Genomic DNA, 72,089 nt, shown 5'->3' on the forward strand with positions numbered 1-72,089 from the left:
TGTGGTAAAACTCTGTTCTCCAACAAACAATTTTTTTTGGCTTCCCTGTGCAAAAACAGAGCATTTTCTCTCTTCAGTGGTTTTGTTTTGGAATTAAACAGAAAATTCTCAACAGTGGTATCAGAGCTTGTCCAGGCTCTTTGATGGTGTCAAAGAAGCTGAAGGAAGGACTTCTTGCTGCAGCAGCTTCTCCAGCAAAGTGAAAACTTAGTCAAAAATCCAAGGCATTTCTTAAAAAAAAAAATTGTGTTGAAGACAGTCAGTGATTCTAGACACACAGTTAAGTATTTTGAAGAGTGCAAGAATGGTTGGAGCCAGCACTAGCATGGGTATCTGTAATACCCAGCTCCCACAATTTAATGGGAAAAACTATGACTATTGGGCAATAACTATGAGAGCTTTGCTTGCCTCACAAGACTTATGGGAATTTGTTGATGATAGTTTTGAAGAACCAGCAGATGAAAATGAGTTTAATAGGTTAACTCAGGCAGAGAAAAATATGTTGAAGAGCTATAAGAAGAAGGATTCTAAAGCCCTCTTATTTTTGTATCAAGCAGTGCATGAGAGTGTGTTTCTAAGGATAGCAGCAGCCAAGACATCCAAATAAGCATGGCAAACTCTCAAGACAGCGTATCAAGGCATGGAGAAAGTGAAGACATCAAAACTACAGTTGCTGAGAATAGATTTTGAGAATCTTTGCATGAAGGAGTCAAATAATATCGACTCATTCTTCACACATGTGATTGGTCTGGTCACATAGATAAGGTCTCATGGGCAGATTCTTGAAGAAAGGAGGATTGTGGAGAAACTGTTGAGGGTCCTACCCTCAAAGTTCGAAGTGATTGTCACCACCATAGAAGAGACAAAGGATCTCACAAACTTCACACTTGATGAACTACATGCATCACTGGTAACACATGAGCGAGATTGAGTAGGAATGAAAACTCATCTCTAGAACATGCCTTTAAGACCCAGATGTCCTTTGGAAGAGGAAGAGGTCAAGGTAGAGGAAACAAGAGAGGAAGAGGCAGAAGCCAAAATAGAGGTGGAAGAAACAGTTCAGCAAATGCTCAAGGAAGAGGCAGCAATCCAAATCAGAACCAAGGCCAAGGCAACACCCAACAAGGTGGACAACATCATGCTCAAGGACAAAGGTAAAAATCCAATGTCCAATGTTATTATTGTAAAAAATATGGGCATTATGAAAATGAATGTAGGAAGAAGCAGCATGACATGAATAACAGAACTAGTGCAAATTTCACTAGAGAAAATATCAACAAAAATAATTTGTTTTTAGCTTGTAATATGGCTGAAGAAAAGAGTGAAGATATATGGTTCCTAGACTCTGGTTGCAGCAATCATATGACAGGAAACATAGCCATGTTTTCTATGTTAGATCAGAATGTGAAGTCACAAGTCACACTAGGGACTGATAACAAAGTTTATGTTATGGGAAAAGGAGAAGTAAAAGTTTTAACAAAGAAAGGTGAAAAGAAAACCATAGCAGATGTTTATTATGTTCCTGGAATGAAATGTAATCTCTTAAGTATTGGACAGCTTGTTCAAAATGGTTACAATGTTTTCTTTGTGAATGATGTATGCACCATCATGGATAGAGCACCCAACAAACAATGTATTGCTGAAGTAAAGATGACAAGGAACAGGATGTTCCCTCTCAGAATGAAGGCAGATTTAAAAAATAAAGAACAAATAGCAGCAGTGACTCAAGAGGCTTTCCAAAGCGAACCAAAAGTTGAAAATTGGTTGTGGCACTTGAGATTTGGACATCTCAACTTTGGAGGTCTTAACTTGTTGAATAGAAAATGAATGGTAAGAGGATTACCATTGATAGAGAAACAAGACAGCCTTTGTGAAGGTTGTATCTTGGGGAAACAACACAGAGAAAGTTTTCCATCTAGCAAAAGCATAAGGGCAAAAGCACCCTTAGATATTGTCCACTCAAATTTATGTGGACCGATGCAAACTCCATCACTAGCAAACAGCCACTATATTCTAACATCCATTGATGATTTTAAAAGAAAAACTTGGGTCTATTTCCTTAAGAACAAAAGTGAAGTGTTTGAAAGATTTTGCAATTTCAAGGCACTTGTAGAAAACCAAAGTGGGCTGCATATCAAAGTTATAAGAACTGATAGAGGAGGTGACTATATCTCCAAGGAATTTCTACGTTTTTGTAGAGAAAATAGAATTCACAAACAGTTTACCACTAGGTACACCCCACAGCAAAATGGATTTGTCGAAAGGAAGAACATGACAATCATGGATATGGCGAGGAGCATGTTAAAAGGAAAACATTTGCCAAATGATTATTGGGCTAAAGCTGTACACTGTGCAACATACATTTTGAATAGATGCCCTACAAAAGTAGTGATGAACAGAGTGTCAGAAGAAGCATGGAGTGGGAGAAAGCAAGGAGTCGCCCACATGAAAGTTTTTGGATGTGTGGCTTATGCACACATTCCAGATCAGCTAAGAAAGAAGTTGGATAGCAAAGGGGAGAAATGTATTTTCATTGGATACAGTGAGGAATCCAAAGCTTACAGGTTGTATAACCCATTCAGCAAGAAGCTTATTGTGAGTAGAGATGTTCAGTTCATTGAGGAGGAAGCTTGGGATGGAAGCATAGAGAAAACAGTGAATGTTAAAAGCTCTTTGTCACATGATGAACATGATGAGGAGACGGCTGAAATACATCCCCAAATAGCAGCACCAACACAAGAACAACAAGGGACACCCTTGAGGAGAAATGAAAGTGCTTATCCAAGCACACCACAAAGAGGAAATTCAAGTGCTTCTTCAAGCACTTGTACACCAAATGAAAGAGGTAAGAAGTTCATAAATTTAAATGACATTTATGAACAAGAGGCAGCAAATGAAAGTATGAATTCTTTGTTTGCTTTATATTGTCATGTTGATGACCATGTTCATTTCGAAGAAACAATTAAGGATAAGAAATGGATAGAAGGTATGGATGAGGAGATCAATGCCATAGAAAGAAACAAGACATGGGATTTAGTTGAACTACCAAAAGAAAAGGATGTCATTGGAGTTAAATGGGTCTACAAGACCAAGAGTAATGCTGAAGGCAAAATAGAAAGACACAAGGCAAGACTTGTTGTCAAAGGATATAAGCAGCAGTATGGGAGAGACTATGAGGAAACTTTCGCACTGGTTGCTAGAATGGAAATAGTGAGAGTAGTGCTGTCCATAGTAGTACAAAACAAGTGGAAAGTTTACCAAATGGACGTGAAGTCAGCATTCCTGAATGGAGTGTTAAAGGAAGAGGTCCACATTGAACAACCTTTAGGTTATGAAGAGAAAGGCTAAGAGCACAAAGTGTGCAGATTGAAGAAAGCTCTTTATGGGCTGAAGCAAGCACCAAGAGCATGGTACAGTAGGATAGATTCCTATCTACTGGAAAATGGATTTGCAAAATGTGAGGGAGAACCCACCCTCTACATCGAAGAAAATGATGGTAAAATACTAATTGTTGCGTGTTATATGTTGATTATGTTATTTTCACAGGAAATGATGTTTATCTTATTGACAACTTCAAAACAGTCATGAAAGAAGAATTTGAAATGACTGACATGGGTTTGCTGAGATACTTCTTAGGAATAGAAGTAGAACAAAATGAAAATGGGATTTTTATCTCACAAAGGAAATATGTTAATAAAGTGTTGGGAAGATTTAATATGCAGGAGAGCAAGGCAGCAATCACTCCCACAGTGATGGGATTAAAACTCAGCAAAGAGGATAGTAACAAGGATTTTGATCCTAGTTTGTACAAGAGCATAGTTGGCAGCCTCATGTATTTGACTGCAACTAGGCCGAATATAATGTATGTTGTTAGTTTAATTTCCAGATTCATGGAGAGTCCAAAAGAAGCACATTGGCAGGCAGCAAAAAGAATTATGAGGTATGTTAAAGGTACTAAAAAGTTTGGCATTTTATATACTACTTCAGAATGTTCAGATTTAGTTGGATACACTGATAGTGATTGGGCTGGAAGTGTAGATGATCGGAAAAGCACATCCGGTTATGTTTTTCACATGGGTTCAGGAGCTGTTTCATGGGCTTCTAAAAAACAGCCTATTGTAGCATTGTCTACAGCAGAAGCAGAATATGTGGCAACTACAACAGTAGCATGTCAAGCAGTTTGGATGAGAAGGATGTTAAGGAGCTTATGCCAAGAGCAAGTAAAAGGAACTGTGATTTTTTGTGACAATAACTCAGCTATTGCATTATCAAAGAATTCTGTGTTTCATAAGAGAACAAAACACATTGACACAAAGTTTCATTACATCAGGGAATTGGTGAACAATGGAGAAATTGTTTTAGCACACTGCAGAACTCAAGAGCAGGTTGCAGACATTATGACCAAACCATTGGGACAGAAAAGTTTCGAGTTTTTGAGGAAATGTCTGGGTATTACTGATAACCCAGCAGTTGAATTTAAAGGGGAGTGTTGAAATTGTAATTTCAACTGCAGTGACAGTTGAATAGTGCAGCGCATTTATTTCCAGCAAAACTGCTTGTCTCCATCGCACCACTTTTCACAAGTTGGTGGTATTTTCTCAAACGATGGCGATAACACCCAGCACTGACACATGCACAACAGTTTTGTTAAAACGGTTTTCATCGGAGCATAATGTTCGTTTGGCTTGACCGAGCGATATCCGTTTGATTGTAATCAACACTGTCCACCGTCGATTGAAGCCAACGCTGTGTTCAAGCCTTGCGTGAAGTGAAAGTCTTTTGATTTTGACCGCCAGTAAAAGTAATTAATGAAGTTTAATGTGATTCATAAATGTAGGTAGAAGTTTCAATTTTAATGTTTTTTATTATGCACGGAAGTATGGAAAAATTAAAAGAAATTTATGGTCAGTTTTTTTTGGTTAAGGAAATGTAAGTGGTTGTTCATTGCATATGTAATGAAAAGATAAACTCGCAGCTGTGAAGGTGAAGAAGAATTTTCCCAGCAAATTGAATGTAATGCACACAACAGTGTGAAGGTAAGGGAAATGTTTTGTTGAGAGAACATATATGCAATGTAATGAAAAATAGACGCAACAGCGTAAATGGAATTTTTGTTGTTCATTGAAATGAAGAAGGGGAGCACGTAGTGCAAACAAGTTTGTGTTTGTTGAGTGATAACGAAAGGTATTATACGCAGCAGCTTGAAGGTTGAGTTTTTGTTTTTTTTTTGTTTAATATGAATTGTTGAACATATGCAAGTTTTATTTACACAGCAGTGTAGAGTCAAAGAGAGCATAGAAGGGCAGCAGTGCATATGAATGAAGAAATTTGTAATACAAAGCAGTGTTAATGTCCAAGAAAAGACAAAGTATTTTCTAGAATAGACAGAGTAATTTTTTTTTGTTTTGGAACTGCATTTGAAGCAGTCTATGGTTGTAATCCCTCTGAGAGAGGAAGATCCTTTTGTATCAGCAGTTTTATTAATGAATAGAAATCTTTTATGTGTGTGGTAAAACTCTGTTCTCGAGCAAACAATTTTTTTTGGCTTCCCTTTGCAAAAACAGAGCATTTTCTCTGTTCAGTGATTTTGTTGTGAAATTAAACAGAAAATTCCCAACAGTTGGACACAGTTCGTGCCTCAAGTCCAAAACGGGGCTCGGGGGAATGCCGAGGTCATCATCTGAAGCCTCCTGAAGATAAAAAAGATCAAACCCCAAGTCAGAACCTAGGGTTTCGCTTTCGTGGCCAATAAAACCATGGGAGGCCGCCGAATTATCCTTAGGGTTGGAGTTAAGATCAGAAGTGGAACATGTTGGAGAAAACTCTTCTTCCAGGCTTTTCATAATTCCGTTTACGAGTTCACCATTAGGAGCGCATTCTTCTACATCTTTGTCTACTGAGGTTTCGTCTAATTGCAAAACAGACCGGTTTGTTTGTTCTCCGTGGAAGCGTTTCGGCTCTCCAACATCAATGGATTTCAGCAGGGACTCATCCTCACGTTCGCGTTTTCCGAGATTCATAGACATGTTTGACAATTGCGCCGGAGATTTGAACAGCGAACACAAAGGTGGTGCAAAGGTGATAAGAGCACAATAATTTCGCGGCAGTGAAGACTTGTTCTTTCTGCTATTATTACCCAAATGGGTAGGAAAGCGCATATGATAACAGCGGGTACCGAAATTAGTTATACAGAGCTGTTGTACCTAGCATCTCACACTTTCCCAAAAAAACAACGGAAAGTATTTTATAGAAAAAGTATGGGAGTTTGCCTGGACCAACCGGGCATAGCGGAAAGTTAGAACAGAGTAGTGCAGGAATGGCTAATCCTGGCTGCCATCTTTCTCTTTTAAATATTGCCACCATAACTTTAGGTTACCGCAATGGTGTTATTGTATGGAGTTGTCTATAACGCGACTTTTTGAAAGCCTTTCCGGCGGATTTTTCCGGTCGAAATCCGACAAGAATTATTGGAATCGCAAGTTTGATAGCTAGTTTCTGCACAATGAAAGCGTCCCAGGGGTTTTTCAGGGTGCTGAATCCAAATATGCAGTTAAAAAACCATTTTAACTGCAAGAAATCAAGATTTGACCTCAATTTCTTCGCTGGATTCCGTCACCGGAATCTTCAAAAAGTCGCATTATAGACAACTCCATTGTATGACGAGTTCGAATTACGAAGACATGATGGGATGGCAATTTCCACGCCACGAGGGCGGTAAAACAGTCATCCAGGGTGTCGTGTACCGAGTAACGAATTCAATTTTGCCAAAAAAAAAATAATAATAATTATAAGAGTGTTTGAATTGTTTTTAATGGTGGAAATAAATTCTGTATCATTAAAAATTTCTAATCCCCAAAATCTTAATATTATAAATATAATTTAGATTTCCCAAAATTTCCGCAAATTTATAACGTCCGTAAACCATTTTTTTACCGTGTTAAACCTCACAAATTGTTAAGGGCGTAGTCTCACCCTTCTGGGTCTAATTTTGCACGGTTTGATTGGACTACGAACATCATGACGTACGCTTTTATACTTCCTAATAAAAAAATATCTTTTTAGGTACCAATGTAATTTGATTCATTTCATTATTTAGTGTTTAATTTTGTCAAATATTTTTTAAAATTTTTTTATTTAAGAAGTTTGGAGAAAGATCAAATATATTTTTCTTGTAAATAAAGTTTGGATTTGAACCTTTCATCTTCAGCCTTCATCACAAGCCCCAAAAGCCTAATAAACAGGCCCAACAGAAAGATGCCTGTAACCTTTTAATAGAACCTTTTCCCTTTTGTCAGAAGCAGCCAGAACCCTTTCAATGGAATCAGCAGTTCAAATATATAAATAAGACTAGAATAACTGAAGCTAGTCCAGTCCAATAGGCTAAGACTAACTGCTTGGGAGGGTAGACTGGTCATAGATTAGTTTGTATCTACAGTTTTCTGAGTTATGCATAGACTTAGAAATATGCATATATTATCATGACAAAAGAGAGTATTTTTTTTGAAAATGGATGGCAAGTCTATGATTTTTGCTATCGCAAAATATGTACAAAGCACTAGACTGATTATACAGGTATTGCATATGTCTCAAGGATCTACTACATGTAATTTTTTCTCTTATAATGAAAAATTACGATTTTTCTCTTCGGGAAAAAAAATTTGTATCTCAAGAAATTTGATCTTTCTAAATGTTTAGAGAATTAGATAATTGGTTTAATTATTAATTATTATAATTTTTTAGTTTTTATTTTTTATTTTGTTTAATTATTAATTATTATAATTTAGTTTTATGTAATTTGAACAAATAATAGATATTGTTTTATTAATCATTGTAATTATAAATAATTTTATTTTATATTTTTTAACTATATTTTATTTTTATTGGGTTAAAATGTTAAACATTATAACATTTACATTTTTATATTTTTTTTCTAAATTTTCAACGAATTTTAATTATTATGGCCAAAAAAATAACTTATCTTAATCAGAATCCATAATTGAGTGAGAGACCAATTCTAGTGGTATAAGAAATATGTATTATCCGTACTCAAAATGGAGTTTACTTTTGTCCTTTAAAATTAAAGTAAATAAATATTTAATTAATAAGAAAATAACTTCTAACGATCTCGTCAATACAAACTTTTCCTAAATACTATACTCCAAAAAAATTAGACTTCAAGAAACTTAATCCTCCTTGATACATACTAGATCCTGATTTAGATAGATATAAACTAATGTAACATATTCGAAATCCAAATACTACAGCTTTCCTTTCCTGATTTGTTTATATTTAAATAACTTATCTCCCCGATTTCGGCGGGATCTGGAACTTGTGGATTGTTTATTCGCTAACATATATTTTGTTTTTTTCGGGCGAACTTATAATTTGGTTGACATACTTGATTATGCAATAATTCATATTAAATTAAGTGTATTGGGACTTTCCTATAAAGAAAGATTGTAAGCATATAACATTTGAATTTTAAAGGCATTAGAAATTCCTGAAGCTAAAGTCCAAGTTGGATAAACGATTAAGACGTTTGTGTCTAACCATGCAATGCTGCAGGGGCATAACAAATATTATGTATGTAAATCATGTAATAATTCAGTTGATATTGGGCACATTCTTTCAAGCTTACACCATCATTGACATTAATAAACTATATGTATAAGTTTTCAAGTGGTAATTGGATTTTATATAACGCACTTTGCTTTACAAATTCAAACACATATTTTAAAAGAGAAGTAGAAAAACGTATGGAACATGACAGGGCATTTTGGACCATCTAATAATTGACTTGCAAATTTCTGCACGTTACTTTCATGAGTGAGGGATGGGCTGACCACTAATTTGCAGTAATTTGCAAATTGCAAGGGAAGTGGACAAAATATTAGGTAATTGGTGTGAATGAGGAAATCATGTGATTGAAGTCTGTCCAGTGCCCACACGCCAGAGGGTTGCTTGAAAACAAAATGGAGCCTGGGACCCAGAAATTGAAGACAAAAGCATCCACTTTTAGCATAGTGTCCGGAGAAATATAGCATAAAGCAGTAAACACATGGCTTAAATTCGGGAATTACAGAAATGAGAGAAGGTTGCCAAATAATGTATTGATCGAAATGACGCAGCTGATGTTGCAACTTTCCCTCGTCACCTGAGGAGCACATCTCATGATGTGAGTGAAAGTCTGGAATGGGAATCATGATTTGGTTGCCTTCGGGAGCAAGAAACCGTTAAATCAGTGGGTGAATGTGTACCGAAAATAGACGGCATCTAGGTAATACAGCTAATAAAGTTTTGTATAGAACAGATGGCCACGAAAGACGAAAGACTGCAGAGGATAACGCATGGGAAAGCCTTATTTCCAACCCTATTGCATAGTAAATGCAGTTTGACATGGGCAGATATAACACGTGGTTATTTTTTTTTTTCGTCATGGGCCACTATAACACGATATAACATGTCATTATTTTTTTTTTCTTTCTCATCACCCCGCAGCCTGTTCTATCGTGTTATATCAACCCCATGTCAAGCCGCATTTACTATGCAATAGGTTGGAAATATAGCTTTCCATAACGCATGTGGACACATGATAACTAAATCAAATGGTCCTCCGCAACGGCACGCAAACAAAATGTCGCAGCTACAATGCCACGTTTTCTTCCGAAAATTATGGAAATTTTGGTAGGATTTGTTAAAATTTGGCAGAATATGTTTGGAAATTTATTTATAGCTTTAGAGCTTCAAGATTTTAGGTAACTCAAAAAAATTCATTTCTATCGTAAAAAAATAATTTAAACACTCTCAATCTAATTCTTTTACCACAAAAAAAAAATAACCATCCAAAATAATTTGCCGTACTCCCCTGGAAAAATATGATATTGAATGTTGACAGTTAGTTCATATTGATTTTGTGACCGTCTCCATTAGGACTGAAATTTAATTTCATGTGCATTTAGTAAAGCAACCGTACATAGTTCTTTTGTCCTTTCACCTCCATAGCTTCTTTGCTATAACTTTTAGAATAAGTTTGTTCTTTGACAAGTATCATAACGTTGTAATAATTTTCTTTGCTATAATTTTTATAATAAGTTTGTTCTTTGACAAAGTATCATAACATTGTAATAATTTCCTTCCACGACATTCTTCTTTTACCATCGCGCTAAAGCTTATGCAAAAAGTAGCGCTCACTCTACCTTCGGCAACTCATGAAATTCCACGCAGCGTGGAGACAAAGGACGTGTAGCTGTTAGTGGATTCTCATTTTATTTCCGATTCAAGATTTTCAATTGTTTTTGCTTCAAGCTTTTTTTAATACATGATGCTAGTTTTCCTTGGTAAAATATTTCATTATGCAAAAAGTAGCGCTCACTCTACCTTCGGCAACTCATGAAATTCCACGCAGCGTGGAGACAAAGGACGTGTAGCTGTTAGTGGATTCTCATTTTATTTCCGATTCAAGATTTTCAATCGTTTTTGCTTCCAGCCTTTTTTAATACATGATGCTAGTTTTCCTTGGTAAAATATTTCATTACTCTAAATAATCACATATGGTTATAATAAAGTTTAGCCTCATGACAACCAAACGTCATTTCAGCCATATTTGACATAATTTAAAAGGCTATTTTAAAAGAGTAAAAGGACATCCCTCTTATCATAGAATTGTTTTTATTCGTGTACATTTCTTTACAAGCCAAGGTTTATTTGTCCAATCTTATATGCAGGAGTATCATATAAGATTGTATCATTGTCTAAGTATTATAGGTGCATTAAGCATATCTAATGGTTTTAAATTAGCATTTTGGGTCTATTTAGTTCTTTGGAATCACAGGATGGAGGTTTCTATTAAAAGAGCATTTGTGTTTCAATATTTCTGCATATTGAACTTTTCTGGTCTTAGTTTCTAGTTATCAGTGTGGCTTATTTTTTATTTTTTAAATCAGTTATTATTATAAAAACATATTAAAATTTTGAAAAATATGCAAGCAAATATTTATAATATAATCATTCATATTTATATAATTAATATTTTATAACATTTTCGGAAAGAAAGAATAAACAATTTTTTTGTTATTTTACTAATAATATGTTAAATATTTTAAAATAAATAGTATTAATTTACTATAGGATAACTATATTAATAAATTTGGTTGAGATAGGTTGATAGGCAATATCAATTACATGCATAATCATAATCATATTAATAATTAATTAAATGTGTTTATTAATAATAAATCCTTTTAAATTGAAAGTGTATTTTCTTTGGGTAAGTGGATAAGTGTCTATGAATTCCATATTGCATTTTTATTATCAACAATCTAACTTATAGATGAAATGGCTTTTTTCACGACAAATTTTCTAGTTAATTTTAATCAAAATATGAGGAAGCTTTTTAAAAACTTGCGTTTAAATTGTTTAATTTGCATAATTCGAGTGCCCGAGGGTTTTTCAAGGTGTTGAATACATTTATGCATTCAAAATTGTATTTTTAGACAACAAAAAATCTTGAAATTGTATTACTAGATTTTGTTAAATTCCAAAATAAGATTCATGTGTGGATCACCAAAATTCAAAGTCAATTAATATTTTATGACAAAATTCACCATTATTATTGTTTAAGCATTCAATCAATTAAATTCACGAATAAAATATGCCACTTGCAAATCGTTAAAAAAACGTCTTCTATTAAAAACATTTCTTCTCTTGAAGATGCAATGATAGAGAATTAGGATATGTATAATGAATGAATAAAGAAGAAGATAAATATGGTTCCCTAAAAACTACTAACCCCACAGGAAGAAGGGGATGTGGAGGAGGAAGAAATCGAGATGGAGGACAGGTAACATTTATCTAGGAACTAGTTTTAAAAGCATGAGAAAAATCATCTTCCTTAAGATTGGATTCCCAAATGATAGGATCCCGCAGATTGTCTAACTTAGGAACAATTGTTTAAAGAACGAAATATCAAGGGTCATCTTCCTTGGGATCAAAAATTTAAAAGACAAATCCTATGAATCCTCTATCTCATAAACAAGTCAACATACCTATCCCCACGCTGAATCATTTGCATCATAGTTGAGTTTGAATACTAAGACATGATAGAAGGACAAGGGGATACAGAGGGACATAATTTGGAATCACAAGACTAAAGCCTCGAGGACGAGCAACCTGTTGATAACTCTATTCCAGACATGGGAAGTGTTGTAAGTTATCTTGAGCAACCATTACAAGATCCTTTGCATCTAGGAAAACTTGTTGGTAAGCAACAAGTGGCTGAAGCGGTTTGGAAAAACCCCTAAATTCTATGGGAAAACTAGATGAAAAATGTAAATGCAGATGATAAAATTATTGTCTTTGAATTCCCTATCACGTACATTCTTATAAAAGCTCCAATGAAAAACATTACTCTTTCCTCTCTTCTAAAATTCCATGACATGATCTGTAAACTTCCGTGGATATTCCACTCGATAGTTCATCACAACAAATCTAATAAAATTATATTTAAAATTTGAAAATATACACTATTACAATTTTACTAGACTTCTAGATCTGTAGATTTATTGTTAATAGTGCATGCATGCGAATTTAAAATTATACAAAAAAATAGAGAATGGTAAAATAAAATCTCACACACGTTTGACACAAGATATGCTCTAGGAAACCTTTCGAGAGAAAAACCTAGCTGAAAGGTGAGATTGCTCCACTCTCTTTCTATGAATGGAAATATGGCTGCAAGTTCAAATAAGTATGGCATGTGGCTCGTGGGCTGCTACAATGCACAAATCATATCTGTGAGCTCTACCTCTTATCCCTCTTCGGTTTTTTTTGTTAACTATGGAACAAATGCACTCGAAAGAATGGAATCCATTTTCCTCCTAGTGGCTCGGTTATAACATGGCCCGATAGCGTACTAGTGGTTAGGATTGACTACCTCAATTCTTAACTAGAGTTACAATATATATTCTTCTAAAGTCTTCTATATCATAATAATGTGGCTAGCCCCTTTTACATTAATATTTAGGGTTGATGTGGCATCCTCTCAAATTATGGTGGTGAAAATGAGAACGTCAACTTCTAAGTGGCATAACTTTTGCATACGAACATTGATTGATGTGATTCTTGCACCGTTGGTAAAGGGTTTGTGCATAGAATAGCGTGAAAATGTGTAGTGCTAAAGTGACAATTTTTTACCCCCAAAAAACATCATTTGATGCATCAAAACACTCTCGAAAGGTTTCAGAACTTGTTTTGCCACACTGGGTCTCGCTAGTAAAAATGGTCTCATGAGTTGATTCCTCCACTTTTTCCACTCTGAAACCATCAAGATGGATGGCAAACAATATGATGATGAAATATGGATCATGACATGACTAGTGAAGACCTAAAAACTTTCCTTTTTGAATTCAACATTCTGTGCCAATATCATGACTGCACTTCATATTCCAAAAAGTTCAATATGTTCCCTACCACTTTGAAGCGTGTTCCATTGAGATGGTTTATGGGACTTGGTGGTGATTATATCTCTTCCTAAATGGCATAAAGAGACTTTTTTGGGAAAATATCAAGATTATTGTAGAAAGAGAGACTAGAGGGAGGATCTTTTCATAATTTGTCAAAAGGAAGATGAGAGTTTAGAGGATTATATTAAGCACCTTCAATACAATTTGCAAAGGTCTAGACATAGTGATTTGGACAAAGACATCTTAAAGACAATTTCGATCCAAAGAATGAGGGACGAATTTGTCGATATGTTGAATCTCATCGGAAAGGGAGATATATCAAATGAGCCTCATGATAACATAGTTCCACTCTGCTTGAGGAGCTTGAGATGATCATCAAGGTACAAAATTTAGCATTAGATGCTTCTACTGAGATATAGAAATTAACTAATGACAAAGTAATAAAAACATAAATTAGAAATTTGTTTGAAAATTTCGAACTTATATTATTAGCTCTTTGTATTCACAATTTGATGTTTTACAAGTTAAACAAAATTAAGCTAAAGTTGCATTGCTAATATTTTTTTTCCAACTATAGGAAGAAACTTTAGCTTAACTTTGTCTTGTTTCTTTATAATAAAAAGAAACAAGACATGGGATTTAGTTGAACTACCAAAAGGAAAGGATGTCATTGGAGTTAAATGGGTCTACAAGACCAAGAGTAATGCTGAAGGTAAAATAGAAAGACACAAGGCAAGACTTGTTGTCAAAGGATATAAGCAGCAGTATGGGAGAGACTATGAGGAAACTTTCGCACCGGTTGCTAGAATGGAAACAGTGAGAGCAGTGCTATCCATAGCAGCACAAAACAAGTGGGAAGTTTACCAAATGGATGTGAAGTCATCATTCCTAAATGGAGTGTTAAAGGAAGAGGTCTACATTGAACAACCTCTAGGTTATGAAAAGAAAGGCCAAGAGCACAAAGTGTGCAAATTGAAGAAAGCTCTTTATGGGTTGAAGCAAGCACCAAGAGCGTGGTACAGTAGGATAGATTCCTATCTACTGGAAAATGGATTTGCAAAATGTGAGGGAGAACCCACCCTCTACATCAAAGAAAAGGATGGTAAAATACTAATTGTTGTGTGTTATATGTTGATGATGTTATTTTCACAGGAAATGATGTTTATCTTATTGAAAACTTCAAAACAGTCATGAAAGAAGAATTTGAAATGATCGACATGGGTTTGCTGAGATACTTCTTAGGAATAGAAGTAGAATAAAATGAAAATGGGATTCTTATCTCACAAAGGAAATATGTTAATGAAGTGTTGGAAAGATTTAATATGAAGGAGAGCAAGGCAGCAATCACTTCCACAGTGATGGGATTAAAACTCAGCAAAGAGGACAGTAACAAGGATTTTGATCCTAGTTTGTACAAGAGCATAGTTGGCAGCCTCATGTATTTGACTACAACTAGGTCGGATATAATGTATGTTGTTAGTTTAATTTCTAGATTCATGGAGAGGCCAAAAGAAGCACATTGGCATGCAGCAAAAAGGATTCTGAGGTATGTTAAAGGTACTAAAAGGTTTGGAATTTTATATACTACTTCAAAATGTTCAGATTTAGTTAGATACACTGATAGTGATTGGGCTGAAAGTGTAGATGATTGGAAAAGCACATCCGGTTATGTTTTTCACATGGGTTCAGGAGCCGTTTCATGGGCTTCTAAAAAACAGCCTATTGTAGCATTGTCTACAGCAGAAGCAGAATATGTGGCAACTACAGCAGTAGCATGTCAAGCAGTTTGGATGAGAAGGATGTTAAGGAGCTTATGCCAAGAGCAAGTAAAAGTAACTGTGATCTTTTGTGACAATAGCCCAGCTATTGCATTATCAAAGAATTCTGTGTTTCATAAGAGAACAAAACACATTGACACAAAGTTTCATTACATCAGGGAATTGGTGAACAATGGAGAAATTGTCTTAGCACACTGCAGAACTCAGGAGCAGGTTGCAGACATTCTGACCAAACCATTGGGATAGAAAAGTTTCGAGTTTTTGATGAAATGTCTGGGTATGACTGATAACCCAGCAGTTGAAATTAAAGGGGAGTGTTGAAATTGTAATTTCAACTGCAGCAACAGTTGAACAGTGCAACACATTTATTTCCAGCAAAACCGCTTGTCTCCATCGCACCACTTTTCACAAGTTGGTAGTATTTTCTCAAACGACAGCGATAACACCTAACGCTGACACGTGCACAACAGTTTTGTTAAAACGGTTTTCATCGGAGCGTAATGTTCGTTTGGCTTGACCGAGCGATATCCGTTTGATTGTAATCAAGACTGTCCACCATCAATTGAAGCCAACGTTGTGTTCAGGCCTGCAGCATATGACATTGCGTGAAGTGAAAGTCTTTTGATTTTTACCGCCAGTAAAAGTAATTAATGAAGTTTAATGTGATTCGTAAATGTAGGTAGAAGTTTCAATTTTAATGTTTTTTATTATGCACGAAAGTATGGAAAAATTAAAAGAAATGTATGGTCATTTTTTGTGGTTAAGGAAATGTAAGTGGTTGTTCATTGCATATGTAATGAAAAGAGAAACTCGCAGCAGGGAATGTGAAGGAGAATTTTTCCAGCGAGTTGAATGTAATGCACACAGCAGTGGGAAGGTAAGGGAAATGTTTTGTTGAGAGAAAATATATGCAATGTAATGAAAAATAGACGCAACAACATAAATGAGATGATTTTTGTTGTTCTTTGAAATGAAGAAGGGGAGCACGCAGTGCAAACAAGTTTGTGTTTGTTGAGTGAAAACGAAAGGTATTATGCGCAGCAGCCTGAAGGTTGAGTTTTTGTTTTTTTTTGTTCAATATGAATTGTTGAACATATGCAAGTTTTATTTACACAGCAGTGTAGAGTCAAAGAGAGGGTAGAAGCGTAGCAGCGCATATGAATGAAGAAATTTGTAATACACAGTAGTGTTAATGTCCAAGAAAAGACAGAGTAAATTTTTTTTGTTTTGGAACTGCATTTGATGCAGTCTATGGTTGTAATCCCTCTGAAAGAGGAAGATCCTTTTGTATCAGCAGTTTTATTAATGAATAGAAATCTTTTATGTGTGTGGTAAAACTCTGTTCTCTAGCAAACAATTTTTTTTTGGCTTTCCTGTGCAAAAACAGAGCATTTTCTCTGCTCAGTGGTTTTGTTTTGGAATTAAACAGAAAATTCCCAACAGTTGGGCACAGTTCGTGCCTCAAGTCCAGAACGAAGCTCGGGGGAATGTCGAGCAGTGATCAAATTTGAAGGGCAGGTCTTAATTTCATTTAGAAGGGCACATATTCAGGTCGCACTTCTATAATGAAAAGCATAAAAAAAAAGAGCAATTCAATTGACAACAGTAAATTATTTTCAAATTTCTTTTTATTTTTTCACAGGAAAATGGTGGAACAACAACCCCATGGATGTTGTATATAAGGCAGGTCTGATATGAGCCACAGGAAAATGGTGGAACAACAACCCCATGGATGTTGTATATAAGGCAGGTCTGATATGAGCCACAACTAATATATCGAATGCATTTACCATTAATGGATAAAAAGGAGACCTATATTCCTGCTCCAGTTTAGATAAGGATTAATTTTGTAGGAAATTTTTGTGACCAAAACGTTCAAGCCAATATACAAGTAGCTCAATCAAATTTAAGTTTATTGCATGAACGAAAAAATTTAGTAAAATTCTAAACAGGTCTAGGATTCAACAAACGAATGTACAAATGTGTATATGTTTTTGGTATCTCCTTTTTTAATATGAAAACATACCAGGAATTTGGAATCCGCAAACAAATCAAATCCAGTATGTTAGGAAGCTTGTTGAATGCGCTCCTCTCCAAGCATAAATCGTGCTTAAACCTTGCTTGAAAGTCGTTTGCTGAATGATGAATCTATGCTCCTCTCCAACTTAAATCGTCATCAAACCTTGCTTTAGGCAACCTTCAAGCACAACCCAATGAAATTACAGACCTAATACATGGCCCATATTGACATCTAGTCGCTCTCAATTGAAACTACCAAATGTAATGGTATCAAGGGGTAGTTGTGACATAATAATTAATAAGAACTTCTATCATATGCACAATTAAAAAAAACAACTCGAAAAGAAACTGTTGTTTTTGAAATGGGAACAACTGCCAAATGTAATGGTATCAAAAGGTAATTGTGACATAATAATTAACTAGCATTTGCATCAGATGTTGCAAAGGAAACGCTGTAAGGCATAAATTGAAGAACACAAATACAACACAAGATTACTTTGATAAATAATAAAAATATATTGACCACTCAAATCAATGCCCCATTAACTGGAACCACTTAGTAGACATATCTATCAACATTAGGATTATACACAATGATCAAGAAATTTCCCATATACAAACAACACCTTCCACAACAACCTTTTGTCACGTCCACATTTTAAAAAATGCCTTGGAACATGATTGGAATCTCCCATATTGTCTTTTTCATTATGCAGATAAATCTTCCCTATTGCTATTTTCATCATGAATATTGTTAGTTCATTGTTGTAAAGTGTTAGTGTGTTAAAATATACAAACAGCACGTTCCACAACAACCTTTTGTCACATCCACATTTTAAAAAATGCCTTGGAACGTGATTGGAATCTCCCATATTGCCTTTTTCATTACGTAGAAAATCCTTCGATCAAGTCTTGTGTAATGTGCAAGACTAATCTTTGTGGGGAAGTCACCGTTGTACACTATGATCCTTTAGAGCCTTTCACGATTTTAGACTCTCTTTCAAAATGTTGGTATTTATATCGGGGCCTACCTTCTAAAGAGTGGTTGTTACCGACAGAGTCACAGATGAGGCTTTATTTAATGAGCAAGGAATATTTTCCCTCGTACTCCAACTTTAGAGTACAAGACACTAAAAAAATTATGCAGCTGAAAGTGATCCATCTTCAAGATATTTTTCCTGTCAGTTACGAACAAAATGTTTAAAACCTCAGTTCTGCGAAGAACTCTGTTAAGCTGGAATGTAAGAGTTTGCCTTGTATTTGACAAGAACTTGAGAAAAACTTCGCAGAGGAAATCGTTCAATAGGAGGGTTTCCTTTTCCCTTTTTCAGTTATATCTGTGATCATGAGTTTCCATTAACCCACAAGTTTCTTCGGATCAAGGTCTGATCCGTGAGTATTGAAAACTGTTTTCAGCACAAATTCACCTTAACATAAGCAGGTTTCAGTCTTTTAACATACATCTCATAAGTCCTGACTAATGAGACAACCGACTAGGCTAAACTGCTGAAACCTATGTGATTCCATTCTAACTAACTTGAATGCATGCTGAGACAAATTGATTCAAGGTAAAATATTTGCAAAAACAATACTTCCCAGAAGAAAAGGTTTCAAACATGTTGAAGAAAATAAATATGAAGAGATCGAAAAAACATAACTAATTCATATTGAAACGCCTGTCTGCTTAAAGTATTGCTTGCAAAGAAAAACCGAAGATGATTCGTCCTTTTAACTAAAAAGGAAAAATTCCTCCATTTGCTCATACAATGCAAATGTACCTATACTGTTTGTTGAGAAATTGCTACCATCCATGCTCTAAATGCCTTTAAAGAAGATAATCTTGGGGAGCAAATAAACAATAGCAGGGATATATGCCTTCAAGATTAAAATTGATGAACAGGAAGATTGCACCGAGAGTCTTATTCTTTCTGGTGAAACACATCAGAGTGAATCTATTCCATTCACTCAAGTCGACTGGAGGAGGCCATGCCCTTGGTTCGATTCTCACAACAGAGGAATCCACTTTAGGGCATGGCGTAAAATGCCTCTTGCTCACATCCATAAGGAGCTTGGTACTGGCCAGAAGATCCACATTGACAGCCAGGCGATTGAAAAGGGAATCACCAGGCTTTGCCACGAGGCGGTGGCCAAATTCCTTCTAAAGCATGAGGGTGGCACTTCGAAACTTGGGCATGGTGGACAAAAGCTTGAAGATGAGCAGAGATGATATCTGGTAAGGTATATTGGCTACACATATGTCAAAAGTTGGCAAGTCTGTTCGTAGTATGTCCCCTCGCACCAATAGTACATAACAGAAAAGAAAAAGGAGATAGTCATATTAGAGAAGAGCAACTTGGATTTATCGTAATCCCAAAAATTAATAAGGTATCACCAAAGACAGCAATCACAAGGAACAAAAAAGGAATTGCAAGAGACAATTACGAAGACATCACAAGGGAAGCTGCAAAGCACATAGCTTAGCAAGGATAATTTTAGGGGCGAATGTTCGCCCTTTGGCGAAATTAAGGGATTTTAAATTTTTAGTGGGCGAATATTTTGTATCATAGTACATTTTTACAAATCACCTCAAATAGCCCACCTTATTTTAAGGGAGAGGGTAAAAAAGGTAAATTTAGCCCTTGAAATTAGGACTTACAACCTTCCGTTCGCCCATTTTCAAGAATAGGTTTTATTTAAGTGAGTCCATTCGCCCATTTTCAAGAATAGGTTTTATTTAAGTGAATCCTATGGGCCAAATACCATATTTATAAAAGAGGTATGGTAAATTAATAAAAATATAAATAAATGAGAGGTATGGTAAATAAATAAAACATTTTTTATATTTACTCCATAAGTCACCTTATATAAATGTAAGGGTGTAAACAAGTAAAAATATAAGTAAAGTGGAGGTATGGTAAATAAATAAAACGTCTTTTTATACTTACTCAAAAGGTATGGTAAATAAATAAAAATATAAATAAACTAGACGTATCGTAAATAAATAAAACCTCTTTTTATATTTAGTCCATAACCCTCGTTCTATTTATGAAGGCTCAAGAAAGAGGTTTTATTTAAGTGAATCCTATGGGCCAAATACCATATTTGTAAAAGAGGTGTGGTAAATTAATAAAAATATAAATAAACGAGAGGTATGGTAAACAAATAAAACATTTTTTTATATTTACTCCATAAGTCACCTTATATTTACGAACACTCAAAAAATGGGTTATATTTAGGTGAAACCTGTGGCCAAAATACTATGGGACAAATACCATGGACTAGATTGTTATTAATACCATGCAAAAAACCATTATTAACCCTAATATTAGAATTAATAAAAATAAAAATGGCACATGGTATTGACCCATGGTATTCACCTGGAATGTAGCCTATTTAAATGGGGGAATTAAACCAGCATGTAGCCTATGCTAAGATTCACTAGGACTTTACAAAGTTTTATTATTTAGTGAAAGACTCGCCAAGATCTTACAATATTTTATAATTGAGTAAAATATTCGCCATGCCTGGTGAGAGATTCGCCAAAAAATTATATATACATATTATATTATTGATAAAATCGCCTTCCACTTTTCCTATATACCATGGAGATTCGCCCATTTATTATATTTATAAATTTAGGGGGGGTTCTTAAAATTTTCCCTGTAGCTTAGGCTAACCTTGCAGTAAACAGAATCTCTTTCCAGTGCATTTTCCTTGTAAATCTGGCAGAAATTTTGCCAGAATCTTGGAATTACAGGTTTGAATTGCATAAATTTAATACTGAGGTGCCCAATTGGACATAAGGGGGTAGGGAATCCATCTGCAACATCAAATTTGCAAAAAGAAGAAGTGTTTTATTGCCAAAATTGGCATTTTTCATTGCCAGACAGAAAGTGCAGTACGTTACAAGATTATGGCTTCCCAAAGCACACAGGTACTTCTAAGCATCATTAGATTGGAGAAAGGTAGTAACTGAAGAAAAGAAGGCTGCTATCACATAAGCATGAGGACTTCACCCCATAGCCAGTTTTCATTGCATAGGCATGAGAAATTCACCCTAAACCCAGTTTTCAGATTGGCAAAGATTTGAAAAAGTTTTAATGTATGTGGTATTTCACAAATAAACCTTCTTCAGTATTGTTGTCAATGTAGGATTTTTTTTTGGTCGATGTTTCCAGTTTACAAATGCAGCAAGCGCACCCTTCTCCATTATGGGATTATCACGATGAACTGAAGTCAGGTCATGCAGAAAGCATGCCCATTTCCATTATGTGAATATCACAACGAACTATAGCAGGCTGACAACAGATATTCGAAAACATATGTCTCAGTGATTGTGGCAGAAGACCTACACCTTGCCCCATCCACATGGAGCCGGAGCCTGAGCCGCTGCTTACACAAGTGCATAAAAGCAACAGCTCATGAAGGGAAAACATGTCTCTGAGGATTTGAAACTTGGGGTGGGCATGAAGAGTCACAATCCATGTGGAATTGACATATTGTTAATGAGGTAAATAAGGTGAATGAATGTAAAAACAAGATGCAAAGGAAATTGGAACTCACCTCCAATCTCTGAGCCATTTCGGTCCCCTTTATGCGTTTGTGAACTACTTCGATCATCTGGGGATCGATCTCGACTGCGATGACTCTGTGGGCGGCCTGCAGCAACTCTAGGGTTAGATTTCCAGTGCCCGGGCCGATTTCCAGGACGGTATCGCTTTCTCTCATGTCCGCTTTCTGAACGATGGATTTGAGAACACCGGGATTTGTGAGAATGTGCTGCCTGCTCAGCACAGCCTTGGGATCAATCAACTCCACCCACAGACAGTACAAGAAAAGCCCGCCAACAGGGTTAGTGGGACGCATGTAGCACTAGAGAGCCCGGTTCAGCTGCCCTGATGAAACTATTCGATCTGCCAAATGAAACGCCCAAACTGTTTGGGCAACCCTTTTGAATCAACGATCAACGGCTGAAATTGTTGCAGTCGTCTAACATATAATCGTGTGGCTTACACGATGACAGGTAAGCAGAGAGGGGAGTTGATTTCAGAGAGAAACGCCTTACGGCATAATAAGAACTTGCATCATATGCACAATTAGAAAAAACAACTCAAAAGGAAACTGTTGTTTTTCAAATGGGAGTTTCTAAAATGGGACTTAAGTTTTAACATGAAAAGAAATTTACAAATTCAACATTCCTAAAATTTTAATTTTTTCATTCCTAAAATTCTAATTTCAGGAAAAATGAAATTTAAAAAAAAATTGACAATTTGACAGCACTTCTTAAAAAAATTTAAGATATTATTCCAATTTTTTTTTTAAATGACAAAAATCAATTTTTAAATTTTTTTTGACTGGTAAAATTTTCTTCTTACTTCTCTAACTTGCCAGAGACCCTTTGAAGGGCTCTGACGTGTTCAATTTTGATCCCTTTGCCGAGGTCATCATCTGAAGCCTCCGGAAGATAAGAAAGATCAAACCCCAAGTCAGAACCTAGGGTTTCGCTTCCCTGGCCAATAAAACCATGGGAGGCCGCCGAATTATCCTTAGAGTTGGAGTTAAGATCAGAAGTGGAACATGTCGGAGAAAACTGTTCTTCCAAGCTTTTCATGATTCCGTTTACGAGTTCACCATTAGGAGCGCATTCTTCTACGTCTTCGTCTGCTGAGGTTTCGTCTAATTGCAAAACAGACCGGTTTGTTTGTTCTCCGTGGAAGCGTTTCGGCTCTCCAACATCAATGGATTTCAGCAGGGACTCGTCCTCACGTTCGCGTTTTCTGAGATTCATAGACATGTTTGACAATTGCGCCGGAGATTTGAACAGCGAACACAAAGGTGGTGCAGAGGTGATAAGAGCACAATAATTCCGCGGCAGTGAAGACTTGTTCTTTCTACTATTATTACCCAAATGGGTAGGAAAGTTCATATGATAACAGCGGGTACCGAAATTAGTTATACAGAGCTGTTGTACCTAGCATCTCACGCTTTCCCAAAAAAACAACGGAAAGTCTTTTATAGAAAAAGTATGGGAATTTGCCTGGACCAACCGGGCATAGCGGAAAGTTAGAAGAGAGTAGTGCAGCAATGGCTAATCCCGGCTGCCATCTTTCACTTTTAAATATTGCCACCATAAGTTTAGGTTACCGCAATGGTGTTATTTTATGACGAGTTCGAACTACAAAGACATGATGGGATGGCAATTTACATGCCACGAGGGCGGTAAAACAGTCATCCAGGGTGTCGTGTACTGAGTAACGAATTTAATTTTGCCCAAAAAAAAATAAAATTATAAGTGTGTTAAAAAAAAAAAATTATAAAAATGTTTGAATTGTTTTTTAATGGTGGAAATAAATTCTGTATCATTAAAAATTTTTAATACCCAAAATCTTAATATTATAACTATAATTTAGATTTCCCAAAATTTCTGCAAATTTATAACATCCATAAACCATTTTTTTTTACCGTGTTAAACCTCACAAAATGTTAAGGGCGCAGTCTCACCCTTCTAGGTTTAATTTTGCACGGTTTGATTGGACTAAGAACGATCATGACGTACGCTTTTATACTTCCTAATAAAAAAATATCTTTTTAGGTACCAATGTAATTTGATTCATTTCATTATTTAGTGTTTAATTTTGTCAAAATTTTTTTAAAATTTTTTTATTTAGAAAGTTTGGAGAAAGATCAAATATATTTTTCTTGTAAATAAAGTTTGGATTTCAATTTGAGGGTGGACTGGTCATAGATTACTTTGTATCTACAGCCAATGCTTTTTCTTGAGTTATAGATTTAGAAATATGCATATATTATCATGACAACAGAGAGTATTATTTTTGAAAATGGATGGCAAGGCTATGATTTTTGCTATCGCAAAATATGTACAAAGCACTAGACTAATTATACAGGTATTGCATATGTCTCAGGGATCTACTACATGTAATTTTTTTTCTCATAATGAAAAATTACTATTTTTCTTTTCGGGAAAAAAAAAAGTTTGTGTGTCAAGAAATTTGATCTTTCTAAATGTTTACAGAATTAGATAATTAGTTTAATTATTAATTATTATAATTTAGTTTTATGTAATTTGAACAAATAATAGATATGGTTTTATTAATCATTATAATTATTAATAATTTTATTTTATATTTTTTAACTATATTTTATTTTATTGGGTTAAAATGTTAAACATTATAACATTTAAATTTTTATATCTTTTTTTCTAAATTTTCAACGAATTTTAATTATTATTGCATTTAAATTTTTATATTTTTTTTTCTAAATTTTCAACGAATTTTAATTATTATTGCCAAAAAAATATTTAATGTTAAATAACTTATCTTAATCAGAATCCATAATTAAGTGAGAGACCAATTCTAGTGGTATAAGAAATATGTATTATCCGTACTCAAAATGGAGTTTACTTTTGTCCTTTAAAATTAAAGTAAATAAATATTTAATTAATAAGAAAATAACTTCTAACGATCTCGTCAATACAAACTTTTCCTAAATACTATACTCCAAAAGAAAATTAGACTCCAAGAAACTTAATCCTCCTTGATACATACTAGATCCTGATTTAGATAGATCTAAACTAATGTAACATATTCGAAATCCAAATACTACAGCTTTCCTTTCCTGATTTGTTTATATTTAAATAACTTATCTTCCCGATTTCGGCGGGATCTGGAACTTGTGGATTGTTTATTCGCTAACATATATTTTGGTTTTTTCAGGCGAACTTATAATTTGTTTGACATACTTGATTATGCAATAATTCATATTAAATTAAGTGTATTGGGACTTTCCTATAAAGAAAGATTGTAAGCATATAACATTTGAATTTTAAAGGCATTAGAAATTCCTGAAGCTAAAGTCCAAGTTGGATAAACGATTAAGAGGTTTGTGTCTAACCATGCAATGCTGCAGGGACATAACAAATATTATATATGTAAATCATGTAATAATTCAGTTGATATTGGGCACATTCTTTCAAGCTTACACCATCATTGACATTAATAAAATATGTGTATAAGTTTTGAAGTGGTAATTGGATTTTATATATCGCACTTTGTTTTACAAACTCAAACACATATTTTAAAAGAGAAGTAGAAAAACGTATGGAACATGACAGGGCATTTTGGACCATCTAATAATTGACTTGCAAATTTCTGCACGTTACTTTCATGAGTGAGGGATGGGCTGACCACTAATTTGCAGTAATTTGCAAATTGCAAGGGAAGTGGACAAAATATTAGGTAATTGGTGTGAATGAGGAAATCATGTGATTGAAGTCTGTCCAGTGCCCACACGCCAGAGGGTTGCTTGAAAACAAAATGGAGCCTGGGACCCAGAAATTGAAGACAAAAGCATCCACTTTTAGCATAGTGTCCGGAGAAATATAGCATAAAGCAGTAAACACATGGCTTAAATTCGGGAATTACAGAAATGAGAGAAGGTTGCCAAATAATGTATTGATCGAAATGACGCAGCTGATGTTGCAACTTTCCCTCGTCACCTGAGGAGCACATCTCATGATGTGAGTGAAAGTCTGGAATGGGAATCATGATTTGGTTGCCTTCGGGAGCAAGAAACCGTTAAATCAGTGGGTGAATGTGTACCGAAAATAGACGGCATCTAGGTAATACAGCTAATAAAGTTTTGTATAAAACAGATGGCCACGAAAGACGAAAGACTGCAGAGGATAACGCATGGGAAAGCCTTATTTCCAACCCTATTGCATAGTAAACGCAGTTTGACATGGGGCCGATATAACACGTGGTTATTTTATTTTTTTTTTCGTCATGGGTCACTATAACACGATATAACAGGTCATTATTTTTTTTTTCTTTCTCATCACCCCGCAGCCTGTTCTATCGTGTTATATCAACCCCATGTTCTATCGTGTTATATCAACCCCATGTCAAGCCGCATTTACTATGCAATAGGTTGGAAATATAGCTTTCCATAATATAGCTTTCCATAACGCATGTGGACACATGATAACTAAATCAAATGGTCCTCCGAAACGGCACGCAAACAAAATGTCGCAGCTACAATGCCACGTTTTCTTCCGAAAATTATGGAAATTTTGGTAGGATTTGTTAAAATTTCGCAGAATATGTTTGGAAATTTATTTATAGCTTTAGAGCTTCAAGATTTTAGGTAACTCAAAAAAATTCATTTCTATCGTCTCTCAATCTAATTCTTTTACCACAAAAAAAACTAACAAAAAAAAAATAACCATCCAAAAAAATTTGCCGTACTCCCCTGGAAAAATATGATATTGAATGTTGACAGTTAGTTCATATTGATTTTGTGACCGTCTCCATTAGGACTGAAATTTAATTTCATGTGCATTTAGTAAAGCAACCGTACATAGTTCTTTTGTCCTTTCACCTCCATAGCTTCACGGCAATTCCTATTTCCAACCCCATAGCCTCATTAATGCGGGGCTACATGCACAGAAGATAGGAGTTTATAACACGCGAGGTGGGTACTACGCCGTTTTTTTTTTATTATCTAAACGCGAGGTGGCTATCTCCTGCGCATGTAGCCCCGCATTAATAAGGCTATGGGGTTGGAAATAGCATTTTCCCCTAGCTTCTTTGCTATAACTTTTAGAATAAGTTTGTTCTTTGACAAGTATCATAACGTTGTAATAATTTTCTTTGCTATAATTTTTATAATAAGTTTGTTCTTTGACAAAGTATCATAACATTGTAATAATTTCCTTCCACGACATTCTTCTTTTACCATCGCGCTAAAGCTTATGCAAAAAGTAGCGCTCACTCTACCTTCGGCCACTCATGAAATTCCACGCAGCGTGGAGACAAAGGACGTGTAGCTGTTAGTGGATTCTCATTTTATTTCCGATTCAAGATTTTCAATCGTTTTTGCTTCCAGCTTTTTTTAATACATGATGCTAGTTTTCCTTGGTAAAATATTTCATTACTCTAAATAATCACATATGGTTATAATAAAGTTTAGCCTCATGACAACCAAACGTCATTTCAGCCATATATTTTAAAAGGCTATTTTAAAAGAGTAAAAGGACATCCCTCTTATCATAGAATTGTTTTTATTCGTGTACATTTCTTTACAAGCCAAGGTTTATTTGTCCAATCTTATATGCAGGAGTATCATATAAGATTGTATCATTGTCTAAGTATTATAGGTGCATTAAGCATATCTAATGGTTTTAAATTAGCATTTTGGGTCTATTTAGTTCTTTGGAATCACAGGATGGAGGTTTCTATTAAGAGAGCATTTGTGTTTTAATATTTCTGCATATTGAACTTTTCTGGTCTAAGTTTCTAGTTATCAGTGCGGCTTATTTTTTATTTTTTAAATCAGTTATTATTATAAAAACATATTAAAATTTTGAAAAATATGCAAGCAAATATTTATAATATAATCATTCATATTTATATAATTAATATTTTATAACATTTTCGGAAAGAAAGAATAAACAATTTTTTTGTTATTTTACTAATAATATGTTAAATATTTTAAAATAAATAGTATTAATTTACTATAGGATAACTGTATTAATAAATTTGGTTGAGATAGGTTGATAGGCAATATCAATTACATGCATAATCATAATCATATTAATAATTAATTAAATGTGTTTATTAATAATAAATCCTTTTAAATTGAAAGTGTCTTTTCTTTGGGTAAGTGGATAAGTGTCTATGAATTCCATATTGCATTTTTATTATCAACAATCTAACTTATAGATGAAATGGCTTTTTTCACGACAAATTTTCTAGTTAATTTTAATCAAAATATGAGGAAGCTTTTTAAAAACTTGCGTTTAAATTGTTTAATTTGCATAATTCGAGTGCCCGAGGGTTTTTCAAGGTGTTGAATACATTTATGCATTCAAAATTGTATTTTAGACAACAAAAAATCTTGAAATTGTATTACTAGATTTTGTTAAATTCCGAAATAAGATTCATGTGTGGATCACCAAAATTCAAAGTCAATTAATATTTTATGACAAAATTCACCATTATTATTGTTTAAGCATTCAATCAATTAAATTCACAAATAAAATATGCCACTTGCAAATCGTTAAAAAAACGTCTTCTATTAAAAACATTTCTTCTCTTGAAGATGCAATGATAGAGAATTAGGATATGTATAATGAATGAATAAAGAAGAAGATAAATATGGTTCCCTAAAAACTACTAACCCCACAGGAAGAAGGGGATGTGGAGAAGAAATCGAGATGGAGGACAGGTAACATTTATCTAGGAACTAGTTTTAAAAGCATGAGAAAAATCATCTTCCTTAAGATTGGATTCCCAAATGATAGGATCCCGCAGATTGTCTAACTTAGGAACAATTGTTTAAAGAACGAAATATCAAGGGTCATCTTCCTTGGGATCAAAAATTTAAAAGACAAATCCTATGAATCCTCTATCTCATAAACAAGTCAACATACCTATCCCCACGCTGAATCATTTGCATCATAGTTGAGTTTGAATACTAAGACATGATAGAAGGACAAGGGGATACAGAGGGACATAATTTGGAATCACAAGACTAAAGCCTCGAGGACGAGCAACCTGTTGATAACTCTATTCCAGACATGGGAAGTGTTGTAAGTTATCTTGAGCAACCATTACAAGATCCTTTGCATCTAGGAAAACTTGTTGGTAAGCAACAAGTGGCTGAAGCGGTTTGGAAAAACCCCTAAATTCTATGGGAAAACTAGATGAAAAATGTAAATGCAGATGATAAAATTATTGTCTTTGAATTCCCTATCACGTACATTCTTATAAAAGCTCCAATGAAAAACATTACTCTTTCCTCTCTTCTAAAATTCCATGACATGATCTGTAAACTTCCGTGGATATTCCACTCGATAGTTCATCACAACAAATCTAATAAAATTATATTTAAAATTTGAAAATATACACTATTACAATTTTACTAGACTTCTAGATCTGTAGATTTATTGTTAATAGTGCATGCATGCAAATTTAAAATTATACAAAAAATAGAGAATGGTAACATAAAATCTCACACACGTTTGACACAAGATATGCTCTCGGAAACCTTTCGAGAGAAAAACCTAGCTGAAAGGTGAGATTGCTCCACTCTCTTTCTATGAATGGAAATATGGCTGCAAGTTCAAATAAGTATGGCATGTGGCTCGTGGGCTGCTACAATGCACAAATCATATCTGTGAGCTCTACCTCTTATCCCTCTTCGGTTTTTTTTGTTAACTATGGAACAAATGCACTCGAAAGAATGGAATCCATTTTCCTCCTAGTGGCTCGGTTATAACATGGCCCGATAGCGTACTAGTGGTTAGGATTGATCACCTCAATTCTTAACTAGAGTTACAATATATATTCTTCTAAAGTCTTCTATATCATAATAATGTGGCTAGCCCCTTTTACATTAATATTTAGGGTTGATGTGGCATCCTCTCAAATTATGGTGGTGAAAATGAGAACGTCAACTTCTAAGTGGCATAACTTTTGCATACGAACATTGATTGATGTGATTCTTGCACTGTTGGTAAAGGGTTTGTGCATAGAATAGCGTGAAAATGTGTAGTGCTAAAGTGACAATTTTTTAGCCCCAAAAAACATCATTTGATGCATCAAAACACTCTCGAAAGGTTTCAGAACTTGTTTTGCCAAATTGGGTCTCGCTAGTAAAAATGGTCTCATGAGTTGATTCCTCTACTTTTTCCACTCTGAAACCATCAAGATGGATGGCAAACAATATGATGATGAAATATGGATCATGACATGACTAGTGAAGACCTAAAAACTTTCCTTTTTGAATTCAACATTCTGTGCCAATATCATGACTGCACTTCATATTCCCAAAAGTTCAATATGTTCCCTACCACTTTGAAGCGTGTTCCATTGAGATGGTTTATGGGACTTGGTGGTGATTATATCTCTTCCTAAATGGCATAAAGAGACTTTTTTGGGAAAATATCAAGATTATTGTAGAAAGAGAGACTAGAGGGAGGATCTTTTCATAATTTGTCAAAAGGAAGATGAGAGTTTAGAGGATTATATTAAGCACCTTCAATACAATTTGCAAAGGTCTAGACATAGTGATTTGGACAAAGACATCTTAAAGACAATTTCGATCCAAAGAATGAGGGACGAATTTGTCGATATGTTGAATCTCATTGGAAAGGGAGATATATCAAATGAGCCTCATGATAACATAGTTCCACTCTGCTTGAGGAGCTTGAGATGATCATCAAGGTACAAAATTTAGCATTAGATGCTTCTACTGAGATATAGAAATTAACTAATGACAAAGTAATAAAAACATAAATTAGAAATTTGTTTGAAAATTTCGAACTTATATTATTAGCTCTTTGTATTCACAATTTGATGTTTTACAAGTTAAACAAAATTAAGCTAAAGTTGCATTGGTAATATTTTTCTCCAAAACTTCCCCTTATAGAGTACGCACTTAACAACATGGAAGTCTATGATATTTATGAGTAAGATCATTTCTAGATGAAAAGTAGTTTTGAAATAATTAGATAAAGAAACGGAGCCAACATATTTTTTTGGTTCCAAAAAACCATAGCAAGCTCGACCATCATATGTAACTAAAGACACATCATCATTTTTCAATACTTGGACTAACATATATAATCCTCAACAAATTCCATGGCAAGTTTAGCATCCCACAATTCTATGGTAGTTTGCTACCAATTCACTACCCCACACCATGGCGACAGTGGCCCTCTCATCTAAGTAAAAATATTGTAAATTTTGATATATATATATAGATAGATATAATATTTAACTATATAGTTCTAAAGTATATATTATTATTTTATAATAAAATAGAGGTTTTGTGATAATTTTTTATTTCGAAAGAGAGTTTCCTTTCGTGCAATCCAATGTAACCGAAATGGTTCTCTATCCCGATTAGCTTCCAAGGCACGCTGACGGAATTAGTGAATAATTGTTATTAAGTGAAGTTATAAAAGTAGTTTTTCCAATTGGGCCATAACACATTAACACTTCGTTCAGGACTCTTTTTCTTCCAAAGGCAATTGTTAAATAATTGGTTCTCTATTTTCAAGCGAAATAAGCAATGATTTGACATTAATTTTTATATTTTTGATGTTTTTTTAGATTATGAAATATATATAATGTGTATTTATTAATTAAAATATAATTATTTTAATATTTTTTATTCTATAAAATAAATATATATTATTAATAAAAAATAAAATTTATAAAATGTTTAAATATATTTTGAGAAATAATATATTCTATTTTTAATTTTTAATTAATGTTTAAAAATGTGATAATTTTAGACAATATTATTTATGTTTCTTCAATATAACTATATCATATTTATATTAGTGATTAGAGTGAAGGTTAACTTATTTTCTTATTTATAATAAAAACAAATTCTTTATTCTATGAATTTATATCATATTTATATTAGTAATTAGAGTGAAGTTTAATTTATTTTCTTATTTATAATAAAAATAAACTCTTTATCATATCATTTTATTTTTTTAGAGTAGAAATAAAAAATTATATTATATAGAAAATATATATCCAAAGTGAATTGATTTTTTTTTAAGTTGGACATTTTATTAAATGTTCATAAAAATTACATAAGAAACCAAGAGTCTATAGGTCTTACTCTCACAAGGTTTGTTGACCCTAGCTATCTGATAATTACATACAAGCCAAAATAAGTAGAGATCTATTGTCCACAACTGCATAGGCCGGTAACTCCAAAATACTCGCAAAATTAACAAAATCCGAGAAACATAACTATTCATAAGATGTAATGGACGTCGAATTGTCTGTCCCTACATCCAAAGGGGGAGGAGGGCGATAGGTACAATTGAAATTTTTCTCCATGTGTGCCAACCATGCTTCCAGAGTGTCCATTTTCTCTGAAAGAAGAGTTTGTCCATGCCACACAATGATCACTCACTTGCGGAGATGAGCCTGAAAGTACTGCAACTGACAGAGATTAGCAACCAGTGCATCATGATCTTCACGCCAAGTTTTGTCCCGCTCTTCTAGTTTCCCCGAAATAGATTGCAAAGATATCTTCTGAGGTGTGGCTTTTGGTGGCCATCTACCCGAACCACGATTAGAACCATGACCCCCGCCACAACCTCCATGCTTCACACTGCTGTTGGATCTCCCCCAACCCCCAACAGCCACAACCCACTGGCTATGCTACCGAGGAGCTGCGACCAGTGAAGTGGAACTTGCTTTGCCAGCACGAGTACTCTTGCGTGTTGGTCTCATGGTCCCTGGAGTGCCTATGGTCATTCCCCCAACACCAACACAACACCACCACCCTTCTTTAACCCACCAAAAGTTGCGCCGCTTCACCACCTCTCCCTGTTGTTGGGAGGGAAGAAAAATACTAAAACTGTCACCGAAAGAGATCCTTGAATTTAACACACACATAGAACCAAGCCTACGTGGAGGTGAGCACCCCCAGAATCACCAAACAACACTTAAACACTAACCACCACCCAAACTGCAACTAAGGAACATTCAAGCAGACAACAACCAAAAAACAATTGTGAGGACTTTGGCACCTTAGCTTTGGGCCTTTCTCCTAGGTGAAAAACCACCAACCACCTAGTCACCCATGAGGATAGATAAAACACCCATAGGGACTACACATAGACACGGTGTCCATCCCACCCATAGCGTCTCCACCATAACCAGGAAGGGATTTGAAAATGAGACTCAAACAATACCCAGACAACAATAGTCAGAGAGGGTCACAACTCGATTGGTAGCTACGAAACCAGGGGTTGAGAAAACAAACTCTCTTAATTCCCTTGAGAGGGAGCACCAAGGCACTAACTGTAACTGCAAAAAAAAAGAGAATGAAGAAACACCATAGAAATCCCATAATAAACCATCACAAGGCGTAATTCCTAGAAAGGACCCAGGGCCTAAATAATATAGGTCAATTCACCTCGAGGGTTCGACTTGCACAGTATACCAATCAGAAAACACAAGGACCAAGCCAGGGACCTCATCAAATTCAAGGGATTATGAGAAGAAAATAACCACAGGTCGGAAGAGCACCCTTACCCTTAGAATTTTTCGAGAACTCAACCACGCAGAGCAACTTAACACAATCCACGCAAACTCGACGTAGTTGCCTTGGATAGGAAGCTTATTGCTTCCAGGTTCGAGCCCCTTGAGCGACACTCAGTAAGACACCCGTCCACCTAGTAATGCCAACTTCTGGAGAAGGCGTTGGATGGTTGCCATAAAATCATGTAAACTTGTCGTAGTCCTTCTGCGACCACTATAAAATCAACATTCTCTAACACACGCTCATCACCTTGATTACCCAATCTACCAAGCAAGCAGGCAACTCTCCTGCGAGCCTCCTCTCCTGCCTCTTAACGCATTGCATGTTGTCACGTGGGAGAAGCTCCCCGCCATTTGTCCTCTCATGATCCCACACTCTTATTAGGGAGATTTAAATTTAAATTTCATATTATTTATTACATTCTTAATTTTTGAATTTAGGCTTCTGTGATCCATATCAATTTTGAGAAGAATCTTCGGCGAAAATCACATAGAGATAATTTTGTCGACGTGTTTCGAACCAACCAGTGTGGTTCATCGTCACGACAAGTTGAATGAACAGATCTTTCTATGCATTCTAAATAGATCGGGCAGAATATCCAGGTAACGGCTAGAATCACGACAACTCGATTTGACCGTGAAATGGCTAGTTAGACCAAATTTTTTTTATTCAAATCAGTTAATTCGATAATTAAATTTCTTATTAAAATAAACATAAATTGACCATTTTATAAATATATATTAAAATAAGTGAGTTAATATACTATAATCATAAAATAATAGAGTAATTAAAAATAGATAATAGTTAACTATATTTTAAATAAAATATTAGAAAAAGGGAGATTTAAATCCTAAAATAAATTAATTATAAATCAACGAGGTTATATAAATGTTAGTTAGTTGTATAAGATAAAAATAGAATATTTTATAAATAGTTAATTCTATTTTAAAATATATAAATAAATAAATAAGTTTCATATTCATAGTCAAAGAGTATCCTGATAAAAATATTAGAGAATTACAATATTACTTAATAGTTTTAAATTTAAAAAATAAATTAAATAAATAAATAAAATAAAAATACCATCCATAAATAAATAAATAAAAATATTAATTTTAATTTAAGAATCAAAGAGCTTGGCAAAAAATATAATAATAATAATAATTAAATAAATAAATAAAAATTTTAATTTTAATTTAAGAATCAAAGAGCTTGAATATATAAATATTAAAAAAAAAAAAAACTCAAGGGAGAAAACGATTAGGAGGAGAGGGCTGGGACCTAGCAACTACTGATCTTCCAGCCATCCTCTCTATTGAGATTGTTCGGCCTTTTTTCAATCTCAATGGCTTCCCTAAATTTCCGGTGATGGAATTGCGACACTCTAGCAATCACACTAGCTTTTTGTCGCGTGCTCACTAATCCTCTGGTTAATGGAGTGACCAGTGTCACCGATATAGGGGGTCCCACATGAACAAGGGATAATATAAACACCTTTCATGTCCTTAGGGTCGATAGGATCCTTCACAGATCTGAGGGACTTACGAATGGTGTTAAGAGGTCTAAAGGTTGCAGGGACATTGTGCTTCTTAAGAATCCTCACAATCCTATCCGTGGTCCCTTGAACATACGGAAGATGAACCCCAGGAATCCGTTCCTTAGGTTCTCTTCTAGATAACGAATTCTTAGTTGCTTTGAGGAAAGCCTTTTGTCCCAAATGTTTGCTATAACCGTTTTCAACAAAGACATTAAGGAGATGGGACTTCTCCTCCTCGAAGCTCCTTTCATCAGAGATCCTCAAGGCACAAATCGTCAGGGTTTTGAGAACCCCCAACTTCTGGGTAGGGAAATGGTGGGAACTAGCATGAAGATACTGCTCCGTATGAGTTTTCTTGCGAAACACTATGTGGGAGAGGGAACCATACTTATTCTTAGAGATAAGAATATCAAGGAACGGGAGGCAACCATCGACTTCTTGTTCCTTGGTGAACATGATGCCGAGGATTGATTATTGAGATGATCGAAGAAGAGATCTAACTCATCTTGGCCATGAGAGCAGATGACATTAGTGTTAGCGACATATCTCTTCCAAAGCTTGGGTAGGAGACGCTCTGAGTTCAGAGCCTTAGATTCAAAATCCTCCATAAAAATATTTGCAACAACAGGGGATAGGGGCGAGCTCATGGAAACTCCACAAGTTTGCTCAAAGAACTCTCCTTCAAAACTGAAAAAGGTCGAAGTGAGGCAGATCTCAACTAATCGAGCGGTATCAGGATCAGTTAGACGGTTGATCACTTCCATGGCCTCATTTATAGGGATGCAACTTGTTCTGACGATGAACCACACTGGTTGGTTCGAAATGCGTTGACAAAATTATCTCTATGTGATTTTCGCCGAAGATTCTTCTCAAAATTCTTAATTTTTTTAATTTTACTAAATTATAATGATTTCTCTAGGATGAAAGAAATTTATATTCATAGTAAAATATTATCAATAAAATTGCATGAAAATGTTATTATTAAAATTACAACTAAATTAAATTCTCTTCCATTTTAATTCAACTTTACAGAACTCAAACCATTTTTAAAATCTAATTCAACTTTATTACACACAAACCATTTATTTAATCAAAATAAAAATTAATCAACATACTAGCATTTCAAAATTTCGCCATTGAAATTAAAGAAATTATTTCTAAATTTATTCTCATTCAAAATAAAATTATTATTTATTTTTTTGGTAGGTAAGCACCCACGGGGGACTTGAACCAGTGACCTATCACAAGAAACGCCTTTACAATGCACCCATTCACCATCAATACAAAGCTCCGTGGGCCAAAATAAAATTAAAATTAATTAAATATTAAAAATATAATAATTTTTTTATCTTTTAATTTTGATTTTTGAAATATTAGTTAATATTATTCCATAGATCAGTTAATATTATTCCATAGAATTCACATATATTAATAAGAAATTGAGGCAACCATTTTGAAAATGCGTATTCTAACGAGGCAGAGGAGTTGCCCGTAAAGTTATGGAAATTCCGGTCATATTTAAAGAAAATCCAGCAAGGATTTTTGTAAATCTAAATTATAGTTGTTAAACTTCAACATTTTAGGTGTCCCATACATTTTTGATGCTACTGAATCCATTTCCACCATCAAACACTGCCTATAGCGATATAACCTTTATCCATACGGCAGCTACAGCTAGCTAGGCTTCTTCGTGCTTATTGATAGAGCGAGAGCGAAGCCCTCTCACTCAATAGCCATTGCCCGCCCAGGCCCGTTCAGCTTGAATTCCTAGAATCAAAAGGTTTTTTTCCATTCTCGATCTTCCCTTCCCTATAGTGGTTTATCGAGTCACCCCTAACTATATATAGATGAAGAGGTTAGTGATTCGACTGGCCCACTCTCATTTGATTCGGTTCAGTTAGACCTTCCTTGCAGCTAGCCCAAGCATCCCGCAATCAACCTTCCACTACTTTGCAGAGGAGGATTGAAGAGCTAGAAAAGTGAGGTGAGCTGAGGGAGATAGCCAAGGGAATAGGTGTTAGACTAGGTGTTGGAATAGGTACCTTTATTGTGAGATGAGACCGTTAGCTTCCCAGTTTCAACCCACTATTGGGCAGTTGTTTCCACCCATTGTTAGCCGTTTTCACCCACCTTTGGGCAGTTTTTTTATTTAAACCCCACCCACCCACTCACCTGTTTCCAACCCTGTATCCATTCCTTTTTCCGCGACTTTTGAAAATGATTTTATACCAAATCTTTTGAAATTTTTTTCCATGGATTCCAGGGACTTTTGAAAATGATTTTAATTTCATTTTCAATTTGAAATTAAATGAAAATTTGAAATCGATTGAATAAAAATATAATAATTTGATTCCTATCTTCTAATTTTAATTGATATTTTTAAAATTAAAATAAATTTCAACCAAATAGACGTAATAAATTCTAAGAACATGGGTGAATAATTACAGTGGGCCTCATCAACTTCGTCGGAACTATCAACCATGGTTCAAGTAGTGAAGGCCGTGCTCCCGATATTTTTCAAAAGAAATGGGTGGGTATTTTTCAGCGGATCCACTTTTCAAGGACGGCTGAGGAATGCTTTCCGTTATTCGTTAATATTCACAAAATTGCCCTGGAATAAATAGAAGAAAGCCGGAAACAGGTATATGTATGGCTTTAAATCATTTGAATCGTGATTAATCAGCGAACCTCTGATTTATAACAACATAACGATTTGATTTATATCTTCTAATTTTAATTGATATTTTTTAAATTAAAATAAATTTAAACTAAACCTGGCTGAATGATTTCAGTGGGCCTCACTAAATTCGTCGGAAGTATTAACCATGGTTAAAGTAGTGAAGGCTTTGGATATTTTTCAAAAGAATCGGGTGGGTGCTTTTCAGCTGATGATCAGGAAAGTTTGCCGTTGTTAAGGGTTGACAAATATTCCCGGCAAGAAAAAGAGGAAACAGGGAAAACCCGTAGGTGGATCGCTTTAAATCATTTGAATCGTGATTAACCAGCGAACCTTTGGTGAGAATTTTGCAAACAGAGCAGACATTATCTATAGATTCGACCTAGTATCATGCCCATCTGTATAATTCATTTAAATCTATTGAAATTTGTGAGGCGTTCAATTGGCGAGACCAAATTTGGAGATTTTTCTGTAAAATTTGCCAAAGAATTCAAAAAATTGGAAAAGAATTCGTTTGTAAATTGCGCTCTACAGTGTGCGGAAGATAGAACTACAAACTATACAGTAAGCCCTTTGAGTTGGCTACATGCCACCGGCAGTTTCTAATCTGCATACGACAGAAAAATCGCCGTCCAATAACATACTTTCTCTGTTCACAAAATCCTGCAGCTGGCTCGCATCCCAGGCGTCTTCGCACAATGGAAACTGCTGATAGTCATCAAAGTTGTCCTCGAAGTGCCAATTTTCCTCAAGTGATTTCAGATACGGGTTCTCCGACAAACCGTCGGATGCTTCCTTTGGAGATGGACAGACTTCGCGCTTTAAGCCGAGAACGGGAATGCCGAGGTCATCATCTGAAGCCTCCAGCAGATAAGAAAGATCGAACCCCGAGTCTGAATCTAGGGTTTGGCTTTCCTGGCCGCTAAAAATGTCGGAGGCCGCCGAATTATCCTCGGAGTTGGAGGGCAGATAAGAAGTGGAACATGTCGTCGCGATCTCTTCTTCCAGGCTTCTCATGATTCCGCTTACGAGCTCCTCACTAGGAGCGCATTCTTCTTCTTCGTCTTCGTCTGATAAGGTCTTGTCTAATTGCAAAAGAAACTGGTCTGTTTCTTCGCCGTGAAATCGTTTCGGCTCTGCAACAACAGAGGAATTCAGCAGAGGCTCGGGCTCACGTTCGCGTTTTCCCAGCGTCTGAGACATGCTTGAGAAGTGGCCCGGGGATTCGAACACGGAACACAGCGACAAAGAGAGGACAATAATTCCGCTGGAGCGAAGAACTGCTCTTCCTGCAAATATTGCCAACTAACTGGATATGAAAGCGCCTAGGATAAAACCAGATGATGGAATTGGCTATATAGAGCTTTCCTAGATAATATCTCAGACTTTCTGTTACAAGGTCTATGGACGGAAAAGGCCTGATATGTGAAAAGTGTGGCTGGAACAGCCTGGTAAAACATAAAATTAAAGAATAGAGTACGGCAAGAATGGCTAATCCTGTCTGCCATCGGGCCCTTTTATATAGTGCCACCAAAAGTTTGGTTCGCGGCAATGGTGTCATTTTTCGGTCAATTCAAAAACGGAAGGACAATTTCCACGTCATGCGGGAGGTAAGACAGTTTTACTTTAATTCTTGTTTGATACCCGCGAAGAACCAGGGTTAGGTTTAGGGATTAGAAGCGTGAGTCATCCCTAGAGGATTTTACGGTATGTTGACAATGCAAATTATTAAGGTGTTATTGGGGGTTGTGCTGGGCTCTGAATGGACGGTGATAATGTAGGATAGATACAAACAATATTTATTCGCACTCATCGCTATTTTAATTATTATAAAAGCTAGTTTATTCAGTGGTTGTCATTAGCTAAAGTCCAAATTTGATAAAATTTCAATAAAATTTCCTAAACGATTAAGACATTTGACAATGCAATGGTGGAGGGGCATGGCATATTAAATATGTAAATATTTCTTAAGGTTGGACTTGGATTTCGTAACCCTGGTTTGCTTTACAAAACCAGGAACATAAGTCGTGAATAATCATTTTGGAGCATATAATAATTCTATCAGCTAGACATGGAAATCTGTCCACCTTACTTTCATGAGTCAGTGACAGGCGAACCACTAATTTGCAACTTGCAAGGGAAGTGGATAAGATATTATGTAGTCGGTGTGATTGAGATAAACATATAATTGTAGCCTGCCCGGTGCCCACACGCAAGAGAATTGCTGGCCAATGAACTGGAATGTGGGACCCACAAACTGAAGCCAAAAGCTTTCCACTTTTGGCGTCGTGTCCGGTCAAATATAGCGTAAAGCACATGGATTAAACGCAGCAGTTCGTTAACCCGTAGTCTAACTAGCCGATAATTTCTCGCGGAAAATGTCGTGATTTTGGGCACAATTTTGAATAGGTGTTGTTTACCCTATTAATTTTAGGTTGAATTTGGTAAAATAAATTTCAAAAAATTAGAATGTTGGAATGTTTCTATAAAATTTTACAATAATCTGACCATAATTTCTATTATTTTCAAGTTATACAATAATCTGACCATAATTTCTATTATTTTCAAGACTATTTTGTGAACTCTTTAAATAGCAGAAATTTTAAGAAATCCTGTTACAACTCTCAAATTACGGAATTTGGAGTCACCGATTTTTTTTTTTTGATAATACTAAATTTATTTTTTGATAGTACTAAATTTATTTTTTTATAGTACCAAAAACAATTGAAGGGACATTGCCGCGAAATTCTGGAATCATACCAATCAGGGCAGTTTGACCTAAGGACGCCTCTGATGCTCTCATCACATGTGGCGCACATCACGAGATTTGACCGTCTGAAATGGGAATCGCGACAGGGGAATCGAGATGCCTTGAGGCAGAAGGCATCGTTAAAGCAGTGGGAGAATGTGTGCGTAAAATCAGCGGTATCTAGATATACAGCTAATAGTGTAAACTATAAAATAAAAGGCCAGTAAATACGGGATAGAATCTTCCCCATGGACAAGCTGCGGACATTCGATCCGCACACGCCGCCGTAAATAATTGAAGCGGAAGCGGTACTCCATAACGACCAAAAAAACAAAGTGCCGGGGACAAAACATGGGAAAAAATCGTATGAATAGTTCACGGAGATTTCGTTGTCGGAATGCCCGCGCCGAACGTCGAGGGCCTGCGGTTGGTGATAGCATGTGATCAGACTTTTCATTGCCTTGTGTGTGTCGTTGAATAATAAGGGTGATACATGTATTTTTTTTAAGTGATAAGAGTGATATATATTAGCATTTGTACTTAATGTTGCAAAGGAAATTTCATAAGGTATAGTGTGTGGAAGAATATTGAAATGTGAATAGGCTTTTGCGGGCTTTTTTGAAAGCAAAGGTCGATGATTTCGAGTTTTAATTTGAGGAAGCCATGCCGAAAACCGTTGAAATGGAATGCAAGTAGCCATAAATATGCATTGAACCTGTTTAGAGACCTTTCTTTGTAGTTGGTAAAAATTGTGGAGTTAAAGGTGAAGATAAATGAATGAATCCATGCGAACAACAACCCGGCAACCATATTGATTTGGAAAGGGCTATTTAAGAAATCATTATTCAAATGGGAAATTAAATTAATATGAAGATATATTGAAAACATGTATTATATTCATTAAAATCAATTGATTTTGTCAACAAAATATGTTAAAACCCATTGACAATGAATTGGTTGTGAGGACATAAACTATCAAAATGGTATTGATCTTGAAACATCCATTTTTAAGTTTGAAATGGAAAACACAAATAGTTGTGAGGACATAAACTATCAAAATGGTACTTGTTACAATACAAATAGTGTATTGTTACAAATAGTGTATTGTAACATCCTTTTTAAAGTGTGAAATGGAAAACACAAATAGTTGTGAGGAAACAAACCATGAAAATGGTATTTGATTTTGAAACATCCTTTTTTAAGTTTGAAATGGAAAATACAAATAGTGAATTGTAACAAAAGAGGTTCGAGAAGGAATATAATAGTATAAAGAACATTGTGCTTGTCATTCCATATTTGAAGTTGTATGAAAACATGGTGGAGGTAGCGAAGACATGAAGAAGCAGTAATGGACCTGCAAAATGTATATTTTGTTAGAATTAATAATATGTAAATCAGCTGCAGAATTTTATTAGTAATACTTTGCAGGTGAGTTGTGTTAAAATGAATCTGGAACGAATGGAAATGAAGTTACCTTTGCTATGGGGATTTATATATTGTTAGTGGAAGATGCATGGTGAATAACAGCATATTGAACACCATTGGAGGTTAATGCGTAGCTGGAGATGCAGTTTTTTTGCTTGCCAGTCTACTTGTAGTTGTGTAGGTATGTTATTTCTGAGTCCATGTGGCCTGTTGCAAAAGAAAGAAAAGGTTAGAATGAGATGTATAGATAATATAAAGACATTATAATATTTACTTATTTACTAATATTGATTAAAGTTGGTTGTTGTTGAAAGATATGAAAAGTATGTTATGAAATAGAATGAGGTAAATAAATGGAGAAAACCTTTTGTTGATGTCAAAGTATTGGAGCAGATTATCTGGAGGCGACATTGAACGGAGAATTTCTTCTGCGTGTTTTCTGCGAGCAATGCTTTTGTTGTCGTTCATTTTACTGTAACGATCGAAACTGAATGTGGGGTTAATCCGGAGATCTTGTAGAGAAGGCACTCTTGAAATAGCTGTGAATGTGAGACCTTGACGTTCTGTTTTTCCAATGTCAATTGTTGCTTTTGGAAGTGTCATACCTTGATATTTATGTATGGTTAAAGCCCAAGCCATCTTCAGTGGAATTTGTGCACGACCATTTCTTTTTACTGCTGGAATAGGCAAGTGAGTGGGGTTTCTTTCATCCCAAGGAGGCCCAATGTATTTGGGAGAATCTACGACAACAAATGTTGGAATTTGTGGTGGTGCAGTTGATTCTTTGTAAAAGATGGTTACAATTTCTCCGAGGGAACCATTAACAAGTCCGGCTGAAACCCAAAGGTTGGAAGTCAACATAACTTTTTCGCCATTGCATAGTAATACAATTCGTTCAAGTTGCTCGTCTTCAGAGGAAATACTGGAATATGTGTTGTCATCTTCAGCAATGGATCGTGCGATAGGAGTGTTTAGAGATTTCATCATTTGCTTATTATGGACCATTGTTTGAGCATTTGTTGGAAATAGATGCATGGAATCATGGAATGAACATATTTCTTCTTCTGATAAAAAGGAATTTGTGCGCGACATGAGTACGTTGTAGTCGTCGATTGTTGGATTTGCATCTCTAATGTTCTGGAGAGTGTTCCTGAAAGTAACCTGTGGGATGTCGTCGCCTTGTTGATGAAATATTGTGTCTAATGTGATGACTGTGTTGAAGGTGTTCCACAGTGCACTTCCGTGGCTCGTCCCTGCATATAGAGGTATGTCTTTGACGGGTGGTAGCTGACCGAGATCACCAACCAATATTATGGAATAGCCACCGAAAGGAGTGTTTACTTGGTGGGGAAATGCCTCGTGAAGACGTTCATCAATATGGCTAAGAAGCTTTGGCCCAATGAAGCTCATTTCATCGATTAGTATGTATCTTATATGCCTGAGTTCTTCTTGGAATTTTGCAAGATCATTACCTTCTAAGGGCATAAGATCCTTTATAGGAAGGTGCAAAGTAGAATGGATTGTTGATGCTTGTATGTTGAAGGCAGCAACCCCTGTAGGGGCGAGGAGCATGATCGGTGAAGGTTCCAGGCTTGCAAGGCCTATGAGCATATCTTTGATGCAATTAATAAGGAGGGATTTTCCCGTACCAGCAGTGCCTTGTATTATCATTCTGAGAGCGGGTAAATAATCCTTCCTAGAAAAATGATTAAAAATAATATTTAGAGATTTTCTTTGCATTGGAGATAATGTAGTAAGGGTCGGCAGGATATGTTGATGTGTTTGAAGAATGCGGTGGATGGAGTGGCTATTCTCAATGAATTGTATTGCATTATTTTGTAGATCCAATGGGATAGTGGTATGATTCCAGTTATGGGTGTCATCAAAGCCACGAAGACCAAGCATGTTAAGGTCATTTATGAGAAGCTCATTTGTAGGGTGTAATTGGGAAAGTAATTCCCATTCATTTATTTCCATGGTGTTTGTTGGATTGGTTTCATTTATGGTTGAGGTATCATTTGTGAAAGATTCAATATCAGATAGTATGCAGTGTTGATGCCAAGGATTGTAGAATGGACAAAATGTTTGCAATTTGCGATGAATTCTACATCAGAATCTCCTATATCTTGTACGATATGGCGAAAAGGTTTGTATAGCATAAGTTCAACCCTGCAAAAGTCAGCGTAGCAAGGTTCTGTTGTGGATGGTATGGAGGAGTAACGTGGTATGACCTAAACAATTGCTTTTGTAGGCCTTTGTTTCCATTTGTTTGTTTTGCGACGAGGATCATATGACCAGGATCTTGCCAATTCTATTAGTGGTGTGGACTCTAGGGTAGAAGGGCGCTGGATATATGTATCTATGATGTGCGGGGATGTAGTGGAGGTGGTGTTCGTTTGTGGAAGGCGCATAAGAATTTTTTGGTTTACATTTAAAGAAATGAATGGCCGACTACATAATGTTAATGGTAATTTTTGCAGCATATCGCAGGTTTCTTGTGCTCCAATGTCACGATCAACAAGGGTTTCTGCAAGAAATTTTTGAAATGCGGATGTTGTTCGGTCAGCAATGGGTGAAGCCATGAAAATTCTACGTAGCATGTGGTGGAAGCTTTCAGATTTTTTTTCTGCTTTGGATGCATATTTGGCGATATATTTTTGTACAGCGTGTAGGGAGAGTACTGGTTGGCAGTCAACATTTGCACGCCAAATAGATAGGATGGTAGGGTTATGGCTATTGAGTCGATCGCCGTTGCGAGCAGGGGTGTATGGTTTTTGGCCATTGGAATCAATGAATAAGGCCGATTTTGGATGTAATTCCCACAGTGCTTTATAACGAAACTGGAGTGAGGATCCATTTTTTCTCAGGCACGTGCTTTCTGAGCATTTTGTGTGACGTTCAACACAATTAATGAGCTATTCATAGTCACTGAAAGGATTGGTTCTGAAGATTTGCGGTGTGGACAATAGACAAGGGTCTTCAGGATTTGTCCAAGCATTTGGTTGGTTTGAAGTTGAAGGAGCACGAGGGTTCCAAGCGGAAATATATTTGTCGAAGAACTGCCTTGTAATATCGACTGCTTCTGTGTCTTCCCAGTTGAGGTTTTCCATATCAAGTGCATTTTCTATCCAAAGGAAACCATGGATGTGCGCAGATCCCCTATGTTGCCATTCATACCTATCAAGTATGCGTTTTTGTAAGACAATTCTGCAATAGGTGAGGAATGTTGTTTATAGTTCTTGGAGGAAAAAAATGCGGTGGAATGCGTACCTGTACCAGTAATCTTTTGTATTCAAGTGTTTCTCTAAGATAATCTCACGAAATGTTGTGAATCTATGGTGCATATATGGTGATGTTAAATGTGGGTTAGAGATAATGTTATCATTTCTCCACTTTTGTTGTTTTGCAATATCAGAAGGAAGACATCTGGGCATGATTGCATGAAGATCAGGCCATTTTGTATCAGTTGCACTTAATGTGAAGAAGAACGTCGGGCAACCGAGTTGAGATATCATGTCCGTTAGTTCATTTTTAGCTTTGTGCCAAAATGACCTTATTCCACGTAAAGAGCTACCGAATCGCATGACTTGCTCTGCCAATTGCTCATCTGGAAATTGTTCTAATCGGATGTTCAGATCTTGAATAGATATTGGAAAGTTATCTGTGATGTTCTTTTTCACAAAAATCGATGTTGTTGCTTGACTGCGATGCCACATCATGAGATTATATATGTAATAAAGAAAGTGTGGGTGGTTTCCAAATCTGTTATCGTAGTAACATATGAGATGAAGTGCATATTCATGTAATTGCACTGCTTTCATTCTTGGCTGATTTGGCATTGTAGCTCCTGTCGGGAAAAGGGTGGAGAAAGCCATAGAGAGTAGACCTTCTGTGTCATATTCATTGACTGGCGATAAACCAATTGTTGGCCACTCAATTTTAGTATCAGATTGGTGGTTGTAAGCATGCAAATAATGGCAGATTTCTTGGATTTCTGTATTTGTATTAGGTATGATGGGTACAAACGATGATGTTTGGTCTACAGATGGGTCTGTGAAATCTTCGGTGAGCTCATGGGGTGGTTCAAGTGGAAGGCGAACAGTGGTTTCTGTAGTATTGGAATGGTGAAGGGAGGAGGAGACATTGGTGGGGATTGCTGGTAAGGATGCCAGTGCGTTGGTATCAATACGAACATTCGTATAGTATGGGTCATTTGCCAATTTGTATTCCAATGCAACGAGAACGCGATGTCTACTGACAATGAAATCATAAGCCTTATGGTCATTACTATGACGCGTGACAATCAGGATGTCCAAAGTGTTCAACACGTCGTGGCAACATGTTTGCGATTTTTGTCATGTCTTGAGGAAAACAAATTGTGTGGCCACTATATTTATACTGGCCACCACGTGCATGTGTTACTTGCAGTATAGGGTTAACCCTAGCAATGAGCATTTCTTCTATTTGTGAAAGAGATGAAAGGGTAGCTGGTTGAGGACCAGGGTCCATGTTGTTTGATAATGAGAAGCGATGACCCTTTGTTTCAGAGACGCATCTGGAGCAGCAATACATGTGGTTGGAATTGAGGATATGTATTCCAGGATATGATTCATGACAAATGGAGCATGGGCATTTAGGTGGAAGTTTATCAATCTTTGCATGGAAATCTCGATGTGCTTGATTAGTATAAACGTTGTTGAAAGCATGTGCGAAGGAGGGGTTAGGGAAATGAGGCATGGATGTATTTTTTTGAGAGGTTTGCTGAGAAGATAAAGAGTCTGATAATTGCAAGGGAGGATTGTTTTCAGGGTGGGCCATTTCAGATGAGGAAGGTTGGTTACCCTTTTGTTTTTTGTGTTTTTGACATTCTGTGATGTCTTTTTTTGCTTGGTAAAGCTCACGGCGCCGTGCATTTATTTGTTCTTTATTTGTTGCATAGTATCTTCGAGCACGTTCATTATTAGAAGAAGAAGCCATCCGCAAAATTTGTGGTACCTATAAGCAAGAGAGGGGAAAAGAAGAATGTTATTTGGAGACAACAACCATGTTATTGTATGAAAGCGAAAGAAGGGTAAAAAAATGCAAGCGAAAGCAAAAAAAGGGAAAAAAAATCTAAGTTTTGAATAGTGTTATGTGAAATTTTTTATTTGAGTAATGTTTTTGAAAGAACGTATTAGTATTTTTTCTGTATACATGTAGGTAGTTTCATGTGTAAAGCTGATAAAAGGAAAAAAAATGTGAATTTGTCTACTCACATAATGCTAGATATAATGGAGAACGAATACTTATTTCAATGGTATATAAGAAAATTTCATAAGAAGACATGCAACAGTATATCTTGTAAAGTTTTATTTATAAAATTAGACAATAGGAATTGCCAAAAAGCAAGGAATACATTTTGCAATATTTATCTACAATGTCGAGATGTTCTGAATTTCTTGAAGGATGTTGTTGCATTCTGTCATGAAATGCAGTTTTTCTTCTTTTATGATAACGCATTTCAATCGTGGGACTTCTTTAAAAGTTTTTGTCTTCACCGATAGTGTGAAGATATGATCTGTCCATAGAGCTCTAGAGACAATTTCCTTGATCAGTTCTGGATCTGAAGATAATAGATAGAAGTCTTTGGCATTATTTCCAAGAATTGTAGATCCCGCGTCTTCGAAAGCAACGGTTGAAGCCAATTCACCAGTGTGATCTTGTATGTCAATTTTCAATAAGTATCTGTAAACACAGTCACTTACTTTAGTGTTTCATTTTGGACAGAACCACATCCCTGTATTTTGTGGAATAAGTTTTTTCATGCATTTTTTCCCACCAACGATCGACGGGCAAGAAATGTAGTAGAAACTATCCATCCCAATTTTTGTTATTATGCCCTTTAATTGGAAAAATGTTGGTTTCTCTAAGGAATCCATACTGTAAATGTCAACAATTGTTATTTTTTTTTGTTGGTGGCCAAAAGGAGGTCTTGTTGTCAAAGATGTAGAAGCTGCAGTTGAACCTTCTTTTTTAAACCATGACTTTAGCACATGGGCCTCTCCAATGTCAGGATCTACAAGAACAATGGATCTCGTTGTAGTGCCGATATTTTTTCCATTAAATTCTCCAACACGCGCAGATTTGATTGCAATGATGGGGTTATTTCGTGTAGCACATAGGGAGGAGATTTCCTGTGACACGGCATTAAAATTATCTCCTCAAAAGATTGCATCTATGTTATACCCTGACATGTCTCGAAGCTGTACTGTTTGTTTATTGACTTCAGAGCCGTCTTTTCTACGTATAGTGCATACACTGGAAATGTCTGTGACAACACCAAGAATATCAACAATGGAGTTGGCGTTTGTTGTTCTGATATCATCAATTGATTTTATATTTAATCGCACTGTTGGATTATGTTTTTTTTCGTTGGCAACATGTTCTATGGTAGATGTTGCATTCAACAAAATTTCCCAGTCATTGTTCAAGTGGTTGTATTGCTTATTAGCCATTTTTACATTCCCTTTAGAGACAATGTAGACATTTTCATCTTGGATTTTGTCGAAAAAATAATCTGCGACATTGTTAGAACATGTAATATGTATTTCTCCACCCTCTGTATCGAACAGGTCAAAACCAAACGCTTTACCAGGTCCGTATTGATTCTAAAACTGTCGAAGAGTTGTTTTCCTTTGGACGTATCCTTTTATGCACCAGTTTGAGTGGTAAGTGTTTAACGATTTGATGGGAATTTGAACTGGCAGAACAGATGGAGTTGGAGTAGTTGGAAGAGGGCAGTGTCTTTTTGATAAAGGATGTGGGTTCGATGAGGATGGAGTGTTTTCATCAGATGTGATGGGGATACTCATAGTTTTTGGATTGCCAATTAAGGGTGAAAATGAAGTAGATATTTCAAAGTCTATTAGCTTTATAGACCTACACGACAAATGAGAGTCATAGGAATAACTATTAGAAGCGGTTGTGTTATAAATAAAAAATGTTAAATTTGAAATAAGAAATTTATAACAAACTTACGTTGAAGGACCACTAGCTGAGGTAGTCCAACTTTTAACATTTATAACAAAACCCTTTTGTAGCAAGCCTGTTGCTACGAGATCATTGAAATCTCTTGGAAGCATTATGTGTTTCTTATGTGTTCTGTCTGAAATTGCAGTACGATATCGTGGAGTTGAATTTCACATTGACTGTATTGGTTCAAGTTCAACAATTTGTAGTTATGGTTGAATATGAGTTGATCCAGATAACATTGAGGAAATTGCATTTTCAGTAAGGTTTGTTGTCATTTTCTGGTACAAAACAAAACACAAAAATGTTGTTTTCTTCGCGTAAGATGTTTAAAATTCATTACATTCCTACAGCATTACTTGAAAAAATATGAATTAAAGGGCAAAGGGAAAGAAGCATGTTCAGTTTTTTTCTAAATGAGTAGGCATCCAAGCTTGTAAACATAATGAAGAAAGATATTTATTACAACAACTTTTATACTATCATTTTTTTGAAGCATAGTTCCACCAAGTGAAGAGGAAGAAGGAGAGGGAGAAACAAACGAAGTAGAAGGTTTGGGGGTAACTCTAGTATCATCTGGTTGCTGATTTGATTGCCCAAGAATCATGGTGTTTTAAACGACAGAGGTCGAGAAAAGCCATACCAGCGGGCGAAGTGCAAGCCCTGGAAGGGACAATGTAGCCAAATGAGGTACACCAACATCTCCCCTAGAGGAAGAGGGAGTAGGATTCCCCCAAGGGGAAATCCTTGATTGGTGGACTCCATTTTCTCAAACTGAGACCAATGAGGGAGCAGTGATGTTATTCCGATTTGAATAAATTTTATGACGCTTTGACACAACTTGCTTTTTCAATTTTTAAGAGTCGAGAAAAAGCTAAAGATGACTCTAGTCGCCTTCAATTTGTGTAGTTCTAGTATCATCTGGTTCCTGAGTTGATTATCCAAGAATCATGGTGTTTTGAACGACAAAGGTCGAGAAAAGCCATACTGGCAGGCCAATTGCAAGCCCTGGAAGGGACAATGTAGCCATATGAGGTGCACCAACATCTCCCCTAGAGGAAAAGGGAGTAGGATTCCCCCAAGGGGAAATCCTTGATTGGTGGACTCCATTTTCTCACCCTAAGACCAATGAGGGAACAGTGAGGTTATTCTGATTTAAATAAATTTTATGACGCTTTGACACAATTTGCTTTTTCAATTTTTAAGAGTCGAGAAAAAGCTAAAGATGACTCTAGTCGCCTTCGATTTTTAATGAGCCTGAAGTGACAATTGCTCAGATGTTCCTCTTCTTTTAAGGAGTCCAAAAAGGAATGAAAGTGACTACTTTGGATATCTAGACAGGGGGATTACCAAACCAATCGCAAAACTGTAGAATACTTTTTATGGTACGGCAGTCAATCTTCCCGAATGATGTGTTCAGTGCATTGCGATCGATAGGGCAGCAGACACAGCTTCCTAAGGATAAAGGATATAGCCTACTATGGTCTCCCAATATATACTCGACGGTACGTGGGAGCACAAGTTCGTACTGGCACTTGTCATTTCAAAGAGGAGGAATCACCCAACCTACGATGAAAGTGATAGTTATTAGGCTTTACGACGCCGGAATACGTCTCTAGCCTAGACTTCTAAATGGTGTGCGTTAGGTTCCAAAGCGTTTTTATGTTTATTGAAATGTATTTTACAGTTGATCTTTCTTAAGAAGTTTGCCTTTAAGGTTGATCGCGTGATGTACATATACAATTCCTAAATATGCAATCTAAGATGATAAACAGTCGTTTACTTTCTTTTTGCAGTGAAAATCCTAGCTACTAAGGAAAGAGAAGTGAAATTGTTTCAACATAGAGCAGAGAGCACACACTAAGTCCTAAATCAATTTCCGCATGCATTCTAAATGTAAATGTACATGCATGTATTTGTTTTCCGCTTTCTTAATGTGTGGATGACAAAAAAAATGCCAAGTGGAATATAATATCAATACAGGGATGTGACTATTCCAGAATTCTGACAGACATAAGCAAAGCTATTGAAGTTTGTATCTAAGATTTTCTAGAGTCTGTTCACTAGAAACAAGACAGTCATGATGGCACCACTTTGCATTAGTTTAACACAAAGGAATAAAGTTTAAATTATCAAGAAATCATATATATAACTGAATCATTTCAATCGGGAAATAATTTTGAATCAAATTTATAAGACTCTGTAGCTGCTCAGTGGCTGAAATAGAAATGAAGCAATGAAGCAAAAACTCAGAAAGGAGATTAAGGTTGTTACCTGAGATGAAGCAATACAGAAAACATCCAGAAATGTCCTTCAACGCTGAAAGTTGAATTGCCCAGCGACAAAACAGAGTAGGCCAAGGCAAAGTATCTGTATTTAACATTGCTGTGTGAGTAACCAACATAAGCTACACAGTGCTATGCAAATTAATAGTCTCTGCGGGAAAAAAACCCAATATAATCCACACAATCTAATCCTCATGAGGAAGGTTTTGTAGGGACTTAAAGGTTTTCTTATGTTATAAAATCCTAGGCTAATGTTGGTGTCCTAGCAAATAAAAATGTATACTATAATACCCACTTACTATTAAGCATCGTCTCCAAAGGAACTTGAACAATATGATAAAAGATTCATCTTTTACTTCTATAATATACATAATGTTAAATATATGAAAAACACTTTCTGCTTTCAAGTAAGTTGTTTTTTTCTCCTTTCATATTATCAGCCATTTCCATGGCTCATGTTTTTAATATGTTTAGCCTACCGCCTTATACTTGGAAGTTGGTACCAAATGTATAGTGTTGAATAACTAATTGTTTTAGCTCCATGCTGTACACTTTAGAATTAATGCATGCATTTTACTTGCTTAGTTTCTATCTGACCATTTATCATTTGTTATAAACTATAATGCAATCATGTGACCAAGATGCTTACTTTTTGGAGGGGAATAATCAATAGACATTGTGCAAAGACCCTTTCAAAAGATGATAGATTCCCCAACTATGTATATATAACTGTTATCCATTCATATTTACTTGTTATGTTTATTTTATTTGTAGCTCACTCCCATGTTTAGCAAGAGGAAACTTGTAGGAAAAATGGTTTCCCATAGAGGCTACTTCTTTCTTCTTTCTATAACTATCTCCATCCTTGCTGAAGAAGCCATCACTCCATTTGAATAGATTCATAAAATGGGTGGCTATAACTTCTTCCTTAACGTCCAATTTAAGCTCAAATTACTAAACAAATGTTGTCAACAGGCTTTCTAGTCCATTCCACATATTATGATCTATTTGTAGGTGTAAAACTATGTCCGTTGCAAGATAATTGTTAATCAGCTAAGAACCACTTTGTAGGAGATGTATATGTTTAAGACCTGAAATTATTATTATCATATACCCTATGGCATATTTATTAAGAAAAATATGAAGTAAAGAGACGTCACTGCAACAGGATTCCTTCCTTCAGAAACATCAACATGAAAACATTAAACTCCATTCTGTCTAATGTTTCTGGGACAACCCATAGATGTATCCTGATAGTGTTAACTTAGCATCCAACTATTGTAAAAAGGGAAATAAAAACAACAACTACAAATTAGTTAATATCATATTTAGCTTGGAACTGCTTGCTATATAGTAAAAAATGGCTATTGTCAGATAAAGGTAGGGAGAAACAACTGCAAATTCAATAACATAACAGAGATTAAACTGCATGCAAGATGATCCGAGAACAAGTAGTAAAGAAAAAATTACCAACACTTTCTCCAAGGTGCGTAGATATCGAATTTAGCTGTGCCCTGTTCTCATAAAGGCGCTGAATAGCTTGCCTCGATCTTACAATTTCTTTTCCCAAATTCTACCCAAGAAAATTTTGACTCATTAAAGATAAAAGCAAAGCCTGTTTCTGAGCACTAGCAACCTTGTTGATGTTCTTTAGTCACAAACATGATATCATTAAATTTAGTATAATATGATATCATTAAATTTAGAAATTGTACTAGAGAGAAATATAACAAGAATTGTTGCTGGAGGTTCAACCCAAGATACATAAAAAATGATGGAAAGCAGTACATCAGCCAACATTCAGTGCAAACACACCTCACAAGATCATAAGGCAGGGAGGGAGGTGGCAACCTTCAGCAACAAGAAGGATGCAAGAAACATTAAGGTTCATGGAGGGTGAAGAGGGCCCTCCTTGTAACAATCCCACCTCATAACATCCATGCAACATTAAGGATCGTGGGCGTTGAAAGGGGTCTTCCTTATAACAATCCCAGCTCATAACACCCATTGCCAATTTAGACCAATTTAGAAGTGGCATTTGCAAGAAGCCTAATAAACATGGGATGATCATGCATTCTCTTAGGGTCACCCATACGTTGGCCATTACATATCTGCTTCCCTGTTTGATTCATGGCTAACATGAAAAAAGGTTACTTTGTTGATTATAAGAAGTATCAATTGCAAAAAATGCAATAATCATGGATGTGCTTGATGGTCATTTTTTATCCATCAGATTTCCAAGGATAATCATGCCTTCTCCTAGGATCACACCTAGATTGACCATTACATCTGCTTTTCTATCTGGACGATGCTTGACATGAAAGGGGGGTTCTCTAGAGAGTGTTACTTTACTGAAACTTAAGTTTAAATGTAAATATAAAGTTTCCATACATCGGCCATTTTTTGCTAATATAAAATTTGCATGCATAAGCCATTTGTTGCTTTAGACGAATTACTTTGCTGTAATAAAATTTATTCAATATGAAAGTATTGCTTATAATTGTCAGTGCATCCCATTTATTTGAGCCTGTACCATTCTAGAATCCTTCTTTTCAGGCACTCCAATTTTAGTCGACCCTAATACCTATAATATTTTAGGAGAGAGTATTCTGAAGCATACTCACAAGTTTTGAAAACCTAAATGTAAGACAACAGTATATATTTTGAAAAAATAGTGGTAAAGGGAAGTTAATATAGAAATGAATTTTTGAGACCTTATGACACCTTACACACTTATTCAATTTTTTTATATAACATGAAGACCAGAATCAGAAGGCAATTTAAGTCAGGATTCACTGATCAAGATCAGGGTTCAGATTCAATTTTCATGTTACATACAGTTATCTTGTTAGGCAATGAATCCCATTGACGTCTATCTTCTCAAGTAATGGATCCCATTGAATTTCACCAAGCCTAATAACATTGTTGAACTACTTAGAATTACAGGGCTAGGATGGACTCAGTGGTAAGATAAAGTCAGAATTCTCACTGACATAAGAAATTCACTCCCATTTTTTTAAAATCAATGGTTTACCAACAACTATTCATTTAAAGATTTTTGTTCAAAATAGCCATTTTCTTACTATGTTCCAGAGACAGACCATTCATATTACGTCCCGTGCCCCTAAATCAATGCAAGCTTAGGGGACTATCACCACTTCTCAACGACCTTGGCAACATGCCCATTCCAGACCCCACACTAACAGCCTAAGTTACATGGTTCAGGTTCGAGTTCAAATTTTTTCATGAGGTTTGGGTGAGGTTAGCCATTAGGTTCGTCTATATAGTAAGAAATCAACATCAATAAACATAAAAAAAAGCTATCATGGAACTTGGAAATTGAAAAGACAGATTACAAACTTGCGTTGCGACATGAGATTGTGAGTTTTGATCTACGAATTTGGTCAATGGCTATGAGGTTCAATGAAATTTGCCAAACCTCGAAAAATATTTTAGAGGTTGCCAAAATTTGAACCTCAAGGTTGAAGTTCAACAAACCTTGTGACCTAGCTAACAGCTAGGGGAGTCCTCCCTGGCTTCCACGGTGGGAAAAATCATCCTGACAGCAGCACCATTTGCAGTCCACATTATATATTATGTATGAATCATTCAGCTACTGGGAGGCATTTTTTGAATTTGAGAAGATGAAGGTTTGATTTTCATAAACATTGATATTTGTTCTGTTTAGCATGTAAGAGTAAGAGGCCAAATGTAAGAAGTGAGTATTATATCAGAAGTGAGTATTTAGAGACAAACGGTCTCCTAGACTTTTCAACTTGCTCAGACACATCTTGTGTTAATTCCTGTAATTCTGGTTTCTGTACCCTGAGATACAGCAGCAAAACTATTGCAGTAAAAAATAGATTTAACATAAGAAGTGAAGAAATATAAGAAGTTGATCTTCTTGGTCTCATAAGAAAAGAATATATCTGAGTGTGAGTGTTAGCCCTGAGTTTACTGAATGGAACTTTGTTAGTAAATGGATACTTCTAAAATTGAAATTTGAGATTGATGAAGACCTATTGGAATACTTTGCCTAGGACTGAATTATTACTTCGAGATTGTGCAAATTTCTTGTACTTGAATCTTCTACAATTGCTGAGATGAGCATATTCTTGATTTCTTTTTATGGTTGATATATCCAAGTCCAGTTAAGGTAACTTAAATTTTCTCTACAGAGCGATGTTTAACTCTAGAAGGTGAGGAATCATTTAGCTCCTGGGAGACATTTTTTGAATTTGAGAAGATGAAGGTTTGATTTTCATAAACATTGATATTTATTCTGTTTAGCATGTAAGAGTAAGAGGCCAAATGTAAGAAGTGAGTATTATATCAGAATAGTTGAAAAGCATTAAGGAACTACACGCTTTCCTAAATAGTTGGTGAACTTTCCCAATTTTTATAGTGATGCAAGAATTCTGATCAACAAATGAAGAGCTTCTATCCACTTTTATATATTTTGCTCGGTTGAAAATTGTTGAAATATAGCATAGACGCAAAAAAAGATCTGGAATGCTAGCCTTATGAGCTAGATACACATTCTAATGTGTTTAACGAGAATATAAAATGTAAAATTAACAGGAGGAATCTGAGGAGCTGTGTAATGTTTCATCTTCAGAGGATGGAATCTATGTCTGTCAGCCCTTGGAACGAATGGAAAACATAGTGAGACAATCAGGGGGCGTCAAATCTCTCATTGCCAATGTAAGCACGATTGCAAAAATGCCAAAGCGGCAAAATGAGGCTCAGAGCAACGAACAAATCCCAATGACTTCATCTAGTTCTCTAGTTAGTGATGCCAATTCACCAAAAGAACATCCTTTCATTATTTGTTACATACTGGAACCCATTATTTTTGTTCCATACTTGAACCCGTTATTGACATGCAAAAAAATGGACTGATAAATCTACGAACATTCCATTCAAAGATTTGTCCCCTGCTTGATATCAATCACAAAGTTGCAGTAAAAGATAGATTTAACATAAGAAGTGAAGAAATATAAGAAGTTGATCTTCTTGGTCTCCTAAGAAAAGAATATATCTGAGAGGATGGAATCTCTGACTGTCAGCCCTTGGAACGAATGGAAAACTTAGTGAGACAATCAAGGGGCGTCAAATCTCTCATTGGCATTGTAAGCACGATTGCAAAAATGCCAAAGCTGCAAAATGAGGCTCAGAGAAAATAACAAATCCCAATGACTTCAGAAACCATAACAGCTTTAAAAGAATAAATCAGAAACCATAACAAAAAGAAGAGCTAACATAAATCAGAAACCATAACAGAAAGAAGGGTTAACATAAATCAGAAACCATAACAGAAAGAAGGGCAAGAAACACTGACCGCTAAGAGTTTTCCAACCAGAAGACCTCTGAGCAGAAATCCCATGTGTGAAGCAGATGAGTACAAATATTGATATAACAGCACAAGGCTACGCGGGCTACGCGGCCCTCATGCAGGGAAGAAAGACACGAAACCAGGGAAGAAAGACACGTTTCGTCGGTTCAGTCACTGCGAAGAGTCTCATCGCCAGGAGGCCTGGCCTTTCATGGCCCATAGCCAGATCCTCCCTCTCTGTCTTCCAGCCGGTGGGAAAAAAAACATTTTTCCATGAAAAAAATAGATTAAACCAACGGCAGAAAACACCCCAATCGTCTAACACACAGAATCAATGGCTCAGGATCGCACACCTCACATTTTAGGGATGTCTTTCTCAGAGGGAACGCCTTACGGCGTAATTACTGGATATATATGGTTTGAGTGGGTTTAATAGTTAAGAGTATGTGTTTTTTTGAAGGGTTATTGGTTTAAAATCAGAGGGGATAGAGTATGTACACTTTCTTGGATTTAACAATCAAATAGCTGAGTAGAGATGGGTCCCTTATCCCACAAACAAGAAGTCTCATACACCAATTTAATTTCTAGCTTAAATTGGATAATAATAACAATGATATATGTATTAATAGATAAACACATTGTAAAGATATATATTAAATGATCTTTTATTCTATAAATAAAGATATCATACACAAATTTAATATCTTACTTAACTTTAAAATTAGATAATAATAATAATATATACATTAATAAATAAAACATTGTAAAATATACATTAAATAATATAAAATATACATGTCACAATAATATATACCTCATGCTATACGTTATGGTGATGAACATTTCATACGATATAATGGTATGTGATATACTCGTATGTGGATGTTCCAATGATTTTAATGATCTAAATTGTTTAATAGATGCTAATATACATCATACATAATGGGCCATTTAGAACAACATGGAGATATACACTATATGATAATATATATACAACATAATGATGCATATTACATGTATATGGTATAGTGCATGTATATGACATAGTAATGCACATTGTAACATTGATTGTATGCCACAAACATATGTACACATCAACATTGTGACATGTACATTAATATACCGTATACATGCATTATGACAATCTATACCATTTGATGGTATATATATAAATAGCATGTTATAATGATATACATTATATTTATATTTAATATATGAGAGTATGCATTGTGGTGTGTTACCCATGCATTATGGGGATGATATATATACCATTATAGCAATATATCACCATATTGTGTATAGCAATATCATTTTATATTCCATAGTATTGTTATATACTCCATGATTATGTTTTCGACTATGTGTAATTAGTGAAATATTACTATTTTTTTGGTTTTAACTCAATAATATTGGTAATTTCATAATTATTTTGTTATATTATAATAATTTCATATCTATGATATAGTTTGAGTGGGTTTATTGGTTAAAATTTTGTGTTTTCTGTAAAAATATATTATAAGTTCAGAGTAGAGTATGTATATTTTTATATATTTTAATAGTCAAATTAATTTTGGTTTTATCAAATTTTTGATATATTTGATTACATTTTTTTTGTATATACCCCTTTAATTATTTTCATAGATATACTTAATGTGAACAAAACATAAAATAGATACTTAAATGTACTTAAAATGGATTCTTAAATGTAAAGTTCTTTGAGTGCTTTAAGTTTATCATATATGTAATAAATGATATTGTTTTGTTTCATATAGAAATTGCTAATAGTTATGTTTGTGTTAAATAAGATCTATTAAATTCAGTAAAAATTTCAACCTATATGTTATGGGTTGATTTTTTAGATGAACTCCCACAAAATGAACTTGTTCAACATAAAACAACACAAAATTAGGATTAAGATAGTGAGAATTATGATTATATTCATTTAGTTTTTAGTGTTATCCAATCTTCACTCCATTAATCTTTAAATTGATCATTCTTCTTATTTTCCATTTTGATCATTTCTTTTTTCTTAATTCTATAAAAAATTTTATCACATTTTTCATTTTCTTCTTTTTTATTTTAGTAACATTGACATCATTATCACAATATTCAACAAATACCATTAAATATTCCTCAACTAAAACCAAAGATAATAACAAAACAAAATTGTTATTGTTATCATATTTATACATTAAAAATTATACCCTAATATCCTCTTTGACAAAAAATATTCCAAGGTGAAAATCAATATTTATAATAACACTAATAGGTTAGTGGTTTTCATAAAAGTTGATTTAGTTTGATGTTTGTATAGATGTGATAGAGATGCAAATCATACATAAACAAGAGAGGTTGCATGGCAACTAGTCCCTACATTAAGCGGAAAGTATACAGAGTCCCTTGATCGAAGGTCATTTGATCCAACCTTGATAGTGTACAACAATGTGCAACCTAGAATGATGCTCTGTAAGTGTTTCTTGGACAGAGTAGTAATGTGTCCGTGGTGATGATACGGAACAGGTTCCCTTTCCAACGCATAAAAAGTTCACCTCAAGAATTTTTTAGTAACATTACAGTATAATTTCTTACGCTACCAGCACATTTGAATCTCGAGCTACTTCCTTGATATTAAAGTATTTTAACACTTCTCCCTACATAAAGTGCACAATTGAGAAATAAGTTGGGGCATGAAAACAAAAATCAATCTCTAAAGAAAGTGTAGATATTCTAATGTCCGTCAGGGTTGTTCTAAATTCTATCCATAACTCTTGGAAATAAGAAAACGCAGCTAAATAGAAAATGCAACCTGTATTTAGATGGGTTTGTTCCAGTGTAAACTGACTCCTGTTTTAAATGTCAACTTACATTTTAAGAAATCTTGAGGAAATTGGAGACATGGGCTTTCTTATTGAAACAATAGGACTGGTTTCATATCGAGTATTACTGGTTCCATTCTGCCTGGGAGGATGGATCCCTGAACAATTGCAAGATAGAAAACTTTGCAGTTTGTCAAAATGACTTTGCAACACCATTCTTATGTATGCAAAATAGCCAATACCCATATAGATAGACAAGGTAAAAGCACCCTTAGTCGACACCCATGTAAATTAGGCTTACATTCTCTCAGTGGATGCAGATGGAGGTGAGTCTTAAAATATGTTTGTATGTCACTTCGTGAATTAATTTGGTTGCTAGTATCGCTAGAGCAGAATAAGACGGGTATATCCAGTTACTGTTTATCCTCCAAAGCACACTAAAAATTATTCTCCTAAGTTAGCGCCCACCCTCTCTTTCGGACCAAAAAAGGAGAACTAATAGGATTCCCCACTCTTTCAAGTGGCATTATTTCTATTTTGGGAGATGGCGATTTGGATATTACCTCGGGTCACTAGGACTGCTATAAATCAAAATTATAAGTGGTTAGTGCATGATGCCTGAGATCCATCTATTTCAATAGTACGAGCACAATCAGTTTTTAAATATGTTGCATGGTAGTGATAGGTCCAGCACTAGCAGCTAGGATAGCAACATGAAAGGCAGGGTAGGGGTCTAATTCCTGGCGAGTGGTGTTTACGTACTATTATTCTTGGAGAAAATGCATATGTCAGAACAACAACTTATACGGAGCCTGATAGACATTCATGCTCTTAGTCATCTTATTTATTGCTCTGCATACAAAGTTGTGTTGACCAAGTTGGATAATTTCCTTCTTTCTTTTGATATAGTGTCTAGAAAATGTAATTTGAAGCATGTGTAAGGAATTAAATATGATTATGAAAATATTCAAAGTTCAACCTTACTGAAATTAAAAAAAAGAAAAAGATCTTACAAATATTTCACTAATAAAATGCCTCAGTGAAAGAAAAAAAATTAGATCACTTAACCTGGGATGGCTTCCATGAAAAAAAGATGCAAACATAAAACGTTTCCAAAAATAAACCAATACTTAATATTGCAATAAAAAAAGTGGGACTAGAAAAGAGGCAGAGATGAAATGTCTCCAAAATAAACTGATACTTAATATTGAGAGAAAAAGTCTTGACTATGTAGAGTGTGGAAATTACTATTATTTAGATGCTAATTCTAGCAACATTTTACAAATGTAAACGAAACATATTTACAACATTATGCAATAGAACTACGATGAGGAACATCAAACCTCATATATTATGTGATTTGTACAATAATGTTAGACTGTATTATATTACTAATACAATGGACTACCCGTGTATTATATTACAATGGACTATTGGTTTATTATTCTTATTGGGTTGTTTTGCAAGTTGAATTTTTTAGCTTCATCCCCATATAGTTTTGTTTCCCAACCTAGATGCGTTGAGTAAAACCCAATGCCCTTATTTCCATAAAGCTCAGCCCACTTTTTCGTCAATGCCACCTGGATCAAGAAATAACAAGCTTTTAAGAAAGCACCATGATAGCAGTATTTACCAAAAATGACAACTAAATGCAAGTGTTAATGGTTGTTACTATATAGATAAATGCACGATTCAAGTATTCAATATAAAAACAATCAATGATCAAAGACTGTATATTACCAAAGAAAAAGATCAAACCATGCATGTCGTTCATCTTATAATTATAGATTACAACCTCAGTTGATCTAAGGTCATTTGCTTCTGTGTATAAACTAGACAATAATTTTAGTAGCATGCCCCCAAACTATGAACCAACATTGAATTGGACAAAATGACTTTATGATGAAAATCACAATTGAAGCCTCATGCAAAATGAAAAATGTAAGAAGGCTCAATGCCCATTACATGACTTCTCTGTTAGTCTGGTAGTGTACAATGATGTGCAACCTAGAGTGGATGCCCCGTAAGGGTTTCATGGATAGAGTAGCAATGAATATGGAATAAAGGGACATTCACATTACACATACTAGGAATAGGCAAGAAAACATGATTAATACTTGTGAGGCAAACATGATTAATAACTATGAGCTTAGTGGTGAAGCTAGCTAGACCATTACTCTGTATGCATCAATGAAACAGATGGTGCTATAATAGTTATACAATTGCAGGGATCATGTTCAAGTAAATAGTTTCCACATTAAAGGCAACAGAATAATAAATTATAGAATTCCCTATAACAAATGTATGAAGGTCTAATGTGAAAAAATCGGTAATTACATAATATTTTTCCGAGTGTAATTGATGAGACTAAGGGTCCATGTGTTTGTGGTGATGGTACGCAACATGTTCCCTTTCCAACGCGGGTACCTAATACGCGTAAAGAATGTAATTGGACACTAAATTTTACCAATTCAAAAACAAAATCTTAACCCAATATGAAGCAATCCATGAACCCTTCAAAACTGAAACATTGTCAGGTATTGAAGTCCATAACAAAGATTATTTGTACATGGGTCCCAAGTTATAGTACACCATTTTATGATCCAATGAATGAAAAGTTTGAGAGGACATTAAACAAACAAACAAAACGCATACCATAACAGAGTACAAGCCAAAGGCAGAATGCAGTCACCTCACTATGGCCCTTGGAAGCCGTGAAATGAAGAGGTGAATTTAACCCACCAAAGGTAGAATACCTCACCAAACACAGATTGAAATCCAATAGCATGCGAGCTTCCACCAAATTCCCATCTCTCGTAGCAAAAACCAGGCATTCAACAGAGGCAGAGCAACCAAAATAATTTTCCATTTAGATAAACACCCTTCCACTTATTAGGACTGCATAGAGGGAAGTAATACTTCTTTATGATCTGGAGATTTGCCTCATAAATTTCGAAGTTTCCTTAAGAAACTACCTATAGAACTAGAGAGATAAAGTGTATATGCCGCTTTATTTACCTTCCCAATCTTGAACAACTTACCTTGCCTTTGCTGGTGGTGGATCAACTGCCTCTGTCTTCACTTATAATCCTGGCATTGGCTCGGATGCTTGCTTTGATGATTTTATTTCTTATCCTATAGGAGTTACAGTAGGGCTTGAGAAATCTAATTAATGAAGCTGGTTAGATAGGGTAGTGGGCAATAAGAAACCAACCTATTGAACATGAGTGGAGCTAAGGATTTTTGGGTTGTTTTACCTCATGGTAAACCGTACTCCCTATTTATGGCAAGCATACTCCCTGTTTATGGCGTCTATTGGTTACTTCTTCACGAGCATATACATGAGGCTATGTTTTCTCACTAGAAAATATTTATCATAGCCTATCAAAATTGTTGATACTCCCTCCTTGACATAGTCCCATGGGATTCACAATGAAGCACTTGTAAGCCATACAAACATTGTAAGTGACAAAAGTGCTTTGCTGAACCAAAATTATAAACTACTACCTTAATGTGCCATGTATACCCCACATGAAGGCCATGCACCTTACTACTCAGTTCTGCAAAACAACCATGCAAGACATGGAGGATGCCACGTGGTTACTTGGGAGTCTTTGTTCAGCTTGATTACCTCGATTTTGATCTAGCCATGCGATTGAAATTTCCTTTATGCCTTGCAATTTTAATCCACAATTGAATATCGTATCTACAAATATTCTGTAGTGAACCTAAGAATCATTGAAGCATACTTGGTTGAAGAAGGGTAGTCAACAGTGGCATTCATACTTGGTTACTTGGTTGCAGGATGGTAGTCAATAGCGACATTCATGCACAGGAAAAAAGGATACAGAAGAGAACTTGCATACAAGATGGTTATTGGCTACCACAACCGTTTCTCAAAACTCAGAAGAGAAATTTCATACAAGATGGGTATTGGCTACCACAACAGTTTCTCAAAACTCATGATCTTCTCTTTGCCATCCGACCCACATCTAAGGTAGGGCAGTACTTATCTTACAATTTCAGATACATGGCATTGTCTCCCTATGGAGATTATTGGTAGCAAATGAAAAATATTTGTGTTTTATAACTCCTCACTGCCAGGAGAATTGAGTCCTTCCGGTCTGTGCAAGACGACGAGGTGTTTTCCATGATTCACTCGATTTGGTAGGAAAGCGAGAGAAGAGGCAAGTCTGTTAATGTGAATACAGGTTTGTGAATTTGGTGCTCATATTAAATTGATCTGAAAGGGAAAAGATATTAAACAAGTCCATTTTGCAATGGGGAATAATTAGATTAAAATCAACAATGAATATGTAAGTTTGGTTGCTCTGAATCATAGAAGTAGGTTCCCCAAGGTTCGGTGCTTTTGTCCCTAATTTGAAAATTTGAAAATAAGAAACATTTCCCAGCGTAATCTACAACCAAAATGTTTTTTTAGTATTTATAGAATGACATACAATTAGTAGCCAAAGCTAGCAAGTGATGTGAGCCAATCCATCTTCCCTTTTGTTCAATTCTAGTTGGTGAAAAATTTAAAGGGGCATAGATTTAAGATGGGGAAGAATATTGTGGTTGTAGTGGATGAGAGTGAGGAGAGTATGCACACCTGTGAATGAGATCGTGAACATCTCTCAGGAATTGAAGCAGCGAAAGTAAATGAAACAACAGACATCAACAGTAGTAGTTGTATAATTTGATTCTCATCCATGTCTAGTCAACTAACTCCTATTTTTCTGCGGGTCCTGGTAATTGCTTTTCAAGTCTTTTCTGGAATTTTCCCATTTCTCCACTTGCTCTGTTTTTTGGTATTCTATATTCTAAATATTTTATATTTCCCATGCATCTTATATTCTTAGCTTTTTGGGATTTTGCAGTCTAAATCTTCTTTATTGCCCATGCATATTATATTCTCAGCAATCAAGTTTTCAAATTTATTGACTTGGATGCAAAGAGGAACACCACAAGGTGATCCGGATTTAAACAGGAACGCAAAAAAGTACAGAGATAACCATATACACAAAGATGCAGCAGAAATAATACTTCATTTCATTAATGTAAAATACTAAAATATGCTTACAAACAGAAATGGAAATAAACCAACTAGGGCAATGGTAGCTTTTCTCTGAGAAGAGATGTGGCGGATACATGCCTCTGAACTAAGTTACAATGAGGCTCGAAGGCCTATTTATTGTTTAGAAACAATGGAAAACCATTAACATCCCAAAACCTAACCCTAGAAGATGAAACGCCAAATTGTGGGCCCCGTTTGGGTAAATTGGTACATCAATTTCCTGGGTTCGTAACTTTGGCACCCAATCTCTGTTTGATGTGTACAATAGCTCGTTAGAAAGATCTATCTGAAAACTATAACTTTGGGAGGAGCAGCATCCGTCCATGAACCCATGTTGCTCCCAGATTTCCCAAAAAACTTCCTTTAGGGCCTCAAAACAGCTCTGGAAGTTCAGGACTTGAAAAACTGCTAAAAATAGTAAATTGTGCTACAATTACGGAAACTAAAATATTGAAAGAGATAGTCGTGGGGGTCCAAATGGGATAGGTGGGTGGCCACCAACATCCACCTGGATCATTCCTCCCTCCTTAGGAAGCAATGGTCCCCATTGCATTGAGTTCCTCCATATGCTGAACTTGGTCCCTGGTGAGTTGTTCTCCAATCTTGGATGTGTCCAGTAATGGTTGGAAGCATGGTCGAGGGTGGTACACATTGAACACTTGGTGTAGGTGAAGGAATGGAGGAATGATGTGCTCCAAAGAATTATTTCCCACAACCTTGGTAATGGTGTAACGACCATGTCGGTGTGGTAGGAGCTTTTGATGGGCTCTTGTAAGGCGTCCTTTCTGCAGATGCAACTAGACTTTGTTGCGCACTTGAAGCTTGTGTGGTACCACTTTGGGTGAGGAGAAGTTGTTCCTGTGTTCTTCCGTGAATGTATCCCTCTGTTGCTGCTGCTGCATGGGGGAACCCTTCGCGAGGGTCATGGATGTGGTGATGATCTTCCCCTTACTTTGGGAGCGAACCAGACAGAAAATGAATTTCCTAGTCTAGGAGATGAGCTTGTTTCCTTTCTTAGCATTGATCAAAGAGGTGGCGGTAGGTGGGGCTACCTCTGGTATCCTGTATAATGAATTATTCAAAGAAATAATGACAGTGCGAGGCCTTGATTCATACACAACATGTCGCCTCCAAAAGTATGGCTGGCCTAATAGTACATCACAAACATCCAAAGGTGTAACATCACACAATAGCTCATCTATGAAGGGCTTGATGCTGTAGGGAAGGCAGCACTACTGGCGAACTTTGAGATCTCGTCCTTCATGAAGCTACCTGATGTTGTACGGTTGCGAGTGTGGTGTAGTCGGTAAGCCCAACCGCTTCATGACCTTTGCTGAAATGAGGTTCTTTTGGTTGCCACTGTCGACAATGAATTGTAGCGGCGAACCCTTCACCCACATCTGTGAGTGGAAAAGACGCTCCCCCTCCTCTAGGTCTTTGGGCTCATTCTTCTAGATCTTGGCAGTGGCAATAGTGACGCTGGGCTCCACATCAATGATCTACTTCCCTTTGCCATTCCCCTTGTTGGGTTTCGACTCAGGGTTGGAACATGCATCTAATTTTGAAGCCTTCAACTCAGCCACCAGTGACTGCTTGGTCCGACACTCACTTGTGTTATGAGTAGGACTCTTGTGGAACTCACACCACTTTCCTGTGTCCTTCTTTGACTTCGTGGTGTTGTTCTTTTCTTGCGGCTTTGATGGGTTGTCTTGGGTCAGCCCATCTTGGCTTTGTCCTTTGGTCTTCGGATTTGCAGATCTAAAGCCTCGCTTCTTCTGTTTGAACTTTTGCTCGATTTTCATAGCGTATTGATACGCTGTGCCGAGCGAGGAGATGTTCAGGAACTCCATCTCTTCCTGGATGTATCTGTGTAGGCAGCCGTGGTATTTGAGTACCAAATGAAACTTAGAGTCCTTGATACCCAACTATGTGCGAAGGGTATGAAAAATATTTGTGAACTCTGACACATCTTGGTCCCTTCTCTGCCGCAGTGTGGTCCATTTGATGTATTTGTCCTCATAGCTTTTGACAGGGTAGTACTGCTCCTTGACGGCATCCCAGAATGAATCCCAAGTTGGTGCGACTGAAAATAGTTAGCCCATACTTTCATTCTTCTACTCGCAGTAGGTTTCCCACCAGTCCTTGACGTGGGGGGTTGCTTTGAGAAGAGCGAAAACAATCTTTTCCTGACTTGAAAATTCATGAACACAAAAATATCCATCTAGCAGATTTAACCATTTATCTATGGCATCTGCGTCTATTTGACCCTCGAAGATGGAGATTTCAAAATTAACTTGTACCTTAAACGATGTGGTGTTTCCAGAGTAGTTGTTGGAAGCCGATGTGTTGCCTTTGGGTAGCTGTTGAAGGATCTGCGCAAAGCTATCCATCATCGCATTCCTTCGCTACTCGAGGGCTTCTTCGAGCAAGATTTTGATAGGATCTCCTGCCCCCTCATCTTTTTTTTCATTTGCCATGGGAGGCCGTCAGGATTTGTGACGCTGGTCTTACAAAGGTTTGACCAGTTCAAGCCCTAACTCCTTATATCCCGACCTCGTTGGGGATATGCAAATAAAAACAGAGAAAAAGCAGACTGCTCTGATACCACTGATCTATATTTAAACAGGAATGCCACAAAGTACAGAGATAACCATATACACAAAGATGCAGCGGAAATAATACTTCATTTCATTAATGTAAAATACTGAAATATGCTTACAAACAGAAATGGAAATAAACCAGCTAGGGCGATGGTAGCTTATCTCTGAGAAGAGATGTGGTAGCTACATGCCTCTGAACCGTGTTAAAATGAGGCTCAAAGGCCTATTTATTGTTGAGAAATAATGGAAAACCCTTAACATCCCAAAACGTAACCCTAGAAGATGAAACGCCAAATTGTGGGCCTCGTTTGGGCGAGTACATCAATTTCCTTGGGTCGTAACTTTGGCACCCAATCTCCGTTTGACACATACAACAGCTCGTTAGAAAGATCTATCCGAGAACTATAAGTTTGGGAAGAGAAACGTCGGTCCATGGACCCATGTTGCTCTTAGATTTCCCAAAAAACATCATTTAGGGCCTTAAACGGGCTCCGAAAGTTCAGGACCCGAAAAACTGCTAAAAATAGTAAATTGTGCTACAATTACGAAGACTGAAAAACTGAAAGAGACAGTCGTGGGGGTCCAAATGGGATAGGTGGGTGGCCCCCAACATCCACCTGGATCACAAGGGTATTAAATTGAGCTCTGAAGATCCGAGATTGTTATGGTGTGAAGGCAGAGACCCATGTTTTGACTGGCGAGGCCAAGGAGAGGATATGTGAAGCTATGGAAAAATTGGGGTCATGGGGAACATGCCCTATGTGCTCGCCATGTAAGTGTTACAAAGGCCCAAATGGCAGTGATAGAAAGATCCAAATGTCCAAACATCAGGAAGGGAAAGCTAGGAAAGGAGATGGAAATGTTTATTAAACTTGCCCTGCATGTTCATGAACGGGCATTTAATGCGCTCCACTAATGCTAACATTAGTTTAGCTAGAATTTACTAGTTTGAAAATGTGAAATAAATTAATAATTATAACATATGGTTTTTCCTCTGGCCTCAGGAAGTGGCCAAATAAGATATCTAATTAGTCAGCATAGAAATTTTTTGGTTATATCGTGATCAGCAGGATTAACAAACAGTTGGATTAATGCTAACGTCGCCATATCAATTACAGCAGTCCCAATCATGCATGTGGCAGGCACTAATAATGAGATATGGATGTAAGTATGTTATATTTGTGTCTAAGGCCTAATTTAAGTCTTTATGGATGTCATGGAGATCCAAATCATACATATTTTAAATAATAATATATCAATGTGAGAATGTTGTATTGGTGACTATGACACTTATTTTGGGGTGGGCTTCCTATTTGTATGTTTTTAGTGGTTATCCACTCTGCGGCTATCCAATATGCATACTAGCCACATGCATAAGAATTGTGAGAGTCAAGTGAACACTTGTTTTGATAGAAGTAAAATGGATCTCTTTTTAAAGAATTTAAAGAAGGATTTAGGTTTCCTAACATATAATAATAACATTTATCAAATCTATGACAATTTTACTACAGTCATTTCTACTACCATTGACAAATTCTCTACCAAGGTGTCATATAAAAAGAATAATATAAATTACAAACCTTGGTATGATAAGGACTGTAAAATTACTAGGAAGACAATTAGAGATGCTCCTAACGAAACTGTAAAACTTAGAAACATAAGTATATGAAAAGCTCTTATGAACATGAAGAAAAGGTCCTATACCAATACGATACAAGAGCATCTTCTTCACCTTTCTAAAGCTGAGCCTAGGAAGTTTTGGCGGAATATACTTTCTCGTAAAACAAAAGAAAATCATTTGATCCCCTTAAAGAATCAGGATATGTATCTTAAGAAGCTTTATGACTCTCGAGACACCATGGACGTTGCCTTAAACACTCTTATACAGGAGGATATATTTTCTTTGGAAGACGTGGAGTTTGGGATTAAGAAACTTGCTAATGAGAAAGCTATGAATATTGAAGGATACCAAGCTGAAGTCTTCAAAATGCGAAGTTCTATCCTCATCGCTCATATCCACAAACTTCTCAATTTGGCGGTTAAGCAAGACTTCCCTAACCTTTGGATGCAAAGCTTTATTGTGCCTGTCTTTACAATTGAGGACAAAAATGTTCCCTCTAACTATAAGACCATTATGATTAACCACATTTTAGCTAAATTCTATAGGCTCATATAGGAAACAAATATTAGCCTCTGTCTTGAAATCCATGGTAAAAGAGCTAAATGGAAAGATGGTTTTAGGAGACGTCACTCGACTATTGATAATGTTACCACTATTTGGATCATTTTCGAGGAGCTTCGCAATAGCAAAAATGATCTCTTATGTTGTTTTCTTGACTTTAGAAAAGATTTCGACACTATTCCTCAAGATAAGCTATGGAAAAGACATGATGAGATAATGGTTCCTCCTGAATTAAATATTTTTGTTATTCGACTCTATGAGAATGTTGTTGCCAAGATTAAAACCATCAAGGGATGGTCTAAGGAAATTAAATGCAAAATCGGAATTAAATAGGGGTGTCCCCTATCGCCCATCCTTTTTGGCACATCAATAAACTAGAAGAGTGTTTGGAAACCATAGGATGTGGTGGCCCTGAGCGTCATAAATGACAAATGTAGTCACCACTTCAGGTTCGGTAACCTGAAAACCGTCGGTCACTGCATCGATTGCCATCGCTGGATTCTACCCTTATATGCCACGCCTCACGCCTGTCGTGGTTACATACAATGTATTGTATGGACACACGAGACAAGAGGACGACAGCTGAGGCGACCTCCTGCCTTTGTCAGTGATTGGTTAAAATTTGGATTTTTGTTTCGCTAAATTCCAACGTATATGCCTAATATTAATAACAAGTTTAATTAAATTAAAGTAATAAAAGGTTCACCAAAAATATATTTTGTTCAGATTAGAGTAATATTTCATAATGTCACATTCAATGACGTCAATGATATTTTATAATGGTACATTGTTTAACACTAAAGTGATTGATATAAAAAGCAATATATATTTAGAGTGACATATTCGATAACATATATAATGAAATATACAATGTTAAAAGATACATACGCTCAAATATAAAAAAATATTTAAATCATAAAATAATATGCATTATAATGCAAAGTGCATAATATATCTATTTTCTATTTTGATAAACTTATCAATAAAACATCTTTGATTGATGCAATTTCTATTTTATATGTAATTGATTATATATATAAATATAAATATAAAAATAAAAAGGTATGTTTCACTATGTATTTTTTCTTTTAATTAATATAAAAGTTATACAAGTTTAATAAAATTATTTTAATATTTTTTTTTTTTAAATTATGATTTGTATTGAAATTTAGTTTTAAAAAATTATTTTAATTTTTTTTAATTGAATTTGTATTTTTTATTAAAAAATTCATTAAACATTTTCAAAAGCTTAATTGTATTTTCATTATATAACTTTAACATATTTTCATTAAATTTTAACATTTGGTGAAAGTTATCATAACAAAGGTTTTAAAATCTATCTAAATTTTAATTATTATTATAATTATTAATTTTTTTATTGAATTTGTATTTTTTATTAAAAAATAAATTAAACATTTTTAAAAGCCTAATTATATTTTCATTATATAACTTTAACATTTGATAAAAGTTATCATAACAATTTTTCTAAAATCTATCTAAATTTTATATAAAAATTATTGGAAAATAATTTATTGAAACAATATTATTGTTAAGAAAAAAAATCATACTCATACTCTAATTTTTAAATTATATGTGTTATTTTTTATTTTAAACTCAAATTTATCTATTAATTTATATATTTTTAATATTATTTAGGAACACTATATTAAATTATATATTATATGAAGAGTGTTTTTACAATCTATGTTCAACTTCTCATATTATCTATATCATAATATTTCATATATATTTTAAAAATTTAATTTTAATTTATTAATAATAGGTTAATTCTATATTACATCAGGAGTTTTTTTACGCTCTATGTTTAGCTTCTTTTCTTATATATATATATATATATAAAATTTTAATTTAGTAATAATAAATTGCTTATGAGTAGTTTAATTGGTGATTGTTATTTTGTAAAGTAAGACATTTAAAGTTCAACTCTATAGATTTTAAAAAATATTAACAATATATTAACTTATACATTTCATAAAGTGCATTATATGTACACTTCTCCACATACACATTGCTTCCATTGAATACTAATTGTTCTTCTTTACATAAATGATATTGTTCTTATGATGATGAGTATCTATGATCTCAACAAGTAATTAAATGTATTTTATCCATGAAAAAATAACTAAAAGTTGTGAAAATTTAATCTAGAAAGACCACTTATGCTAATTTCTTATAAGAAAACAACTATTTGAAGAAAGTGTCTTCACACAAATATCTCAATATCGATATTTGATGTAAGGTTAATTGAAGCTACAACATTGAGAACATAATAAATGGAGGGTGGAAAGTTTGTGTTATGGGATAAGAAGAAACTACTTTTTAAAACCCTGGTTGCTCCTATTATCTGATATGGTTGTGAAGTTTGGAGCTATAGTATCTCTAGAGAATTGTGGTTAAGAAAATAGTAAATTCAAGAGTGTTTTATAACTCATAATCTCAAATTAAAGGTAATACACCGCATCCTACCCTCCTCATAAAAGTAATTATTTCCCTATTGAGAGCGTAACTATGACTATGTACCTAATATATAAGAACTTGATAAAGAACATATATCATGATTCAATGTATAAAATTTAAATAATTATAATATTTATTAATAGTTGTAATAATATATCATGTTAACATGGATGATAGTGATGATAGTTAACTTTTGTTTAGATTAAATTAAATTGATCCTTTTAGTAAGGAAATTGCAAAAAATCATGTTCCTCATTATTGTGATTTGATGAGAAAAAAATTAGAAAGGTCGAAATTATAACACATATTTTGAAACAAAAATTTAATGTAGGTGTACATAAGACAATCCAAGAGGAAATGCTTGTTATCTCTGCCTACATAATGCAATCATGAACTATCCTGCTATAGAGGTTGTAAAAATACATAAAAAACCGCCATTCAAAAAGTTGTGAAAATACAAAAGGCTCACATTGTAGATACAATTTTCCAATGCCACCCATGACAAGCACGAAAGTTCTTGAACCAATTGGCTTGGTAGATGATACATTAAACGAAAAAGTGAAATTATTAT

At 35.3% G+C, this 72,089-nt stretch overlaps 1 protein-coding gene across 1 annotated transcript; it reads right to left on the reverse strand.

The window, feature by feature from the left end:
* Window positions 1-38,055: 38,055 nt before the first annotated feature.
* On the reverse strand, window positions 38,056-39,061 carry LOC149170898 (uncharacterized). Its single transcript, XM_089424015.1, has one exon. The coding sequence runs from the start codon at window positions 38,767-38,769 to the stop codon at window positions 38,149-38,151; it is 621 nt and encodes a 206-aa protein (XP_089280141.1). The 5' UTR covers window positions 38,770-39,061; the 3' UTR covers window positions 38,056-38,148.
* Between the last annotated feature and the right edge of the window lie 33,028 nt (window positions 39,062-72,089).

Source organism: Pinus tabuliformis, chromosome 4_2 (genome assembly GCF_031772625.1).
Source record: "Pinus tabuliformis cultivar Carrire ecotype Pingquan chromosome 4_2, CPIR1, whole genome shotgun sequence".
Lineage (NCBI taxonomy): Eukaryota > Viridiplantae > Streptophyta > Pinopsida > Pinales > Pinaceae > Pinus > Pinus tabuliformis.

Bases quoted from the DNA above. Each gene is read 5' to 3' on its own strand.
- LOC149170898 (XM_089424015.1), bottom strand. From the start codon at position 38,769: ATGTCTCAGACGCTGGGAAAACGCGAACGTGAGCCCGAGCCTCTGCTG.